Source organism: Dipodomys merriami, unplaced genomic scaffold (assembly GCF_024711535.1).
Source record: "Dipodomys merriami isolate MVZ:Mamm:240054 unplaced genomic scaffold, mDipMer1.0.p SCAF_154, whole genome shotgun sequence".
Lineage (NCBI taxonomy): Eukaryota > Metazoa > Chordata > Mammalia > Rodentia > Heteromyidae > Dipodomys > Dipodomys merriami.
In genome coordinates, this window is record NW_027202871.1 from 133,180 (window position 1) to 198,469 (window position 65,290).

Consider the following 65,290-nt stretch of genomic DNA (forward strand, 5'->3'; position numbering starts at 1 on the left):
CTTTGAACGGCTATCCTCAGATCTCAGCCTGCTGAGTAGCTAAGATTACAGGCAGGAGCCACCTGCGCTTGGCTTTCTGGAGTGTTTATTGGAGTTTATTGGAGATAAGAGTCTCATGGACTTTCCTGCCCGGGCTGGCTTTGAACAGCGATCCTCAGATCTCAGCCTCCTGAGTAGCTAGGATTACAGTCTGTGAGCCACTGACACCTGGCTTGCATAAGGTTTTTATTATCTGGGATTCTGTCCTGAAATTCCATTTTATGGTTCATGTTTGATATTGGGTCTCACCTCATGAATTCTGAAGTGACCCCGCAGGTAATGCACTAGGGGATTTAATTGAAATCCCGGAGTTGCTGCTTTTATTTTATTTATTTACTTACTTATCTATCTATATATCTACTGGGGTTTGAACTCAGGGCTTGGTGCTGTCCCTGAGCTTTTATGATCAAGGCCAGAACTCTACCACTTGAGCCACAACTCTACGTCCAGCTTTTCTAGTGGTTAACTGGAGTCTCTTGGACTTTCCTGCCTGGGCTGGCTTTGAGCTGTGATCCTCAGATCTCAGCCCCCTAGTAGCTAGGGTTACAGGCATGAGCCACAGAAGCCTGGTTTTATTTCATTTATTAAGGAAATTCTTAAGCAGCAATGAGAGGGGTGGAAGGAGGCAGAGGAAAGGTGCAGGGAAGAGTTTCCATCTGTATCTAAGGACAATGGCCTGACGGCAGCGGCCTCACAGCTTTGGGTATAGCAGCTCTGTCTGGGCCCTGGGATAAAACGTTATCAATGCGGATGCTCTTCCGGTGGGAATCCACAACAGCTTTGAGGACAGATCTGGTACAGATCCCAGCTGTGGGCCTGGGGTTCGCAAACCCTTTTCCAGAACAGGGGAAAAGAAGCAGTACCATCATGTCCTTCTTCACTTCAGCTTAGTGTACACATACACTTGAAAACAACGACCAGACTTTCTCAGATCCCTACATGTGTGTTAGGAGCACCACTGAGTCACACACCTCTAGCACTTTCTTAGCACAGGTTATTGTGGAAAAAGATTCCCCTCTACCTTCCCCTCTATCCATGCCAGCATCGGGGACCCTCCTATCCCCACACCCTGTGCCCCTCAGTTCCCCCTGCTCACCACAGGGCCCCTGGGCATCCATCTCAGAGGAGCAAGGGCCATCTTGAATAGTAAATTCCAGAACACACCTGATGGCAACCCCACCCCATGCATACACAGAAATGAGATCACACGACTCGTTTGTCACGCAGGTCGACTTTGGCGCTGGTGGTTTTATAGACAAGCCCAGACAGGTTGGTTTAGTGAGAGCGAGAATGGTTTTCAGGCCAAGGAGAACAGTTCAATTGGATTCAAAAGGTTGGAGAGCACCAAGAAAGGCTGGGGGGGGGGGGGCGGGGGGCAAGGACTAGAATGGCCGGAGAGGGATGGAGTCAGTGTCACCTGCAGCGCCGGAGCACAGGGTCTGAAAGCAGAATAAACAGTGTGTGGAAGAACCAGATGTCAGCAGGTTAAAGCCAAAGTGCCCATTGGTCTGCTCTGTGTTAGTCGTTCACAAAGCAGGCACCCTCCCAGGCACAGAAGGATGCTCTCTGAACACTACAAGAGTGAAAAGCAGTGGACTTGCTAGGCCAAAGACAAAATAAAGCAGAAACCAGAAACCAAGTGAAGTGGTTGTCTCGAACTTTCTTTTCTTACAGGGTCCAGGCAGAGCATCTCCTTGCAAGCAGGCTCAGGTTGACCAGGCCTCTTTGGAGTAGTTTCTAGAAATCCCCATATATTTTAGAAAAGTGGCCCCGTTGCTAAGTTCAGTCTGATTGGGGGGGAGGGGCGGGTAGAGTGAAAGACAGCATTCCAGCCTATGGAGACCAAGGGCAAACACTCAGCCCAACACAAGGGCCTCCTGTATGTTCTACTGAACAACTAGAAGGCTGGTACAATCCCCAGAAGGAAAATCACCAGGGCTCAAGCTACAGAAAAACAAGGGAATTCAGAAAGATGAAGACCTCTCAAAAGATGAAGTTAACATACAGAAAAACAGAAAATAAACTGATGCAATAAAGGTAAGGCTTCAAATTTAGGCTCCAGGTTTGGCAGTGCTATCGGGGAACAAATAATTTGATTTGATTTCAATCTCTTCCAAAAGCCAAACCATCAAAAAGGTTCTGCAAAAGGGTTCTACATTCTCTGGTTGTCCATTCAGCATGCATTTATTCAGTATACTCCGATATTCTAGAGTTAAAGAACGAGAAACAGTTAGATAAAGTCCAGAAAAATGATTCATCAAGCCAGGTGCCAATGGCTCACACCTGTAATCCTAGCTATTCAGGAGGCTGAGATCAGAGGATCATGGTTCAAAGCCAGCCCGGGCAGGAAAATTCATGAGACTCTTATCACCAATTAGCCACCAGAAAACTGAAAGTGATGCTGTGGGTCAAGTGGTAGAGCCCTAGCCTTAAGCTGAAGAGCTCAGGGACAGCACCCAGGCCCAGAGTTCAAGCCCCATGACTGACAAAAACAAAAAAAAAATCATCAATTAGTTTTTGTTGTTGTTTGTCAGTACTGGGGCTTGAACTCAGGGTCTGAGCACTGTCCTTGAGAGTTTTCACTCATAGCTGGTGCTCTACCATTTGAGTCACAGCTTCAATTCCACCTTTTTGATAGTTAATTGGAGATAAGAGTCTTGGGGACTTTCTTGCCTGGGCAGACTTCAAACTAGGATCCTCAGATCTTAGCCTCTTGAGTAGTTAAGATTACAGGCGTGAGCCACCAGCACCCAGCCCTTCATCAATGCGTTTTATGACATATAAATAGCTATTTATGAAGAACCATCACTCTGTTTTTATAATGGTACTCACCTTGTACCAGTTATTAAGCAACAATCTTTATGTTATAAATGCATGCTAATAGGTATGCTACCCCTGGTCACTGTGGAGATCTGAATATTTATGAACCTCTCATTTCCAGCTGCCCATCAAGGAGAACACACAGATTAAAAGAGCAGCAATCGTAATGCAGGAATTCCAGGCACAGCAGTGACCAGACACAGGTCTTTCTCCTCTCTGATAAAAGTCTTCTTCCCCAATATCTCTTGATAGAATTCTGACACCAGCAGGAGAGTGAGGCCAGATGGTGTGTGTGCTCAGAACGACAGGTAACAGGGGCTGGAGATCTGGAGCGTCTATTTTAGGTGGAGATTTGAAATGATTTAGATTTGATCTCGTTTACATTGACGCAGTAGAACAGGCATCTGGTTCTATCTCTTTTGTATCTTAAATAGGGTGACTGAAAATAAATCTAGGGGTAGGGTATTTGGAAACTCTCGGGAGAGTTGGGTTAAGGGAGGAAGAGGTAAATCTGTGCACTCCGATGCAATCCCAGGAAGAGCTTGGAAAGCGCTGAGCCCTGGATCAAGGCTGCTCGTACCTCTGCATGAAATAAGCGATTGGGAAGCACTTGGATGAGACCCCAGTCACCATTTCTGCACATCAGGGCAGTTGTTTTATTTTTTAATTCCTTTCCATTCCCCCTCCACGACCTTTTAGAGGAACTTATGTGTGCTTTGGAATTCTTGAGTACCAGATGTAAATACAACAGCTCTCTGACATCAAAGAAAGAGCCATGAACTGAAGGGAGCCCAGCCCAGCCCGGCTGTGTGAGGTCCCCGTGCAAAAGGATATAGCCAAGCCCCACGCTGCCCACCCGAACATCCTCCCACCACCTCTGCCACACCTGTCAGCAGCTCCCCGCTCCCCTCAGCTCAAAGGCTTTTAAAGGACTCAGTAGCCCCAATTTTTGGCCCTTCTGATGTCTGTGTAAATCCTGACAGAAAGTGAGCCATCCTTATAGTAACCATAGATAAATCTAGACTTCAGAGTGGTTTTGGATCTCTTCAATTCACATGACAAAAAAAAAATCCAATTCAAGCCATCTGCCTTTTTGCTGATAAGGATGATGGGTTGAAAGGAGGCAATATAACATTATTCCTACTAGCAGGCACTTTGCTTTCCCCTTGTCTAGAGACATAGCTTTGGCCTTCCCACCATCTTCCTTGAAAAGCTTACCAGCTTGTCAATGATTCTTATTTCAGATAAGGACTTGAAAATGAGCAAAAACAGACATTATAATCAATGTACGTTATATAACAATGGAGCCAGGTAGCTTGAGGGGACAAGCAGAGTTGGGAGAGAGGAGGGAGAAAGACAGACAAGATGCATTGAACTCATAACCTGATTGGGGAATTGTAATCTCTTTGTATAACTACATATGATGATGGTGATGATGATGATGATGATGATGATGATGATGATGATGATGATGATGATGATAATGATGGTGGTGGTGGTGGTGGTGGTAGTAATGGGAAGCTGGATGTAGTGGTTTAGCAGTTGTGATATGAGGCAGAAGGAAAGGTAGCGAACTCAGGCCAGGCCCAGCCGGTGTAGGGAACTCTATTTGAAATAACCACAAGTGGTTTACCATGACCACAGGGCAAGGACCAAGACATTTTTCAAGTACTTCCCATCTCCACTCCAATTACTCAAATTCTACCTTGATAGAGCAACCTCTCTAACCTTGAGTTGAAAAAAATAAAAAGCCTTTTTTTTTTTCCTGTCTGAAGACTTTTCAAGCTATGTTAGCAGAGACGGGGATCATAATCAAAATCTATCTGCAGCACATGGGCTTCTACAGAGCTTGCCATGACTCTAACAGGAAAACTGAAGAGCTATTGTTACTATGCTTCAAACATGGTAGAGTACAAACGGGAAGTTTGGTAATTTTGTCTCTTCCTTTATAATCAGCAAACCAAGATCATAATGCATTTTAAGAATTAAATGTAAACAAATAAAAGCCAAGAAATGAAAACAACACTTTTTTTGTTGTTGTTGTTGGTCAGTCATGGGGCTTGAACTCAGGGCCTGGGCACTGTCCCTAAGCTCTTTTGCTCAAGGCTAAAACTCTACCATGTTGAGCCACAGCTCCACTTACCTTATTTGAGTGGTTAACTGGAGGTAAGAGCTTCACGGGGACTTTTTCTGTCTGGGGCTGGTTCTTAGTCACTACCCTCACATCTCTGCCTCCTGAGTAGCTAGGATTTCAGGCATGAGCCACTGGTGTCTGATGCTTTTTCTGCTCAAAACTGGCATTCTTCCACTTGAGTTGTATCTCTACTTTCAGCTTTTTTCCAGTTAATCTGACAGAAGAGTCTCTAGACTATTTTACCCAGGCTGACTTCAAATCATGATGCTGGGATTACAGACATGATGAGCCATCAGCATCTGGCAAGAATCCAGCACTCTTATGTCCAACTTATTTATTTATTTTTTTGGTTGGTTGTGGGGCTTGAACTCAGCTTGGGCGCTGTCCTTGCGCTCTTCAGCTCAAGGTGAGCACTCTATGGCTTGAATCACAGCGCCACTTCCGGTTTTCTAGTGGTTTATTGGAGATAAGAGTCTCATGGACTTTCCTGCTGGGGCAGGCTTTGAACTGCGATCCTCAGATCTCAGCCTCCTGAGTAGCTAGGATTACAGGCATGAGCCACCAGTGCCCGGCTACATCCAACTTATTTAACTCACTGATATAGTAAGCACTAAAGAAAACACTCATAAGTCATCTTCAGTGTTTAGACAATGCACTTGGTGGTGAGCTTTTGGATTCTTTTTTAAAAATTGGAAACCTGAAAATGAAAGAAATAAAATACTGTAATAATGGTCTTGAGACAGACCAGAAGAAATACTCTGATCACTACTCTGACCACTATAAGTTGCAGACAGCAGGGTTTTTAATGAATAATCCGCCTTCTAGATAATTCTCTGGTGCCATTCTCCCAATCACCATCCCTCTACCGCACCCCCTCTTCCTATAACCTAGCCTTGGCTCTTCAACTCCAGAGTGAGATGAAAGGCAGGCATTTCTTCCACACACCCAGGCAGAGTAGGTGTGTACACAGGCACGCAGCTCTGTGCAGAGCCGACAACTTACTAGCAATCCATAGAAATGTGAGCTGGGTGCCCACAGTTTGTTTGTTTTTTGGCCGGTTGTGAGTCTTGAACTCTGGGCCTAGAGCGCAAGGCTAGCGCTCTACCATTTGAGCCACAGCACCACTTCTTGCTTTTTCTGCTTATGTGATGCTGAGAAATCGAACCCAGGGCCTCAGGCATGCAAGGCAAGCGCTCTATCACTGAGCCACCTTCCCAGTCCCCACAGTTTCTTTAAATTAAAAAAAAAAAAGTGACATTGACAATGTGTTAAGCATCTTCTAATTGCATTTTCATTCAGCAAATCGGTTTACAAACTGATCAATGTCATGCATTTCATTCCCTCCTCCTTCCAACCCACCCCCTCCCCTCCATTTTCCTAGCAGCCTGGAATATGCAGTGCACATTATGACTACATTCACCTCCAGCCTCCTGCGTTCATCTTCTACCCCCTCCATTTCACTTCTTCCTACGCTCCTTTCAAGCACCCATTGCCTGGTATTCATTCTGTTGGAGGATGCATTTCTTTTCCTAAGGAATTAGGTCATTTTAACTGTCACCTGCAAATAACGTACTTCATAGGCCAAAAGCCAAACGACTTCAGAGACCCAAGGCTGCACACCAGAACCATGGCCAAATGCTTCCCTTCACCTCCACACACCTGAGACAGAGCAGCAGGTACGGAGTCCCAGGCGGGCAGGTGGTAGGGAAGGAGAGGAAGAGGGCAGTAAACGCTAGCTCCAGACAGAATACCATGCTGTACATTTACAGAAGACACAGAGGATGGAACAACATGGTAAGAAGGGAGAGAATTCCCTCCCCACTCACCCAGGTTCTAGGCCAAAGAAGAAAAGGAAGCCAGACACAGTGTTTCTGCCTGTAATCCTAGCTATGCAGAAGAATGTAAACCATCCATCTCAACCAAGCAGATGTTGGATGTGGTGGCACGCATTTTCCTATCTCCAAATGCCAGAGACCTCCGCTCTTCCCTCCTCTCCCTCCTTCCCCCTCCACCCAGCAGCACCCACCACCTTGGTTTTTGCTTTGCACTGTCCAGAGTCAAAGACTGGAGATAGAAGAGAAGTACTCCGGCCCTGAAGAGACTCAAGCTACAGACAGCCCTTTCTGGACTAACTTGCTTAAACTTCAGAGAGATAAAACAGCTTCCCGGCCCACGAGGTAAACTGGAGAAGATGGGGAGGAGAAAGATGAGAAATCTGCTCCAGTGTATTTGGCCTTGCTCTGTACCTATTCGACCATTTTCTCTTATGCCTTTGCCCATGTCATTCTCCTCTTCTTTCTCGCTTGCTTCTTTCCTTTCCCCGTCTTCTTTTTTTGTATGGTGTAATTATTTAATGCCTGGAGCTTTAATAATGTTTTAAACTCATGTATCCCATAAATATCCCAGTTCCTTTCTTTTCTTGCCTTTTGGTTGGGAGGGGGTGTGTGGTTACCCTTGATGTTTCCAATTACTACATTTAAATATGTGTTGTTTTTGTTTGGTTTCTTTGGTTTGGCGTTTTGCAGAGGGGTAGCATGCAAGCTTGGAGCTCTGGGTCTTGAGCTTGCTAGGCAGGTGCTCTAAGTACCTGAGCCAAGACCCAATCTTTTTTGCTTTATTTCTCAGAGCTCATGCTTTTGCCCAGAAACTCTCTGACTTCCATCTTCCTACCTATAGCATAGGAGTAGCTGGGATCAAAGACGTGCAATGCTACGCCCAACTATTTGCAACAATGGGGGGGAGGGTCCTCTCACTTTTCGCCTGGTTTGGCATGGAACTGCAGTCCTCCATCTCAACCTCTTGAGAGGATGGGATTACAAGAATGAGCCACCATGCTCAGCCCTTCTGGTTTGCTTCTGAATGGTTGTTTTTGTTACTGTGTCCGCTTTCTCACCACTGAGTGGTAGTAGAAATCATAATCTCAAGAGAAGGATGCCCTTATAAAATACATAATATAATACAATATGAAAACAAAAAACTTGAAGAATATCCATTCCAACAGATGCCAAATGACAATGAGGGAGCACAAGAAAGAAATATGAAGAAGCAATATGACTACTCCAAAAGCTGATAGTCTTCAGTAACTAGATCCAAAGATAGCGCCATGGTTGACTTGCCCATGAATTCAGAAGTATGGTTTCCTTTTTTTTTTTTTTTTTTGTCAGTCATGGGGCCTAAACTCTGGGCCTGGGTGCTGTCCCTCTGCTCTTCAGCTCAAAGCTAGTGTTCTACCACTTGAGCCACAGCGCCACTTCTGATTTTCTAGTGTTTAATTGGAGTTTAGAGTCTCACGGACTTTCTTGCCCGGCCTGGTTTTGAACCATAATCCTCAGATCTCAGCCTCCTGACCAGCTAGGATTACAAATGTGAGCTATTGGCACTAGGCTCTTTTTATTTTCTTTTATTGACTGATTGATTATGCCATAGTGCCAATTCCGGCTGCTGCTGCTTCTTCCTCCTCCTCTTCCTCTTACTTCTCCTCCTCCTCCTCCTTCTCCTCCTCCTCCTCCTTCTTTGTCAGTTGTGGGGTCTGAACTCTGGGCCTGGGCACTGTCCCTCAGCTCTTCAGCTCAAGACTAATATTCTACCACTTGAGCTACAGCGCCACTTCTGGCTTTTTCTTTTTATGTGGTGCTGAGGAATCAAACCCAGGGCCTAATGCATGCAAGGCAAGTGCTCTACCACTGAGCCACCTTCCCAGCCCCCAGAAGCATGGTTTTCAATACAAACAATGACTCCCAAAATAAATGCAAACAAATAGATGAATGAAATTGACTTCTGTAGAAGTCAGTTCAAGACCTATGCAAGAATTGGAACACAGATGAGAAATTCAACAAGGCAAGAGATTCTGGAAAACAAAAGAAACAAACAGAAATATGGGTAGAGGAAAACTTTACAATTAGAAATATCTTCACAAAAGATTTTCCAGAAAAATGAAGAACTATGGGGAAATTGTTCCTAATCCATTGCATTTTATGAATAAACTCTCACCAAGAAGAAATGAATTAGACAGTATAAGACAATTTTTTTTTTTAATTTAAGAAAGCTAGGCACCGGTGGCTCACACCTGTAATCCTACCTACTAAGGAGGCTGAGATCTGATGATCAAGGTTCAAAGCCAGCCCGGGAAAAAACGTCCATGAGACTCTTATCTCCAATAATCTCCAATAAACCACCAGAAAACTGGAAGAGGTAGAGCACTGGCCTTGAGCTGAAGAGCTGAGGGACAGCACCCAGGCCCAGAGTTCAAGCCCCACAACCAACAATAACAACAACAAAAACTGAGAGCCAAGTGGAATGGCTTTCACATCTGCTGATCAGTGATCAAATCCTGAACTTCTTCCTTTTCATTTCCTTGTTAGAAACATGAGGATCATAATAAAAATAAAAGACATACTTTCCCGGTATACTTATTAAGAGGAAAAAAATTGAGTGCACGTATGTATGTGTGTGTGCGTGTGTGTGTGTGTGTGTGTGTGTGTGTGCGCATGTTCTGATTATAGTGTCTGGCACCTAGAAAAACACTCAATAAACATCAGTTTTTAAACAAGTGTCTAAAATTATACATTCTGCCGTCAGTATCTTTCTCTATGCCCAGAAGGAAAACTAGACACATAAATATGGAAATTGTAGAATACACTTAAAACTACTACATAAAATCAGTTCTGAGAGAAATGTTTTCCAATGAAACCTCCAGACCTACTCATTGCTACATAAACATCAAGCGCATGAGTGCATGATTACTCATTTTAACATATTTTATCCCTTCCTACAGGACATCTCATTCCTCTAAAGTAACCATCCACGTTCACAGGTGCAATTATTCTTCCTCATACACACAAAGCGCCTGTGGCACATTGAACCCTCAACTGGCAAGTGGCTGGGCTTCAGCGCCAGTGGTGTCCATGTATCAGTGGAACGTATCACTTCATTTCCTCCAGATATCCAGGACCCGGACTGCTCTCTCCTCCCTTAACTCTTTTGGGAGCATGAGCAAAATCACATTCCCAGTTTTAGTGACCAAGCTAATCCTACAACTCCTGCTATCACCCAAGTTCAGTAGATGCAGCCACATACCCATCTGCTCACAGATTATAAACTTTTGTCATATAACATTCTATACTTCAAATTACATAGCATACACATAAATAATATTTGGGAGGGGCAATACTGGAATTTGAACTCAAGGCCCTGTACTTGCTACGCAAGTGCTCTATTGCTTGAGCCACCCTTCCAATTCATAAAGTCCATGAGACGCTTCTCTCCAATAAACTACTCAGAAAACGTCCGAAATGGTGCTGAGGCTCAAGTAGTAGAGTGCTAGCCTTGAGCACAAAGAGGCTCAGGGACAGTGCTCAGGCCCTGAGTTTAAGGCCCAGCACTGGCCAAAAATAAAAAGGCCACAGGCTCAAGATATGACCCCATCATGACAGACCATCTCATAGAATTGCCTTTGTTCGGTCCAGTGGTTGACCCCCAATACCTCCAAAAGAGAGGTGAGATTCAGGGTAATGGCTCAGGGAAGAGACAACATGAGCTTGGGAACGAAGCTGGTGCTTCATTCACTCCCTCTTGCTAGAGCTTTATTGATCTAAGACAATGTCCTCAAACCTGAGTCTGAGGCAGAAGCACCCAGAGCCACATTCACATGCCACTCTGGAGTGTAATCCGGGAACCACTGTCTCCTTCTGATCATCCCTACTATGTCTACCAAATGCCTCCAGCCACAGGAGAGACACTGCCTACTAGAGGGAGGAAGTTGTCATTTTATTTACTGATGACAGGGAAATACTACCAAATGTGAAGGGAAAGCATTTTTTTTTAAACTAAGAGGAAGAGTGAATAAATGCAGTCATGGTATTCAGTAGACACGACATGGAAAATGAACTAATGCAATGTATAGGCAGAGTCAGGAGGGAAGCCAGGGAAAGAAAAGGAGAAAAGAAAAAAGTACTCATTACCTGACTTATGCAATGATAGCCCCTCTATACAACACCTTAATAATAACCATACAATTATACTTTTGAAAATGAATCGATCATTCCAACCCCTCAAAACAAAAAAGAAAATAAAATCAATTCCACTCTGGAACTGGTGGATCATTCCTGTAACCCTACTTTTTCAGGAGTCTGAAGTCTAAGGATTCTAATTAAAACCTGCCCAGGAAGATATATCTAAGAGACTCTTATCTCCAGTTGATCAGTTGATTGCAAAAAAGACAGAGGTGGAGGTGTGGTTCAAGTGGTAGAGCCCCAGCCTTGAGTGAAAAAGCTAAGTGAGAGTATGAGGCCCCAGTACCTGCACAAAAACAATAGATAAATGCATTCCAAACATGCTTGCTTCTTAAAGAAAAACAACACAAGTAGCCATACTTCATTTTTTTTTTTAAAGTAAAAAGATAGACTCTAGTTTCTTTTCTATAACTACAAGAAAGCCCAGTTCATGCCTGTCTGTGGCTGGTGTGTGCACCTCGTCAGAAGGAAGCTCAGTAGAACAGGCGCACAGTCAGTTCTGCACAAGGCTGACAGCCCGAGCCTCAGGTGAACTCACTTAGCGAGCAGGTCTCTGGCAGCAGCCCACAACCAGAGGCCCAGATTGGGGACTGCTTTATGATGCTGTCCCCTTCGTCTCTAGACTTGATTTCCATGGATGATTAAAAATAAGCAAGGAAGCAGAGTGGCCGTGGTTCATGCCTACAATCCTAGCTACTCAGGAGGCTGAGATCTGAGGATCACCGTTCAAAACCAGCCCAGGCAGTAAAGTTCATGGGACTCTTGTCTCCAGAAAAAGCCAGAGGTGGTGCTGTGGCTCAAATGATAGAGTGCTACCATTGGAGTAAGAAAAGTTCAAGGAGAGCACTCAGGCCCTGAGTTCAAGTCCCAGGACTGGCACCAAAAACCAGAAATCTCATTTTCAACTTTCCCATTAAATAAGAAAGACAATGAGTAAGTTCTAAGCATCTGCTAGGTACAGGACACTGGGAAAGACACGTCCACATGCATGCATGCATCCACATGCATGTGTGTCCACACACATGCACATGTCCACGTGCATGCACCGCAGTGTGTATCATATCCAGGCAGCCTAGCTCTGTAGATAGCATTTGAAACCAACAATATGCTAACTTCGTGTTACATTGAAATTAAATGATAACAACAGTCAGAGAAAGTTGAAAAGTAAGTATCTAATATGTAGCCCAGGGCTGCATACATACAAACATTATATCAGGAGCACTGAAAGGAATAAGCATTGACTTTAGTAGACATGAGACACAAAACTAACTTCCCAGCCTAGCCAGAAATACTGACCTAACAAGAATGGACACTCTCGCTCTCATTTATTTCCCCATCCTTATGTCTTTCTGCATTTTCTTACTCCCTCTCGTGCCTGGTAACCATAAGATGGAAATAAAGTCCCCAATCTAATAGTGTGTTGATTGGAAAATTTTAGGGTACCTTACCTTTATGTTCTTCAGTCCTGTTTAAAATATCAAGATTTAATAGTTCATTAAATTGCTTTTAGATCTGTTGTGTTCTATGTCTTTACTGAAGAAGACATCTTATCTTTGGTAAGCACTTTTTTTTGGGGGGGGGGCGGGGTCCAGTCATAGGACCTGAACTCTGGGCCTGGGCGCTGTCCCTAAGCTCTTTAGCTCAAGGCTAGCACTCTACCACTTGAGCCACAGCGCCACTTCCAGCTTTTTTCTTTTTGCTTATGTGGTGCTGAGGAGTCGAACTCAGGGCCTCAGGCATGCAAGGCAAGCACTCTACCACTGAGCCACCTTCCCAGCCCTTTGGTAAGCACTCTTGAAGAGCATGACTTTTGCAGCCCTAGAGGAGGAACATTTGGTACCTGCCTAGGTACTCTGACAGGGTGTATCTAGGAACACAGGTCCAGGGTGAAGCCAATCATTAGATTTTAAAGGGGGTGGGGGAGAAGAGCACTAAAAGAAAAATCCCAGTATAGAAAACTTAGAGCAAATCAAATATACTATTATAGAGATAGGAAGTGATTGATTCATAAGGCCATTATGTTATTTCAGCATACAGAGAAGAATTTAAAGGGGGGGGTCGAGAACAGTTTTTCTTCATCTAGGATATTTTTCAAAGATAAAGAGAAATTTCCTCCCCAGTGGTCATTTAGGTTCAGCAGCTGAGCGACCTCTTTATTGCCTCTTCCTTTTGTCAGTACTGAGTTCAAAATCACCCAGAGGGCTTAAGGTTTGTCTCTCCCACCAATGCCTGCTAGGAGTTAAGGCTGATGAGGAGAGAAAGTCAGTCTCAGAGACAAAAGTCTCCGATGGGCAGACCCAAAGCCGTTGTGCTGCTGGCTGAAAACACCTGTCCTGCTGCAGACATCCAAGAACCAAAATGGCACTCCAATCCCTCCCAGCTGTGGAACCACATTTGTGCCAGTACACAGTTTTGTTACTTGCTTAGCCTCCTTAACACGAGGCACCTCCTGGGACTTGAAAATATCCCTGAGTCCTCAGAAGGAACTCAAGTTTGGGCTTCCACTCTCACAGTCTTCCAAGCCCTCTGGAAAATTCTAAGTATACCTCCCCCCCAAAAATAAAAACCAAACAAAACTGCTGTAGAAAAATAACTTCTACCCCCTGAAAATTGCAAACTAGGATCTGGAATTAATCATGCACTATTCACTCACAGCTTAAAGAAAATGCCGAAGTAACATCTTACTCAAAATCCTACCACAATTTTCCTGAGCCAGATCAATCATCTGATTCTTTTGTTTTCCTTCTGAACCATACAAGCCCTCTAATTTTGATTTAATTTCTCCTGGATTAAATTGGATTTCGACCATGGAAATCGAGCTTCACATCAAAGTTTTCCTTCCCACTATTTGCCACTTCTAAAAAAAAATGTCCAGGTAGAAGTTAGAACTGTCGTGTCTCCTCTGCATAGACAAAATTGGCACTGTCAATTGAAGACAAAGATCGAATGAGATAAAACCCAAGTAATTCAAACACGTTAAACATGTGTATTACTCCCAGGTGAAAACTACCAGAGCCAATTAAAAACAAAAGCAAGACAAATGAAAAGCTTCTCTTGAAGATTATGTTGAAGCTCTTCTAAGCTACTGAAGAGGTGAAGGGAGGAAGATCTTCTTCTTAGGCCAGTCCAGGCAAAAGCAGGAGACCTTTTCTGAAAACTAAAACAAGGGGTGGGGTGTGACTTTAAGTAGTAAGGAGATTGGCTCTAACTTCTAACTCAGCAGCCACTAGGTTACCTCTAACTTAACTCACTCCTGAGCAATTGCCCATCCCATTTCACTCCCACTTTGGAAGTCCCCCATCCCACTCCTGAGAGAAGAGAGCTAGCCATCAGCTTTTTACGTGGCTTCCTGGGGCAAGAACTTTCTGGACAGCACGGTTTGTTTGTTTGTTTCAGTAGTTGGAGTGTTTCTGCTGCTCAGGAGACTCTACCGTTCACCCACGTCAGACCCAAAACCCATAGATCAGCCGCGGCCCTTTCCTTCAGAGTGTCATGCCTTCATGGCTAGCATGTCTCTTACTTCCCCTTGTGTTTCCATCACCAACAAATCGTCCCAGGCCTCCTTCCCTGAGGGGAAGGCGAGCTGTGCCATCACTATTATCTGCTCAGTGCAGCACACTCCTCTCTGTCCCTCTGCATGCCTTACTTTGGCAGTGACTGTGGCTGATGGCTGTTCTCACTAAACACTGGGCATGCTTACTCAGCCAGGCTTTCCATCCAGATACCCTAACTCCTGTTTACTCAGCAGGTACCTGGATGTTCCATTCTCTGTGCAAAGCAATCTTCCAGGGGGTGGGAGCACATTAAAGAGATAGGTCCCTCCTATAGAAATGCAAATAGAAAAGAGAGGCTAAACACTTAGCTACAGCTTTAACTTCCTAATGAGAGCTGGACCTTAACTCTAATGAGGCTGAGGGTCTTTAGGGTTGCCTGTGGGTAGCTGATCACTCTGCATTCTCTTTTCTAAGCACTATGCTAATTTTCAAAGTTTAAGAAACAAATACATCGGGTGGGGGGAGGGGGGAGGCTGGGAAGGGAGGTGAAGGGTAAACAAAGGAGGAGGCTGCAATGCTTGGTAAGAAATGTATGCATTATCCTGCCCATGTAATTGTAGCCCCTCTGTACAGTATGTTCTCAAATAAAATAAAATTAAATTAAAAAAAAGAAAAAAAAAAGAAACAAATACATCTCCCAAAGCAAATCCTTCTTTTAGAGCTGAAGCACCTGGATGAGGCAACAATACACATCTTTTATGTAATTCAATAAAGATCACTTATTTCCACTCTCTTTTTTTTAATACTGATTGTCTTCATGTCCTTAAAAGCTTTTAGAAATAATATATTACTAAAGGAAAATGATGGATTGCATTCTAACTTTTTTTATTTGACATTAACTGAGTATTTTGGGACTATGTAAATTAACCTCTTTGACCTTAATGTATTGTCTGTTCTTATTAAATGGGGTTAATGTTTATTCTTTTTTTTAATGGCATACTAATATGATAAGGAAATGATACTGTGAACTTTCTGTGGATACAAAAGATTTTTTTTTTCAATTCACTTCAAAAAGCCAGTGGCTTATATCTGTAATCCTAGATACCCTGGAGGCTGAAATTTGAGGATCAGGTTTCAAAGTCAGCCTAAGTAGGAAAGTCCATGAGGCCCTTCTCACCAATTAACCACAAAAAGCTAGAAGTGGAACAGTGCCTCCAGTGGTAGAGCACTTGCCTTGAGCACAAAAGCTCAGAGACAGCACCCAGGCCCAGAGTTCAAACTCCAAGACCAGCCAAAAGAAAAGTATAGAGATTGCCAATCACAACTGAGAGCACTAAGGAGACACTCAGCTAGGGGGAGGAATGCAGAATTAACTGAAAGAAAATTCCCAAACATGGCTAATTTTCATTCAAATTTGGGGCTTAAACAATACTTAAACAAAAGAAATGCAACTTATATTTCTTTGGGTCTGGCTTACTTGGCTTGAAGTGGACCCTGAGTTGGGGCCCAAGCTGGTATGATTCCATTTTGATCTTTGCCTTTGTTTTAGGGATTTTAGACTCAATGGGCCTAGTTCCCAGAATGAAAAAAATGCATCTGGTTGAAAGAGGTAAGGAGCCCGACAGCCACCATTACAAGAAAGCAGGTGTTTGCCCCTGAGTGACTTCGCCCCTGAGTGACCTAGGGCTAAGAGTTTCAGTAAAACCATATAATGTTCCGACAGTTGTGCCCAGGTTGCAGGACCCCCACCAAGAAGACCACTGAGAGTCAGACTTTACAGCTGTTTTAAGGTTTTATTTAGATGGGCTGTAGCTGGGGCCTTGTCCTACACTCCAACACAGCGGAGCCTAGGAGGAGAGCCCGAGCTAAAGATTTGCAGGGCTTATAAAGGCACACAACCAACCAGGTGTTTGGATTACCACCATGTGTTGCTCTGCTAAACAAGCAACAAGTGGTCACTGCCTCAAGACTTTAACCCTTCATTCCCCCCCTTGACTTATGGTCCTGAGACACAATCTTGTGGCTCCAGCCCAAAACTAAACTCCAACAGCTCTCGATTTGACTAGTCCTTCTCTGACCCTAGCCATGTTGTCTTTTGCTATTCCTGAATGGTCAATGTAAAAACAACACTCTTCTCCTGGGGCAGCACAAAGTTCCCTTGTACTGAGCGGCTCCCAGGAGTTCTGCAAATGATCAACAATACCAATAACAATCAGTCCACTTTTCTTTTCTTTTCTTGAGGCATACGAAGAGTGGTTGGATAGGAAGCTTGGAGACTAGGTCATCCAGGGCAAAGGGGTCAGCCAGTCTGGCGTGGGAGCAGTGGATCCAAGCAGCAATGCCATCCACCTTAAGGGCATTGGTGTAGCCAGTACCACCATGTAAGGTCCATTCCACTGTGGTTCCAGAGATCTCAAGTTGTGCCTTCAAACAAACACCCAGTCCCCTGGTTTAAACAAATGGGGTGTAGAAATAGAAGCAGAATCATATAATGCTCTAAGCTGGGGCCACACATTTTTGTGGACAAGCTATAGATAGTCAAGTTTACATAGAAATTCAGTATCACTCAAATCAGCAAGCAATTCCATCTGAAGGCTAAGGATAATGGGTGGAGGGTGTCCATACATTATTTCAAAAGGAGTAAAGCCAAGCTGATACTCTAAACAGGGCAAAAGGAAGGAGCAATACCCAGTCTGCACCAGTCTCCAAGACCAATTTAATTAAGGTCTCTTTTAGAGTCTGATTCCTTCTTTCTACCTGCCCTGAACTCTCTAGGGTCTATAAGCACAGTGCAACTTCCAATCCATCCCCAGTGCCGCTGCTATTCCCTGACTTACTTTTGAGACAAAGGCCAGTCCATTGTCCGACCCAATGGTGGATGGGAAGCCTGGATAGGGTTTCTTCCAGGATCTTCTTAGCCACAACGTTCGCGGTCTCATGCTTTGTTGGATAGGCTTCAACCTGTCCTGAAAAGGTGTCTACAAAAACTTCTGTGAAGTCTACTTCCCAATACACACCTGGCCTATCTCCACGGAGGCGAGCTCCTTTTGTAACCGGTTGATTGGAAGCATTGGTGAGCTGACAGGCTTTACAATTTTTAACAATGTCCTCAATGAGTTGATTTCCTTGCCTAATTTTTACTTCTGAGTGTTGGAGCCAGTCCTACATTCTTCGGGTTCCCATGTGAGAGACCCAATGGATTCTCTTAAGAATCCCCTTGCCCAATCTTTGTGGCAAGATAAGTTTCCCCTCACCAGTTTTTCACCAGTCTTTGTTTCCTTCTCTGTCTGGGGGTTTATAGGCCATGGGAATTTTCTTTATCCACTCCAAGTCTTCTTGGGAGTACTGAGGCTCAGGAGGCAAAGCTCGTGGCCCTGGGTCTACTAGAGTCAGTACTTCACTCTGGGCTGGAGGGCCGCCTCCTTAGCTGCCTGATCGGCCAAGTTATTTCCTTTGGTTATAGAATCAGTTCCCTTTTGATGGCCAGGGCAGTGCATAATGGCAATATTTGCTGATCCCATATGGCCCAGATGAGGCTTAAAATTTCTTGTTTGTTTTTAATAGTCTTTCCCTCAGCTGTCAGCAGCTCCCTCCCTTTTCCCATTTGTAGGGCTTTTGTTAGTGCCACTAGTTCTGCTCTTTGTGCAGACGTTCCCTGGGGGAGTGTTTCTGCCTGCACTATCTCAGTGTCTGTGGTGACTGCTGCACCCACGTACCTTTTTCCATCTCGAATGAAACTGCTGCCACCTGTGAACCAGGTATGCTCAGCATGCAATAGTGGTGAGTCCAACAAGTCTGGCCTGAGACTATATACTTGGGCCAACATCTGCTCACAGTCATGCAGGGGCGCTTCCAGATCCGGATTCGGCAGCAGAGTAGCTGGGTTTCCTTCCTTTCCTGTCTTTGCTTCTCCATCTCTCTCTTATTGTAAACCTTTTCTGCCATGGCTACTAGATCCCTGATAGAGTTTTCATCAAATCTGTCTAGAGCCTGCAATTTTCACTTTATGTCTGGTGCAGCTTGATTTATATAGGCAAACACAATCATCTGAGCCGACTCCTGGGTCACAAGATCATACGCGGTATATTGACTAAAAGCTTCCATGAGCCACTCAAGATATGCTGCTGGACTTTTAGCATCATAAACTTTGGACATATTAGTAGGTCGGCAAGCCGTCACCTTGAAACCTGCCAACAGAGCCTGGCAATAGGTGAGGAGTCACTACCTACCTTCAACCATATTGTAGTCCCATGTTGGTCAGATCTCAGGAAAATAGGCAGTGATCAGGGCAGGATCTGTGATGGGCACTCCTGTGGGTCCAGGGATATGTTTCTGGCCACCTCTCAGATATGGTCTCTCTCTTCGGTGGTAAAAAAAAAAACAAAAACAAAAACAAAAACCCTGTAAAAGCTGACTACAATCATTCCAAGTGGGCTGATGAGTAAAGAGAATAGTTTCAAGCAAACGAATTAAATCCTGGGGTTTCTCAGAAAAGGGGGCATTTTGCATGCGCCAATTGTATAGATCACTGGTAGAAAATGGCCAATATTGGAGTTGCTGTTGACAATCCGCATCCACAGGACCTACGGAGTGTAAGGGAAAAACAGCTGCATTAGAAGGGAGGTTGATCCCATGGCGTCGTCGAGTGACTGGCCCTTCAGAAACTTTAAGGGCAGGTGCCCAGGGTTCGGCTGCTGGTTCTATAGCTCTCTTCTCCTCTTGATCATTCTCAGGTTCTGCAAAAGAACCTGGGAAGGGGAGTATGGGGGAAGAAACATTTCCTCTTCCAAGTTATCTCCCTGAAAAACTGGGGGTACAATTTTTTATCATCTTAGTTTTTTTTTGTAAGTCTAGGGGGCTAGATGGAGTGGTGTCCATGGTTTCCAGTCCCATCAGTCATACAGTCCAAAAAATAAATAAATAAATAAATAAACAATACAAACAAAACACACGCAGGCCTGACAGTGACAAAGTGGAGATCTCCCAAAATTGGTCCACTGACTCCTATCATGGCGGGGTTCCACACCCACCCACGCCCCACAGCAGAAGGAGCGGACCCACAGTGAGCAAGTTGGGCCTCGGTTAGGAGGCCCTCTTGGTCAGTTCCAGCCCAACACTGAACCGACCCATGCCCCACAATTCTCATGGTGGGGTTCCAAGTACCCCGGCCCACAATTCACACAGTGGGATTCTAAGGAACCCCCCTCACAAGAGAATCTGGGACTTCTCCCAGTTCCTCCAAGGTTGTCAACAACCCTTTACACAATACAAATCAGAGCAGCCATCCTCACAAAGGAAAACGAAAGTACAAACAGACAATGACAGGACAAGACAAATTAACAAAGACAGCACTGTTTTACCTTTGGAGTCTGAGGTCTCGGGGGTCTTTGGGGGGGGAATCCCGGATGAGCCCCCACTAGTATGTTGTGCCCAGGTCGCAGGACCCCCACCAAGAAGACCACCGAGAGTCAAACTTTACTTCTGTTTTAAGGTTTTATTTAGATGGGTTGTAGCTCAGGCCTCATCCTACACTCCAACACAGTGGAGCCTAGGAAGAGAGCCCTGAGCTAAAGATTTGCAGGGCTTATAAAGTCACACAACCAACCAGGTGTTTGGATTACCACCACATGTTGCTCTGCTAAACAAGCAACAAGTGGTCACTGCCTCAAGACTTTAACCCTTCACCAACCAACCAGTTCTTTAGAGCCCAGGGTGAAACTTGCCCTGCATACTGTTGGCCCAGGTGTGACTCATAACCATTTGTGGTCAAGCTATGGAACAAGGATATTTTTCTGTAAAGGTCAACCAATCATATTTGCCCAGCTTAGCTTGCTTTAAATGTTAACCAATCATGTAACTTCTTATGTAAAAGTTCCTTTAAGTTGTTTGTTCAATACTATAAAAACTGTGCTGATTCTATGCTTGGGGCCTCTTAGCATCACCAGTTACCGAGTGCACGGAGGACCAAGCTCGAGCTTGCAATAAACAACTCTTTGCCATTTGCATTGATCGAGCTTGCAATAAACAACTCTTTGCCATTTGCATTGATCGTGGTCTCTGGTAGTCTGTGAGGGGGCAACCTAACCCACCCTTAACAACCTAACCCACACTTGATTGTTGAGTTAAAGACTGTCCCATAAAACAGATAGATTGTAATCTGGCTCCAACTGGCGACACCACTTGCTTATGGTAAACCCTGCCTTTTGCACATGCTTATGGTAAACTCCACCTTTTGCCCATCAAAACGTAGGCCTCACCTTGCCCACTAAATTTGGGTACCATTTTAAACCAAGTGATTGGCTGGTTTAAATAGCCATTCAAACTGTAACCTCATTGGCCACCTGTGTATGGTCTGGTATGACTATATAGTCCTTTGTATGTTACAATCCCATTGGTCACCTGTGCATGACCAGGCTCAACCTCATGGATTTTGCCTTTAAAAACCAAAGAATGGGGGTCAGTCGGGGTCACAGTATCACTCCTGAGCCTGTGCTGGGGCCCTGACCGGTCAGTGTAGGAACCTTCTCAATAAAGTTGCTTGTTTGTTAACAACTTTGTTACGTTGGGCTCTGTCACTCCAGACAACTAGGTGGTCTTCCTACTACAGCTTAATATAATTTTCTCCAAGTCTTTCCATTTTCTTACAAATGGGTGTCATTCTTTCTGATGGAAGCATAGAATTCCATTGTGTATATATATCACATTTTCTTGATCCATTTGTCCACTGAGTAAAAGACAAAAAATGACATTTAAACATGATAAATTCAACAGGATTCTAAACATTCACACAGTGAGAACAAAGGATATTCTTTTTTTCTTAATATATATTTTTATTGTAAAGATACTGTACAGAGGGGTTACAGTTACATGAGCAAGGTAATGAGTTCATTTCCTATCGAGCATTGTTATTCCCTCCTTTATTTTTCCCCTACCATCCCTCTCTCCCTCCCCAACTCCTCCCTTTCCCACCCCCTCCAAAAGTTGTAAAGTTTGTTTTCAACATAGTGTCTTGTACATCTCATTGTTACAATGGGTCAACCTGTATCCTTATTTCAGCATTTGAACAAAGGATATTCTTTTTTTTTTTTTAATTGTATTTTATTTTATTTGAGAACATACTGTACAGAGGGGCTACAATTACATGGGCAGGATAATGCATACATTTCTTACCAAGCATTGCAGCCTCCTCCTTTGTTTACCCTTCACTTTTGAACAAAGGATATTCTAAGGAGAGGATCACAAGGGCTCAATATCTATGTGCATGTGATCTTATAAAATGATCTTTATTGAAATGGACTCCAAGAAATGGAAACAAGAATTTTTATTGTACTATTTCTGGTTCTTTTTCTTCTTTTTCTTTTTCTTATCTCTTTTGACACTGTTTTTTTTTTTATTTTTGTACCTCTTGTCTTGAATATAAGTTTATCTGAATTGGGTAGAGGGGAATGGGAAGCACAGAAATGGTGGGTCAAAGGGTGAACCAATTCAGCAGTGATACTAACACTATGGTGGAAATGAACTATATAATTTGTGGGGGAGGAGTTTGGGAGGGAAAAACTGGGAGAAAATAAGGAGGGGTGACACTGTTCAAAAAGAAATGTACTCATTATTTGACTTATATAACTGTAACCCCTCTGTACATTACCTTTACAAAAAAATAATTAAAAAAAAAAGAAATGTAAGCCTTTTATACTGCAAATGGCAAGATTCTGTTGAAAAAATCTGAAGCAAAATTCTGCAGCAAAAAGGAATGAAATAGGGGCTGGGATGGTGGCTCAGTGGTAGAGCGCTTGCCTTGCATGCCTGAGGCCCTGGGTTCGATTCCTCAGCACCACATAAGCAAAAAGAAAAAAGCCGAAAGTGGCACTGTGGCTCAAGTGGTAGAGCTCTAGCCTTGAGCTGAAGAGCTGAGGGACAGTGCCCAGGCCCAGAGTTCAGGCCCCACGACCAGACCCCCCCCAAAAAAAGGAATGAAATACTAATACCTTGCTACAGCATGAATTCATTTTGACAATATTATGCTAAGTGAACAAAATAATTCATCAAGACTATTTATATAAAATGTCCAGAATAGACTAATAGACTAGGGGTGAGATTAGAGTGGAGAAATGGAAATGACTGCTAAAGAATTGCATTTCAGCGCTTCTTCTAGAGGTCATGAGAATGTTCTAGAGTTAGGTATTGAGGAAGGTTGGAGAATTTGATGACCTTACTGAAAAGCTACTGCACTGTGGCTTCTGAGTGGATTGTATCAAATATTAATTAACTACATGGCAATAACTTGCTTTTTAAAAGAAATGCAACAAGTGAGAGAGTAGCAGCCATTTACAAAATTGATGATTAGCAGTGTGGTGGCATTCTGTTTTAATTTACAGAGGTCAGGACTTGTTGTCACCTGCTTTTAAAGTCTAAACCTGTTGGGAAGAACTTATTAGGTAGTTATTGTTATGGGAGATGCTGTAATCAAGCTGTGTGTAAATTCAAAATCCAGATCATTAGATCAGGCCTGAAGACTGAGACAGAACTCTCCAGGGAGTTCTTATTTCTAGATGTGATGTGTTTGAATGAACGTTGTTTCTTTGTTTCAATATTGACATATGAAACTTCTTCCTTCCTTCCTTCCTTCCTTCCTTCCTTCCTTTTTTCCTTCCTTCCTTCCTTCCTTTTTTCCTTCCTTCCTTCCTTTCTTCCTTTTTCATTCTTTTCTTTCATTCTTTCTTTTTGTCGGATATGGGGCTTGAATTCAGGACCCGGGTGCTATTCCTGAGCTGTTGTACTCAAGGCTAGTGCTCTACCACTTGAGCCACAGTGCCACTTCAGTTTTCTGGTGGTTCATTGGAGATAAGAGTCTCATGGACTTTTCTGCCCCGGGATTGGTATAAACCATGATCCTCAGATCTCAGCTTCCTGAGGAGCGAGGATTGCAGGTGTGCGCCACCAGCACCTGCCATATTTCTTATTTCTACTCTATGATGTGCACCCTCTGCATCTCCAAGACCAACTCTAACTTGAAAGTTTAACTTGACAAGAATTAAAAGGATACTTTCCCCATAAATGCTAAACTCTCTATAGAAAAAAAAAAATGTCATAGCACCAGAGTAGCCATGAGTTGTCGTAGGCGATAAGAGTCAGGGAAAGGTGTCTGGCTGAAGATGAGCCAATTCACTCTACAGGAATGGCAGTGCTGGAGTGGGCTCCTCCCTTTCTCGTTAAGGAGCTATTCACTGCCACCCGAGGTTTGGTCCCCTGATGAAAGATAAGAAAAACAGTCATGGACGCTGATTGCTAAATCAAAAGCCACTGAAGAAGCAATAAATAATCTTCATAAAGGACAGATTGAGTGAGTCTGTTCTGGGAAGAGACCTGGTTCTATGTCAAAACCCAAAGAAAAATGATTGGATCATCAAAAAAAAGTAACCAATGGAGACTTAGTGTACATTCTGTATGTTGAGAAATTTGTCAGTATCACAACTTTCATTCTCTCTCGCTCTTGCTCATGCTCTAAGGGGATTTTTTTTTCTTTAAAGTCATTTCTACTTCCTAAACCTGAAGTTTTTTTTTCAATTATTGTTTGAATAAGTCTTTCTCTGTATTCTTGATGGCCAGATACTGCCTTGGCTGCTTTCTATTAATTATTATCGTGAACTTTCAAAGCAATAATGGACACTTATGGGGCATAGAATATTCAGGGCCAAGCAGCCTCTGTGTGCCTTACACCTGTTACCTTGAGTAACTCGATGTATTTTGTGTCTTTTGTGGCAGATAAGATCATTGACACCCTAGAGAGGTTCACAAAACGTTTTCTTGCAAGAGTTCACAGTTAAGTTGGAATTTAAATCTCGGAAGTCTGGCTCCAACACCTGTTGTTCCTTGTGTGAGTAAAATCATGGGGACATCACACGTGAATCGTTGTTGGGGGAAAAATAAATCAAATGGACCCATCACAGTATTGTAGAGAATTATAAATGTAAGAATCTAACAGGCTCCAGTGCTCAGCTCTTAATGTTGTGCCACCTTAAAAGAGGTCAAATCGCTCTGATTCCTGGGTTACTGTCTTTTAAAATGAGGTAAAAGATTACACTGAAAAATCAGTGAGAAAAGAACTTGTGAAACCCTTGGTAGTTCAAGTAACTCAGAGTCATTACTGCTAGTAGTAGTAGTACCATGCTGTCTGTGTGTGTGTGTGTGCGCGCATGTGAGCACATGCTCGTATGCATGCACTCCTCCTAGGATTTGAACTCAGGCCTGGTACTGTCCCTGAACTTTTGAGTCACAGCCCTGCTTCTGGCTTTTTGGTAGTTAATTCAAAGTCTCTCAGACTTTCCTTCCTGGCCTGGCTTCAAACCATGATCCTCATATCTTAGCCTCCGGAGGTTATAGATGTGAGCCACCAGTGCCTGGCCATTTTTTTTTCTTTTTTCTTTCTTTCCTTTTTTTTTTTTTTTTTTTTTTGAGAGAGAGAGGTCAACGAAATGGGTCAACACAAGTTTTCTGTTTTGTTCTTCGTAAAAACAGGACCATTTAGTAAATAAAATAAAAATTCTGTTGATAGCAGCTATAGCAATGGAGGATGCAGAATTATCTTTATGACAATCTAGCAATGAGAAGAAATGTTTTCCATTTTGTAGAGAAACGGAACTGCTCATTTATTCTAAGACAACAAGATAAATGTGAGATGCCTACTTTGGCCTCCTTTATGCTCACCCAGAGAAAACCAACGTGAGTTCCTTTAATTAATAAATATATCCCAGTAATTGATTCAGGATCCTAGGCTTAGCCACCATAAGGTTCAGTTTTATAGATGAACAATGTGTAGCCCCAGACAACCAACCCATCCCCTGTCTCCTCCCTGTACATAGAAGTATAGTATGGCACCCCATCAGATGATGGATGGTAAAACAAAATGTGGGATGCACCAATGACAAAATATTACTCAGCCTTAAAAAAGGAAGGAAATAGAGACATATACTATCATGCAATACAGATGAACTCTGATGACATTTGGCTCAGGGAAATAAAGTGACCATAAAAAAATAGAGTATGACTGCACTTATAGGAGGGAATTTAAATAGTCACAATCATACAAGCAGATTATATATATATATATATATATATATATATGGGCAATTGTCTAGAGACAGAGGGAATGAGGAACAAGAGGTTGTATTCCATGGTTTGGAGTGTCAATGTTACAAGGTAAAAGGAATTCATGGAGACAGTAATGATGGCTGAACAGTATTATGGATGTATTCAATGTGTTAATGATAGCAGGTTAGGTTCTAATTTGTATGCACTAGACCCCCCCCCCATTTAAAAGTGGTATCATACAGCAAAATGAGACGTGACAGCCTGGATAATTGGACATTAGTTTTACCATCAAGATTAAAAATATCAATAACAATTTATATTGTGTAATTTATACTGGGAAAAAACAACTTTAGAGTCTGCAACCAGATGTGAGTGCTGAAGTTGTCATAATGCTATACAGCCATTAAAAGGATGCTTAAGCGACAAGGCAAAATGTAAAACTTTATGTGGAGCATGAACTAAATTGTGGGGGGAAAAAGTAGTACATGAGATCATGAACAGCTATCTCTGAATGATAAAGGGATGAATGATGGCTATCCTCTTTTAAGACATTTCTATTATTTTAAAATTTGGGATGTTACTTTAAAATCATAAAAATGTAAAAGTTACGTCTTTAAATCCCAATAACAATTGAGTGGTGATATTATATATTCCAATATTGGTAGAGTTTTTCTGTTGTTTGCTTTGTTGTTTGTTGCTTTTATGCTGTTTTTATTGGGGGGGGTGTTTTGGTCAGTTGTGGGGCTTGAACTCAGGGCTAGGGTGCTGTCCCTGAGCCTCTTTGTGCTCATGGCTAGTGCTCTACCACTTGAGCCCCAGCGCCACTTCTAGTTTTTGAGTGGTTAATTGAAAAGTCTCACGAAGACTTTTCTGCCTGGGCTGGCTTCTAATTATAATCCTCAGATCTCAGCCTCCTCAGCAGCTAGAATTACAGGTGTGAACCACTGGCACCCAGCAGGGACTATCACATTTTTAACACCTCAATTTGTCTTGGTTGAGTAGTGAACAATTCCAGTTAGTTACTCATTAAGCATTTCTGTCAGTGACTGGGGAAGATAGATATTCCTAGGCAAGCAAGCAGGGAAGAATAAGGCAAAATGGAAACTAAAGCTACAACTCTGGCCTCGCTGCAAAGTGCAACCTATTTGGGACATAGGTTAAATGGAAGTGCACGCATCATAGAACAGGCCCTCCCAGCCTGCGGTGGGCCCCACTCCTTGCCACCCATGACTTCTTCATCGAATTAGCCATGTGCTTTCTCTGGTGCCTCTCTGATGTGAGACCTGAAAGGGTTATGGGTCTGGGATACCAGCTCCAGGTGCCCTGGGAGAGCTTTCGATTTCCCTGGTGCCCCCAAAACTTCAATTTTTTGGCCCAGTCTTCCATTGTTTTCCCTGTCTGTTGTGGTGGCCAACGACACTCTGGGATATGAAAACAGCCTTCTTAATCTCAAAATATTCCTTCAGTCTCATGAAAATTACAGTGATCAGCATATCTTACCAAGACATTTAACAATATAACACACCTGGCACGTAAAAGGTGCTTCAATAAGCTATTTAGGTTATTCTGCAATATGAATATCCTGTAATGGTTCAGCATAAGCATAATGTTTTATAAGATTCACACAGAAGTAATTTGATTCTGGTCCTCCAAATCATTTCACAAGATTAAGAGTCCAACAAGATAGCCAGATGCTGGTAGCTCACACCTGCAAGCCTAGCTACTAGGGAAGATGAACCCTGGAGAACTAGGGAAGATCACAGTTTTCAATATATTCTTGGCAATTTTGGGGTTCTGATCCTAGAGTATGAACTCTGGGCCTGGGCACTATCCTGAGTATTTTGCTTAAAGCTAGCTAGTGCTCTACCACTTCAGCCATAGCTCCACTTTGCAGATTCGTCCTCTCTTATTGGTGTGGTTAATTGGAGATAAGATTTTCCACCCAGGCTGGCTTCCAATGGAGACCCTTAGATCTCAGCCTCCTGAGTGTCTAGGATTACAGGTATGAGCCACCTATGATCAGTTGATTGGCTTTTAGATACCTTCTTACCTTTGGTTATATGTCATTCTTTCCTACACCATTTGTGTTATCTCTGCTTCTTGACCTTTTCTTCGTTTGTTGGTTTTTCTTTGCTTCATCAAGTCTGGCTTTGTCTTTATTAACATTTTTGCAGTTTTCTCCTATGTCCTTTGGTTTGCATGTTGCTTTTGCAATGAGTATATTTAATGTTATGTGATTTCATGGACTCAACTTTTTTATAACTAATTTTGTTGTGTAGGGATTTTGTTTCTTTCATGTATTATATATATATTATATGCACTTAAATGCTTTTGGGATGTTTATGGAGATGGAAATGTTTACTACCTTGATGTGAATTTTACATGTTGTATACGTGTAGCGAATAGCATCACACTGTACCCTTTAAATTGGTCCAAAGAAAATATATTCTTTTAAAGTTCATTACCACTTGTGCTTCTCTTTAATCCAGAATCAAGGCATTTCCAACTCTGTCAGGTGGGAAGTTCTGGGTGTTAACTGTATTCTTGTATTTTTGTTTTCTTTTTCTTCTTTTCCTTTTTTCTCTGTTTTTTCTTGTTTTTGATGTTGATGTCGTCAGTATGAGTTCTGCCTTTGCAGAAATGATGAGCTTTATTTTGTGACGAAGTTCTTTCTATGTTTTGGAAAACAGGACAGATGCACATAAGGCTCCGCGGTATGGGGTTACATTACATATACATCCTTCAGATTATTTTTAATTTTATTTTTGTCCTGGTACTGGGGCCTAAACTCAGGGCCTGTGCGCTGTCCCTTAGCTTGTGCGCCTGAAGCCGGTGCTCTACCACTTGAGCCACGGCTCCACTTCCAGCTTTTTGTTGGTTACATGGGAGGCAAAAGTCTCACGGATTTGTTGGCTCCAGCTGGCTTCGAACCGCGATCTTCAGACCCCAACTTTCTGATAGGATTACAGGAGTGAGTTAGGGTTATTTTGGCCGTGTGCATGTCTTCTCCCTGCTGTGTCCTGCTGTGTTCATCTGGACGATGAACCCCAGGACGTCCACAACTGAGGACGTCCACAACTGAGCAACTGAGCAAGCAGGGGGAAGGAGGTGGGGTCGCAGACGGAGGGGGGGAAACTAGACAGGAAGCTAGTGACCTGGCCAGCGATGGAGGGGTGACCCCAGTCTTCCTCTACAGGCCTCCCGTCTCGCCCGGGGGGGGGGGCGCCCCTGGCCCACGCGCGCGGCCGGCCTGGAGCCCTCGCGAGGCGCCGCGGCACAAAGCCCCGCGCAGCTCGCGTTCGCGGCCGGGCAGCGCCGGCCCGCGGGTCCCGCAGTCGGCGGAGGCCGCGTCGGGCGCTCGGGGACGGGGCGCGGGGAGGCTGCGCCTCCCGGCCGGCGGTGCAGGACCCCGGGAGCGCGCGCCGCCCGGCCGGCCGCGGCGGGGCCCGGCGTGCGGTGACGGGACGCGGGGAGGATGCGCCTCCGGGACCGCGTCCTGCGAGGCCCCGAGCGCAGCGCGCGGCTCAGCGCCGGGCCCCGCCGGCCCGCGTCCTCCCCGCCCTTCGGCCCCGCGCGCCCGCTCGCCCGCCAGCCCGCCAGCCCGCCACCGCGGCCGCCGCCGCCGGGCCCGCGTCCTCCTCGCCCGTGGGTGAGCGCGCGGCCCCGCGGGCCGGGCTCCCGCGCCGTCCCGGGGAGGCGCCGCCGGGGTGGGGGAGGCGGAGGGCGGGCGCGAGGGGGGGGGCGCTGAGCCGCGGGGCCCCCCGGGCTGGGAGAGGGGTCTGTCCCCAGGGGAGGCCGGACCCATACCGGCGAGGGCCCGGGGCGCGAGGAGGGGCGCACGCGGGACTCAGCCCTTCCGCGGCGCTGGCCGCGCGCGCCCCGGCTCCGCCGCCCGCGGTGCGGCGCTGCGGACCGGGGGTGCGGGGCCGGCTTCACCCCGCAGTCGAACGCGGGTTTGGGTGAAGCACCCCGGCGCCGCGGCCGCGTCCTCCCCGGCCTCCCCCCCCCCCCGCCTTCCTCAGCTCCCCCCCCCCCCGCCCCACCAGAGCTGGGGCTCCTGACCATCGCGAGGGGCGGGCACCCCCTCCTCCGCGCCTCTCCTCTCCATCTCTCATCCGCCCCCCTCCGCCCCCCATCCCTGTCTGGCCTCTCTCCATCCCGCCCCCCCCATCCCGGCCTCGGCCCCGGGGCTTTGCTGCAGCCGCCCGCGGTGACACCGCTGCCTCCCGGCGCTGCGCCCCGCGCCGTGGCGCCCCAGCCTCGGGCACGGCACCCCCGCCCCCCTCAACCCTTTCCCGCGAGGCTGCACCCGGGGAGCGGAGGGGAAGCTCCTCGCTGCCTCCCGGGAGGACCGGCGTCCCCGGGCGGGGGCCGGGCGGGGGCGCGCTGCCCGCCGTGTCCTCGGACGGAGTCGCCCGCACCGCGCGAGTTTGCGTAAGAGTGTTTTCCTCTTGTCAATCATTAATCCCCGGAATCAGCCCGGCGGAGTTGGAGTCTTAGCCTCCGAGCCGAGGGCGGGGCCCGAACACCCAACCCTGGGAGCCAAGGAGGCGGCCGCGCAGAGCGCAGAGGCAGCGGGCAGCGCGCGGTAAGTCGGGCGGCCGGCGGCGGGTGGCGCGCCCTCCCCGGGTACCGGGGGCGCCGGGTGCCAGCGGCAGCCCTGGGCGGTGTTCCCCCCTACATTGCGGTTTCCAGCCTGGAGGTGGGTTCCCCTCTGCCGGGGCGGTTACTACGCGGGAAGCTGAGAGGTTTCATCCGACTCAAACTTCATGCCCCGCCGGGGGGCGGGGAGAGGCCTCCTCGCCTCCATCCTTCACCTCCGTGCGGCTCCTCGCCAGCCGTGCAAGGAAATCTCTGGGGGCGAGTGTTTGATCCCGCCTTAAATACGTTATTCTTATATATTATACTGTTACACTTGGGGTTTTGTTTTGTGGTGGTGGTGTTGGGTTGATTTTGGGGGTTTTGGGGGGGGGAGGGTGTTGCTGCCCTATAAGCTAACTTTGGGCTGTAACACCCACAAACCAACTTCCAAAAGAGTACACATTTCCAACGAAGACATGGACATATGATCATTGAGGACAGTGCATTTTCTCAAAAGTGACTGTATTCGCGAGTTGTCCCTAACCCTGCCGGGGTTGGAAGGAGGAAGGGGAGGATGGACAGAGATGGGCCTGGGACAGCAGCCACGCTCTGCGTTTGTTTCACCTCCAGTAGCATTCCACTGGTTTTCAGTTCCTAGAAGACCCCTACGCAGGCTCAAATAAACAGCCGAGGAATTGATCAGTGTGACTCTCGACCCCCCCTCCCTCCCCCCCATCTAAATGAATTCATCAGGGAAGCAGGCAATGTGGATTTTCTAAAAGATTTTTGTGGTGCGCTAGTTGTTTGGAATTATACAAAACTTAAGAGGCACGGTTATTATTTTTTTTTGCTAGAAAACTTTAAAAATGTGCACATAAAACTACTGAAGGTTGAATCACTTGATTTTCACATCTGAATTATTCCTATGCTTATTCAAATGGCCGTCACACGGATGGCTTTGTATGTGTACGTTCAGCCACTTGGAAATAGATACAGCTAGACCAACAACGGACAACTTGGTTCTGAAAAGCACTGTCCTGGTTGTTCAAATGATTTGTATACAAGTAAGCAATGAGAACAGTTTAAGAATGGTTTGGGAAGCCAAATGCATGGGTATTGAAATTTGTCTGCTAGGTATGAAGCAGAATGTCATTTAGTGTTCCATACCATTCTTTGTTTTTGTGCTGTTACTGGGAATTGAACTCGGGACCCTTTGCTTTTTCCTGTTGAAGTCTGGGTATTCTACCACTTGAGCCACAGCTCCACATCTGGATTTTTGGTGTTTCCTTGGAAATAAGAATCTCAGGGTTTTTTCTGCCTGGGATAATTTTGCACCGAGATCCTCAGATCTCAGCCTCCTGAGTAGCTAGGATGACAGGTGTGAGTTACCGGTGCCTAGCTCCATGGCTTTTCTTCACCTGCTGGTTCTAAGTTTGGAAGTATCTTGTTTAAAAAAAAAAAAGTATCCCTTATAATTTTGTTATTTTATCTACAAAGTCAGCATAAAAACTATTTTACTATCAAGTATACAGGTAAACGCTTTACAAAAGCTGTCCAAAAAGTACTCTTTGAATAGTAGTATAAAAACCTCTGCAAACCTATTTCTTATAACATCCTGGTTTAAAAAGAAAGAAAGAAAGAAAACTGTGCATCTTATTGTGAGAGAAGATGCAGAGGAGAAAATACTTGTTCAAGACTTTCACTGCATGTCGGTAGGAGCAGCTGATGTTTATGAGAGTTGAGTCACAAGCCACCTCTCCACCTGCCTCTGACTTAGCTCTGGCCCGGCCTGGAATGTGTTTCACTGTGGGACTCAGGCCCACTCCAGAGCCCCAGAGCAATGGGCCAGCCCAGGGATGGCAGGTGCTGGGAAGAGCTAGCTGTGAACCCGGAGGCTTTCCCACTATCGTCTCCCTCCTCCTGCAGCAAGTGAACTCTGCAACAAAAAGCCAAGCCGGACGCTGGTGGCTCACGCCGGCAATCCTAGCTACTCAGGAGGCTGAGATCCGAGGACTGTGGTTCAAAGCCACTCCAGACAGAAAAACCCATCAGACTCTCCCAAAAGCCAAAAGTGGAGCTGTGGCTCAAGCACCAACCTTGAGCAAGAAAGCTAAGGGGCAGCGCTCAGAGGCTGAGTTCAATCCCCAGTACCAGCCCCCCAAAACACCTTGAGGTGGGGGGAGGGAATCTCTTTGGCATGTTTAAATTCCCTGTACCACAGCCAGGCACGTTCCCCAAGGACCATCACTGAGATAGGAGTAAGAGCAACATGGGTGTGGACGCCTGTATGAGTGGCAAGCACTCACACACCTCACGCACCCTGCTTCTCAGTGTGTGGAAACGATCGCGGTGGCATCAGCGCAGTCCCAGAGGCTGGGTGGTCAGCAACGGTCCGTAAGACTGGACCCATGCATTTGTTCTGTTCCTCCCGGTCTTGAGGCTGATGTTCGTCCAGCATCCGGATGGATCTAGTCAGGATCTTACTCAGGTCCTCTGGCCGGTAGCCCAGTGCACCCACCTTGAGCTTGGTCCCCTTGGCTCCCACAGAAATCCGGCCTCCGTGGTTGACCCAATGGGAAGATTAAATGTTTAATGTCCCACCATTCCGTTTGTGACTTAAGTGCATGTAGAAAAAAATGCTCATGGTTATTATTATCATCACCATTGGTTTCTGGAGACAGAATCATGCTCTAGAGCTCAGGCTGCTCATGAAATACCCTAGCTCGCTTAGAGAAATTACTATTTAATACTGCGTTTATCAGGACTAATCATTTGATTTATTCCTCAGGTGGGTATTGAAAGTCTGCACTATTCCAGGACACTTTTAGGCCCTAGATAAACACATCAGGCAGGAGAATCCTGCTTCTTACAAAGCTTAAATGCCAGCACAGCTGTCAGGCATTTGTCACCATAATATAATATAATGAAATACAATATAATATAATGATGAGTGAACACTCACCATTTGAGGAGTTAAGAGCTCCCATGGGACATAAACGAGAAGAGAGTGAGAAACAAATTTATATTGTAGTATCCAGTTCTCTAAGGATACAATGCAAATTCCATCCACACCCCTGGCCCCGATGACTCAGAGATAAGGTGGGGTGATCTCCAGGTGCTCACGAATGCTCCTCTTCCATTTGGACAAGGTGAACTCTCAGTGCTTCCTCCGTGAAGGGATTATTCTTATATTCCCCTCCACAAGAGGTACATGTAGGTAAGAGAAACACACAACTCAACACCTGTACTAAAGAATTCCCAGCTTCCATCCCCGCTGCCACTGGGGAACAAGAATCGGCAGCGGGCTGATGGGCCTCCCTGGCTCCCCTTCCTGTGCATTCTTGTCGTCTTCCAAAGGCCTGTGTGTACACCCAGTGGAGATCCACTTGCCACCATGTACCCATTTTGAAGGAGGATTGGAAGAGGAGGAAGTTGAGAAAAGGAAAAAAAGTAAGGCCTGGCTGGAAGGTAAAGGAGGAACAAATCTTTCAGAACTACAGGGAGTGAGCAGAACATGAAACCCCACATACCCACCAGAGGGAAAACCAAAAAAAAAGTAACCCCAGTGCCACCCCACCAGAATTCCAATGGGGTTCACCTGGTTTAAGAAGCACCCCCAGGAGGCCTTGTGCTAATAAAACGCAGTGGGAATGGCAGCTGGCCCAGAATGGAGCTTTTAGATAATGGCTTGAAAGGAACCGGGGCTGGATTTTGTGACAAAGGGAACATTTATTTCAAGCTTAAAGGAGAAGCATTTAAGAGTGTAGGGAAAAAATAGAAATAAGTTGTTTAAAAAAAAGAGAGAGACCTCCCCGCCCCAGTTGTAATGGAGTATTCGAATTTTCATTCACTTACCCAACAAATTTTAATTAAGCAACTAATAACTAAGTGCCTTCTGTGGTGAAGGGGTAAGACAAAAGTGATCTTACTTCAAAAGCCTTGGTAACTAGTGATTATGTAATAATATCTCTCGCTGAGAATTAGCTGAAGAACACAGGAATAAAGACAGAACTTGCTGACCTGCCATCTTGGTTCTGACACCCTTCTGTGCCCCTGAGTACCCAGCCCTTTGCTGCCTGGACTCTTGCTGTGCTGTGGGGGGTGTTTGCTTACTTGTGTCTCCTTTCAGAAAGCGCAAGAAGAGCCACCATGCCAGTGTTAACTGGAGTTTCTATCACTCCTACATTCTTGCTCAGTTGCATGGTTGCCTGGCTGGCTGGCTGGGTGATGGGCCAGTTTATGGTCAAAAGTCTTTGTATAAAGATGCCTCCTGGCATATGTATGTTCTGAAGTTGTTAGCTCCCTATCTGTAATCTCAACTACTGGGGAAGTTGAGTCCCGAAAAATCACAGTTCCAGACCAACCCTGGCAGAAAAATCCATAAGACTCCATCTCAACAGAAGAAGCTAGGCTTGGTGGTATGCACCTGTCATCCAGCTACAATGGGAAGTGAGAAATAGGTGGATGGCAGTCCACTGAAGTGATGGCACTTCCTAGACAGGAAGTGACACCCTATCAAAGCAGTAGAGCGCCTGCCAAGCACTACTTGGTCCCAATGTCAAACCCTAGAACCACACACACACACACACACACACACACACACACACACACACACACACACACACACACACACACATACACACACACACCACAAAGTATACTCTATATTTTTTGGGGGTGGGGGTCCGGTGGTGGGGCCTGAACTCTGAGCCTGGTCACTGTCCCTCAGCTCTTCAGCTCAAGGCTAGCACTCTACCACTTGAGCCACAGTGCCACTTTCGGCTTTTTTCTTTTTGCTTATGTGATGCTGGGGAATCGAACCCAGGGCCTCAGGCATGCAAGGCAAGCGCTCTACCACTGAGCCACCTTCCCAGCCCTATACTCTGTATTTTATATGAAACTTTGGGACAACTTAAATTTTTCCCAGTGCCTCAGTGTTCATTTGTTAAACAGTGTTTCTATAACAATGTTAAGTGACTTGAATAAGGAAATACAAAGTTCTGGCACATAAATTTCTCAGTAAATATCTATTATTATCATCATCCACATCACCACTACCACCATCATCATAATCAATATAGAATACGAGTTCTTGGGTTGACAGTTTGCTATTCAAGGACCCCATGCTTGCTCTTGGAGCTGCATTGTGGAATCATTGTCGGTAATCTTCAACTGAACTTACCACACGGCATTCAACAGCTGAGACGAGATTACAAAATGTAGGGATAAATTTAAGCACCGTATGTTTTATTTTAAGTTTTAGCAAAGGTTTATTTTAGTATGCAAGGGTTAAAGTAGGGAAAAAGAGAAAGAAAATTTTCCTATTTCTAGGTAGGAAACAGGAAGTAAAAGACTTCCTAAGAGCCATATGGAAGTAGAAAATATAAGGAAAAAGAAAGGGGGAAAAAATCCTCAGGATGGTATGTATTTTTGTTTTCTTGTTTCCTTGCTTGTTTGTTCTGATCTTTTCTCCTTTTCTTTTTTTTTTTTTTTTGGTGCTGATCCTAGGGCTTGAACTCTGGGCCTGGACATTGTCCCTGAGCTCTTTTGCTCAAGGGAAGCTAGTACCCTACCACTCAAACCACAGTGCCACATCCAGCTTTTTGATGGTTAATTGGAGATAAGAGTCTTACAGACCCTCCTTCCCAGCTGGCCTCAAATTGTGATCCTCAGATCTCAGGTTCCTAAGTAGCTAGGATTACAGGAATGAGCCACCAGCATCCAGATCCCCTAAACAAATTTTATGCACAAAGATTTACCTGATATGTTTTTCCTTTAACCTCCTATAGTGATAAACTGAGACTGGTTAAACTTAAGTAATAGTTCTTAAAAACAAAAATCTCATCCAGAAATCCGTTCTGTGAAACCCACAAGAGGCAGGGTCCTCTGTCAGAATTTGAGGGGAAGGCTCAGAGCCCATCCTCTTACTAAAGCCTTTTCCCCTCAGTGCACGGTCCCATGGTACCATTTAATCCTGAGGAAGGAGATCGTTGGGAAATCACTCATCAATAGCACGTTATAAAATAGTGACCTTCTCTGAACACAGAGTAAAACAACCCCGGCTTGCGCCTCGCGTTCATAACCCATCCAAATGGTTTGCTGACATTTTATAGGAGAGAGCATTGATTTTGGAAGTTTGCAGCCATCTTTGGGTGTATTTACTTCAAATGTTGGTTTCACAGATAAAGAAACAGTAAACCAAAGACAAGAGGTCACCTACATACGCGCACTCGGAGAAGGACAAGGACAGGGAGGAGGACAAGGAGGAGGAAGAGGAAGGCAGTGGAGCACCACACTTGCACCACCTGGGCAGGTAACTTTCTGTAATTGCATCACCCACAGAGCCTTTCGAAAACTGACTCTTCGGGTTGTAACGTTCCATCTTTATTTAACAAGAGAAACTTCCAGCTCTTTCTCCAGTGACTAAACCAGGTCTGCAACGGCAATAAAGGGGAGAAAAGGGAGGGAAATGTGACAATTAGCTATGGTTACTGGGTCTTGGACAAGGGGTGTTACTCAGATATTACAGTCTCCTTTGAAACGTATACAGCACAATGTTCTTCTGTGCAGTCCTCCTCTCCTCGCCCAATCATGGCCTCCAGGTCAAGAGCCCTTGGGCTAGGAGATGCAAATCCCATGGCCAGCATCAAGGCCAGAATAGCACAGCACCAGCTGCTGCCTTATTCATGGTCCACTGGCTAAAGGCTGCTCTGTTTCCCCATCCTTCATCTTTTATTTAAGTGGAACAGCATCGTATCCTGAAGACCGCTGGCACAGAGAGGAGTGGAGGTTTTCAAGAGCATTTAATTGACCAGGTGGGACACATGAAGAGAAAAACAGGATGAAAGTGAAAGCATTCTCTTCCCAAAAAATGTTAATGAAAGTGAGGCTGGTCCATATTCATTACAGGATGCTCATCAATTATTATGATGGAAAGGAAGGCAAGGGAAGAGAAGGGGGAAGAGAGGAGGGATGGAGGAAGAAAAGGAAGGAGGAGAGGAAGGAAAGAAGGAAAGAAGAAAGGGAGGGAGGGAGGGAGGGAGGGAGGAAGGAAAGAGAAAACTAAATTTACATTGAATAATCAAGTTAAGGGAGAGCACCAGACCCTGAGTTCTAGCTCTGGTACTTTTGCGTGGGAACGCACATGCCTACACACACACACACACACACACACACACACACACACACACAGATCCTTCTTTGAAAGAGGGACATGGACATACTTCTGATATCTATCATCTACCCTACTATAGTATGTTCACCTCGCTATATTCATCTATTGGGAAACACTCTTCTGCTATTCTTTCTTACATATCAAGCCTTGCATTATTTGAAGACAGGGTAGAACATTTTCATCTCATCCAGCTTAACTCTATAGTCAAAGGGCTTGCAAAACTCAGTCGGTTCAAATATATACATATATTTCACTAGCTCAGTTGTCATGAGCCTCCTCCATGTTTAGTTAGCATCATCAAAGTTCTTGGGACATGAACGATGGTTGGCTAGTTCAAAGAGAGGAACCCGTTGAAGCTCAGCATCCCCTGCAGTGTCCTGGAACCCAGGGCCAATTATGTCCACACCCGTTCTCCCCAGGGAAAAGAGGATGTGCTAAACGTGCCACCAGATTCTGTCCCCACCCCCTCTCTTTAGTTTTCATATATTATTTTAGTAACTCGATTCTAAGTAGAAGATGATAAGAGCCAAAGATAATTCCATTGTATAAAAGCAAACGCATGTTTTAGCTTCATTCCATAAGCTCCTTTATCTTCCCCTGTCATCTGCTCACTCCACACCCCAGCCCTGAAACCTTTTGGCTGGAATGCCGCAGTGCCACCAACAATCCAGCAGGCCTCTGTCTCTGACCTGCAGAACGGGCTGGCTGAGCACCTCCATCACACGCTCTCTGTCTCCATGGCTCGTGGGTCAGCCTGACCCTCCAACTCATCTTTCTAAAGCAGTAACGACTCTGCCCCAGAATCAGGTCATCGAGCGAGAGGCAGAAGGCTTTCCTCTTATTGTCAGGATGTGTGTAAAAGTTCAATATTGCTGCTCTCAGAAAAAAAAATGTTTTTAAATCACTGAATCACCAGTATGATCAAAAGAAAGGAGAAATCAGAGAGGAAAAATAGGAGGGGAGAGAGAAGGAGAGGGAGGAGACCAGTAAGCAAAACCAAAGAGGAACTAATAAACATAAAAAAGAAAGAAAGAAAGAAGATACAAAGAAAAGACAGAGCACACTGGGAGATGCTATTGGAAAGACTTGGGCTGACAGATACCTAAACATCCAGATTTTTTTTTCTGGGTGAGAGAAATTGGGGAGTAAGGACTCAGTAGCTGAGCCCTTCCCTGTAATCCTAGCTACTCAAGAGGCTGACATCTGAGGATCACAGTTCAAAGCCAGCCTCAGCAGGAAAGTCCATGAGAAACTTAGCTCCAATTAACCACCAGAAAATGAGAACTGGGGCGGTGGCTCAAAGTAGTAGAGCACTAGCCTTAAGGAAAAGTGCTCAGGGACAGCACCCACCCAGGCCCTGAGTTCAAATCCTAGGACCAACAACCACAACAACAAAAATCAATATTACACCTCACCCTTAAATTGTTCCCCAGGGAAAGTGTCCTGTTCCTAATCAGATATAGTAATAACTGGTGATCAATGAGATAAAGGCTTGGGTTTTTTTTTTTTTCATAGTCAGACTTTAGCTGCAAAGAAGAATTAGAAAGCTCAAGACACAAAGAACAAGCAATGGCTCCTTTCCCAAACTGCAGGGTAGCTGACAGGAGAGAAAGAAGGGAACACTCTTGTGAGGGGAGGCAGGGGCTCTGCGGGAAAAGGGCTCATGATGAGGGAGCACAAGCTTTCACCCTGTGGCTGTTTGTCCCACATCCCTGATCCAGGTGTTGGGGGCCCATCAACCCTCTTCTCAAAGGCAGAGAAGGGACCGTAGGCCATATATTCGGAGGCCATAGATGCTCTGTTATAAGCCGAATATCCTCTGTAAAAACCAGACAAGGAGAAGTGACTAGAAGTTCACTGATGCAAAAAATAATAACAAACCTACACATGCCAACTGTGCTGTCAGAAGGTTCTTTGGAGTTGGGCCAATCTAGAATTTTCCTCTTGTATCCTGGCTCTGAACTAGAAAAGACTCCCAGTTTGCAGCTCACAGCTGGTATTAGAAGGCCTTTGGCCATGCTTGGTTACAGATGCTGTGTCCTGGCAGTTCTGCTAGGCCAGAGCAAGGACCCAGCCCCAGACACCATGACTTCTCCTGACTTTGCAAACACGAGCCTTCAGACTATCTCACAGATATCTTTTTGTAAATTTTCAGTCCTTTGGAATTTGTGGGATTAGGTGTTGACCTCCACATTATTTTTTCAAATTGTGGTTAGAAACGGAACAACCACGAAATTTACCATTGTAAACCATTTTGTGAGGGTACGGTTCAGTAGAGTTAAAGACATTCGTGTGGTTGTGCAAGCAATCTAGAGCTTTATCAGTGAGAAGAGCAGAAACTATGTCCTCATTAAACAACCAAGTCACAGTTTCCTCGGCCCAGCCCTGGTAATACTAGCTCTCTGTTTCCCTGGGTTAGCTGCTCTAATAGCTCTCACGAAGAACACAGTATTCGTCTTTTATGAGTGGTTTACTTCACCTAAGTAACAAAATTCACCTTTGAGACATACATCAGATCTCCTTCCGTGAGGCTAAATAATATTACAGGTGCATACTACTTTTTGCTTATTGATTGGTTGCTAACAGGAATTTTGGATTGCTTGTGCATTTTGACTACTATAATTAACACTACTATGATTATGGGAATTCACTTAGTGGCTTTTTTTTTTTGTCAGTCATGGGGTCTGAACTCTTGGCCTGGGCACTGTCCCTCAGCTCTTCAGCTCAAGGCTAGCGCTCTACCACTTGAGCCACACCTCTATTACCAGCTTTTCACTGATTGATAGGAAATAAGAGTCACACAGGCTTTTCTTCCCTAGCTAGCTTTAAACCAAGACCCTCAGATCTCAGCCTCCTGAGTGACTAGGATTACAATGATGAGCCACCCATGCCTGGCTAAATACTTTCTTTTAATAGCTATACAACGGTGAGATTAAACTCATCCATAGTCAGTATCCCACAAAGCACTATGACATTTCTCATTAAAATCAAATTCAAAATTTTCTCCTCCAGTTTCAATCTTTCCTGGGGAGTGTGTCAGGGTGTGGTAAAACAAAACAAAGTAAAAACTGCTTTGCAGTCACAGTTACTCAACCCCAAGCCATGTTGCCCAAGATCTGGTCTCTATTGTTCTGCTTTTGTTAAAGTCAAGAACAATTAGAAACATTAGGATGCGCTCCAACATCCCCGAAACACTGTACCAACAACAACTTGCTACATTGTGGCTACAAGTTTTTTTCCTTTGGAATATCATTTCAGTCACCTTTTGGGGGTGGGGGGGTGCTGGTCCTGGGGCTTGAACTCAAGGCCTGAGTGCTGTCCCTCTACTACTTGAGCCACAGTGCCACATCCAGCTTTTTTGGGGGGGGGGAGTTTATTAGAGATAAGAATCTCATGGACTTTCCTGCCTGGTCTGGCTTTGAACCTCAATCCTCAACTCTCAGCCTCTGAGTAGCTTAGATAACAGGTGTGAGCCACCAGTACCTGGCTTAGAGTAAGTCCCTTGCCTAAAAGCAATACAATGGAATGCTTTGTCCCTTCCTCTCTGGGGACTCTGTGGAATTACCGAACTCATCATGAGTGGACCAAGAAAATTCCTTCATTGCTTCTAAGTGGAGTTCCTTTTCTTCTTTTGCTTTAGTTCATCATAAACTTTTTGAGGTGTCTTTATTTTTTTAGCTCACGCTAAAACTTGGATTTCCAAATCATACTTACGAGTCTGACTGATGGTATACACTTCACCAGCACCATGGGAAGCTGGCTGCCAAAGGAAATCTGAGACAGAAAGCCAGCTGCCAAACAGATGTTAAGCAAGCATGAAACTTTATGTGGGGCACTGGGCACATTAAGGGCACACCCAGAAAAAACGAGAGCCAGGTATTCAGAAAGCCAGTGGGCGATGACATCTAGTTCTTGAGCAGCTGCAGTAGGAAATGGTGCCATGCAGACTGAAACCATGTGCAGACCTCTGATGCAATAAGAAACCCATGTCTACATCTCTGTGGATGAAACTGCTTCTGTGAGCCGGGAACTTAGGCCCTGAGATGAGAACCACCAGGAAAGAGGGTCCAGCGCAGACCCACAGGCCAGTGGCTGGAGCCCTCCCCAAGACACAACCAACCATGTCTTCCATGGGATCTGGTTGTAAGGTTGCATGCAGCTTACTGAGCAAACAGACATAAAGGCTGCACTTTTCCCTAGAAAACATATAAACCCTCCTAGCGCTGGCAAAAAAAGAAAAAATCCTAATAGGGCATTCCTCAAAGAGTCTTGGAGGCAGTATTTTAGGAAGGTCTTACAAACAGTAAAGGTTTCACCAATCTACAGGTAATAGGAACCAGTGCTGCTTTTACCCTGAGCAGAACCTGACTAGCACTGCTAAAGATCCGGACCACCCAACCTCTCACTTCTTACTCTATCCCTCAGATGGCCTGAGTTATTAAGTTACTAGCTATCTTCCTTCTGCTGGACAGTCTGCCAAATAATGTTATTTTAGGACTATCCCCAAAATACAAGGTAAAATATATAAATGGAAGGGGAAAAGAGAGGAGAGGGGAAGAGAGGGGAGGGGAGGGGAGGGAAGGGGAATTCAGGACTCTGAATATTCCCAGCCTGAGATTTTTTGATTTCCATTAGAACCACTTTCCTGCCTGCTATTCTTAAATTATTAGTCACCTAAAACAAACACATGCAAAAAGCCATTTTAATGGGCTTTAAGTCCGCTTCACCAGGGTCTCTTATTCCCCGAAGAGTCCATGAACTTTTAACAGTATGAGAAACTAAAAAAGCTTTTGTTACTTTTTGTTGATGTTGTTGTTTTCAGTAACTCTAGCTCCCTTCCATCCTTGGACAGGACAGCTGGTTGTGAGTGTGCAGATGATGCTCTCAGTTCATTATGAGTACACAAGCCCTCGCACAGGCCCCACAAGAGGCTGGGGAAATGTTAAGTAGGCCCAAGTGTGATGTTTTTTCCATGTTAGTCAGCTGGCCACTAACCAGTCACCAGACAGACACTGAGTGTCAGGGTGAACATCACATATCCTCAATACCCAAAGACCCGTGCCACAACCCATTCATTGTCTGATGAAGAAATGGTGCATGTGTTGCAATGTTGATGAAGTGTGACACATGGCAAGAGGCAGTGTATTTTATTTGGCAGGGAGGAGGGTCTTGTGAGAATGTTTCTTAGATAAGAGGAGATATCAGCTACATCAGGAATGTAAACAGGATTTGATCTCTCAGAGAAAGAGCGTAAGACAGTAGGAAAGAAAAGACCATGAACCAAAAATATCAAGGCTTTTAGGCCAGGCATGGTAACTCATGCTAGGATTAAAGTCCTAGCTCTTCAAGAGACTGAAATCAAGAGGCTCTCAGTTCCAAGCATATCAACGGAAAATGCTGGGTTGTTTATTATCCTAGTTACAATGGGAAGCATGGCTAGGAGAACTGAGGTTCAGGATTTCAGGAGGTGGGAGGAGCAGGAGAGGGTGGGGGGGGGGGGTAGGGGGAATGAGACTCTATTTCAAAAATAACCAGAGCCTACTCAGGAGCCTGAGAGCTGAGATCACATTCCAAGCCAGCCCAAGCAGGAAAGTCCGTGAGACTCTTACCACAAATGACAGGGTAAATTAGACTGTGCCAGAGAGCCATGCAGACATCCAGGTACAGAAAACAAAGAAAGGTTTATTTGCCAAGAAAGAGGCCAGCAAGACCCCTTCTCACAAGGGAGAAGGGAGAAGAAGCACTGGCTATTGTCTGAGGTGACCTATATAACCTAGGAGGTTTAGGAGGGGCTAGAAAGGGCTAGGAGGCAGAGACCCTGGTGTGGACATGTGGGCCAGGAGCTTCATCATGGAGGACTAGGATTTATGGCTGCTGTCCAAATAGTAGATAAGGGTCCTGCAACTGCCCAGACCTGAAGGTCACTCTAAGGGGCTCTTCTGCTTTATATGGTGGTAGCTGCCCCAGAGCAGTGCCATCCCAAGGTAAAGGGGCTGGAGGCTGATTATTTACTGCTTACTACATGGGCCTAGTGTTGCCTAGGAAGGGAGCGTGCTAAGCTGTGGAGAAGGGAAGGAGTGAACTAAGCTATAGGAAGGAAGCTCATTTCACTAACAACCAATGAACCCCAAAAGCTGGAAATGAACCTGTGGCTCAAGTGGTAGAGTGCTAGCTTTGAGCAAAAAGGCTCAGGGACAATGCCCAGACCCTGAGTTCAAGCCTCATTACTGACATAACAACAATAATAATTAATAATATTAACCAGAGGAAAATTGACTAGAAATGTGTCTCAGGCGGCAGACCACCTGCCTAGCAGGCAGAGGGCCTGAGTTCAGTGCCTTCTAAGAGAAAAAAAATTAGGATAGAAGCTTTAGAATCAGTGGCATTTAGTAGAAGGATTAGCAGCTGAAGCTGAGAAGTGGAGAGATCTGATCATACAGGGTGGGAAATGAACGCTTCATCTTGTAAGAAATGGAGGGGAAGGACTTCATTGGTCTGAGCTTCCTACAGCACAGAGTGGCAAAGTCCTCTGCAAAGAGGGACAGAGCTGGTCCAGGCTTTTGCTCATTGTTTGTGTTGGGTTTTTACTGGTTTGGTCTGGTTGGGTTTGGTTTGGGGCAGTGGAGAACTACAGAGCTATGTGTTCGTGTTCATTTTGCCCAGTCTTAAATTACCTGGGATTCATCTTTCCTTGCCATTGCCTAACTCACTAGAACTCACCGAATTCACTAGAACATGCCTAACTCCCATGGAACTTTCTGGGTGCTCAGTATGCTTTTCTCACAGAGTTTCACCCTTCCCGATGCAAAGCCGCAGGCTCATATGAATGAACACATGTGCCCTCATACTAGCAACACATGTGTCCTCATACTAGGTTCTCATCCCTCCAGGCCCACACAAAGTGCCCCTCCTGAGTAATGACAGCGTAAATCCAGTTGTATCCCTTAGTCTCATAGAGAAAACTTCATCTGCTGCCCCTCTGAGCCTCAACTAGTGAGAGAAAGCTCTTGACCTGTTGGCTAACAAGCAGTCAGTGACGTCACTCACTGCTCTCCACCCGATTCTGGAAGATCCTCTCAAAGGACTTGTGTGTCCCAGGTGCTTTTGGCCATCCCCGTGCCTGGATTCCTCCATTCAGTCTAGATTCTGTCTAGGAGACGGTCTCTCTCTGATCTTATACTTCAAATTAGCCTTCTCTGTCTCTCTTCCCTGAGCCCAGGAAAACTGCCCTTTGAGTCTGCCCTCCACACTCCCTGACTTCTCTTCTGTGTAAAATGAGCTTGCTCAACCGTAGCCTTATTGATTTCAGAGCCTTAGGTCTTGCCAGTTTCCGGTATGCCCAGCCATGAACCTGCATTCAGATTCTCAATTGTAGAACGGGGATGTGAGCTAGAAGCTCAGTGAGAAGTCTTGTACAAGGAGACGCTGGGGAACTGAGGCAGAGGGGTCCCATGACCTTACCTGTGCCTTCCTGGCCAGCTCCTGGGCCTGTCTGGGATCTTCAGGTGATTCCCTCCCTGAGAAGAACGTGGAAAATCATTTCTTCTCTTCCGGTGTCAGTTCACAGCATAGTTCCCAATGGATCCACCAACTTGAACTTAGTTTGGCAAACTGATCTAGTGTCGACCAATTTAATATGAATTCAGCGTTACCCCTGAAGCACAGCGCTTTTCTTTGCAGTCCATCCAGATGATGGCATTCTGTGGTTGGAAATGTATACTGCTCATCTGATCATCACTGGCCATGACTGCTTGCCTGTCTCAGTCTCTTCACCTGTCCAATGGAGGTCATTTTCTGTACCAGGCAGGGTTGCAGCAAGGAATCAGGGAGGCACGGGTGCTTGGAACTTGGTGTGGAAGAAGTGTTCAGTCACCTGGTTTTTGTAAGACATTGGCCGCAGAACATCGAGTGCTATTGCAGCAGATCGACAGCTATGTTCATTAGGTAAATGGATGCAGAAGAGAAAGCAGTGTCCTGCAGCAGGTTCTGTCTTCTGCCTGTGTGTTTCTTTCATGTCACCACCCATGGCCCTGCTTCCTACCATGGCTGTTGCACTCAGGGGTTCAACTCTCCAGCTCAAATCTGAGGCGACCCAAATATTTAGTCTAGCATCACCACTTGAGTACCTTGGAGTCAAAGGCTTACCTGTAACAGTGGCATCCAGGGTACTCCACCATGAAGACAGGCCAGGCTACTTTAACAGGCACAACCTTGTTAAAAATCAACTGAGTTTTTGTTTTTGTTTTTGTTTTTTTGCCATCAGCGGATGGTTTACAACTGTAATTCTAGCTACTCAGGAGGCTGAGATATGAGGATTGTGGTTCAAAGCCAGCCCAAGCAGGAATGTCAGTGAGACTCTTATCTCCAATGACCCAGCAAAATGCTAGAAGTAGAGCTGTGGCTCAAGTGGTAGAGTGCTAGCCTTGAGCAAAAACATCTCAGGGACAGCACCCAGGTCGCAAGTTCAAGCCCCAGGATGGCCCCAAAACAAAAACAAAATCTAATGAGAGAGTTTTTTTGCTTTTTTAAAAAAATTGTCAAGGTGATGTACAAGGGGTTACACTAACTTAAGTAAGGTTAAAAGTACATTTCTTATCAAACTTGTTACCTCCTCCCTCATTTTTCTCCTACTTTCCTCTCCCTCTAATGAGTTTTAAAAGTCAAGTTTAGAGGAACTATTTTTACAAAAGAAACCCTATTCTCACTCTTGTTCCACTTAACCAGTCATCTTTTCAAAGCACGTGACATGAAAACAGGAAAAATTGAAGTATGCTTGAATAAAGCAAACATGTCACGTTCTTTGTTTAGCTTGCTGGGGACCTGAATTAATGCCACACTGCCTTGTGAGAATGCAAGGCTAGGTTACCTGCAGGCAGCTGCTTCATGGGATGATCTGTCATCATATTCCACCTTCTCCCCCAATGCGGCGTTATCTTTTCTCAGTCTCCTTTAGCATTTTCCCATGATCCCTTGCCCACCTAGCATACTGTCTGTTTTCACCTGGTCAGAAGAGGATTTCCTGCTCTCAGTGCCTTTTGGGAAAGTCTTTCTAAGTCCATTACCATTCAGAAGCAAAATGAATTTGTTAATGAATGAATGAATTCCCTTACCCACATCAGTCATCAAATTGTTTAAAGTATTATTTTTAATTAGGTATGTTGTCCCATCGTGGGTATAAAATGGATTTACCAGGATGGAGAAGAAACACATTACCTAAGTAACTACAGAACCTTAAAATACTGCATGTTCTATAATAGATATAGCAGATGGCTTTCCAATAATAACCAACCCTCTCTCTCCTTACCTTTTCATAATAAGAAACAGCGAATAAACAACCTTCAAATTCACTTCTCACCAGTAAAGGGGGACAAAAAATGAACCAAGGAGAGGGAGCAATCAATGTGCTTTCTGTGGACCAACTGAGACTTGATGAGATTAAAGTGACAAAACAATATACACACTTTTCACCTGCCACAATTGGCTATTCAGAGGGCTGTGGGAAAGGTTGTACAAATTGTGCAAATAACAACATGACACATCTTAACTTACTACTTAAGTTGTAAATGTGTGGAGGTAGATTTAAGCTTTCCAGGCAGTTTTGAGCTTGCTGTGAGGTGAGGTCTCATTGTGCCTCTGTTTGGTATAATGTGTGTGAGTGTGACTTTTATCTCTCTCTCTCTCTTTTTTTTCAGATTTATGGATTGGTTAGGTTCCAGTGGTTTAAATAATGAGTATTAGGGCTGAGAAGGTGGCTCAGTGGTAGAGTGCTTGCCCAGCATGCATGAAGCCCTGGGTTCGATTCCTCAGCATCACATAAGCAGAAAAACTCAGAGGTGGTGCTGTGGTTCAAGTGGTAGAACACCAGCCTTGAGCAAAAGAAGCTCAGGAACAGTATCCAGGCCCTGAGTTCAAGCCCCAGGACTGACAAAAAAAATCAAAAAAATAATAATGAATATTGATTATCATACAGTATCTCTGGCTCAGGAATCAGAATACGACTGGACTTGGAATATGGCTGGATGCCTCCAGCCCTGGATCTCTGACAGAGCCATCTGGACTTCATGAGAGTTAATTTTAGAAGGAAAAGCAAGGGCCAGGAGATTAATTAGGGCACTTTAAAAAAAAACTACACCATAGAGAGGAAAAGTCAATGATATTTCTAAAGTAGCAGCATTATCTCATTTATAAGACTGAAAAGAATACTAAGAATATTTTAAATACATTCTCAGCCACAGCAGATTCTGAGTAAATAACACTCCTGGGAAGACTTTTCTGAAGTGAACCGTCTCCAACACCACTGTCTGCTTGTCTTTGAATGCTACCTGTGCTACCCGCTGAATGCTCCCCGCCCCCACCCGCCCCCCTGCACCAGGACCCTGGTTTGCAGGCTAAAGACAAAGCAGCCCAGGTGACTCTCCTACCTGCTCCTGTCCTAACGCTGATCTTAGCTTTAGCTTCTTGAGATCCCGGTGCTCTCTGCCTCAGCATCCCTCCCCTCCTCCCCCTGCAGCCTCTGATTGCACCCCTCCTAATCTCTAATCTCTCCAACTCTCACCCTAATCCCGGCCTTCCTCCTGGCCCCCCCACTTCCCATTTCACCTAGTAAACTTAATCCTTAATCCTTTCTGGATCTTATCTCTTCCTCAGAGATAGCTCGTTCTGGTTCTTTGCCAAGGCCCTTTTTGGCTGTGCACTTCTCCTTCAGGACAGTTACCCTGGTGGATCTCCTGACTGTGTGATTACATTGTGCGATTAGGATCTGACTTCCCCACACTTCCTAAGGGAGGGGCTGACTGTGTGTGAGGTGGTGCAACCTGACATCACCCCAAACTCTCCAGGTGAGTTTACAGCCTCCACACTCACCTGTTACCTGGCACTGATCCCACTTCTGGATCGTTAGGAGGTTAGCTATCATGGGTACCCAGAATGAAGAGTTTTAGAAACATAGTCCTCTAGCAGGATAGCCGAAATCTCCCACAGTGAAACTCCTAATTTTCACCATCAGAGTCTGGGAAATCTTGGTGGGTGGAACAGCCCTCCCCCGGTGAAGTTCGGTGAATGTTTGCAGTGTTAGGAGGTGAGCGCTTTAGGGGGTGACCGGGTCATGGGCACGTCTCTTCTGCGAATGCAATAAGGTTCTGATGAAGGAGGGTTCTTACAGCGCTCGGTCTCTTTGTCCCTCCGTCCTCTCTGCCATATAAGGACAGGGACCTCAGGGTGCCATCTTGGACTGAGAGAGAGGCCCTTACCAGACACCAAACCCAGTGGCATCTTGATCTGGAACTGTCGAGTTCCACACCTGGAGGAAGGAAATAGATGTTTCTATTCTTTCTAGGTTACCCAGCCTTGGGCACATTGTGGTAGCTGCACACATTCCTCCTCTGCCGCACGTTTCTCTCTAGGCCTCTCCCTATTCTCCCTGGCTCCCCGGTCTTCAGTCAGCATGGGGAGAAAGAAAGACCACAGAAGGAGCTATCTCTAAAAGCTCACACAGTCTTTTAGTAATTTACTTGGTCTTGTGACACGGGGTCTCCCTATGTAGCTCAGGCTAGCCTTGAACTCACCGTGTGGCCCAAACTGCCCCCCCCACCCCTTCCTCTTCCCTCCCCGCCAAGCTCTCCGGTGCTGGCGTAAAAGGGAGCCCCCATAGCTGGCTCCAGCCAATCCCCTTGGCTTCTCAGAAAGACAGAAGAAGACAAACTCTTCAGAGGAAAGTAAAAAATGCTTCCCTTTTGTATGACTTACTCCTCAGGATTTTCCTGGCCTGTATTAAGGACCTGGTTGTGATGACTTCCCTTTTTTTTTGTTTTGTTTTGTTTTGTAGAAATGTTTCCTGTCCAAAGTTGTCTGTTGTTGTCAAAGCCAGGCTTAATGAAAGACCTCTTCGGACTCACAACTGACCCCCTTGACACCCCTCCCCATGTCTACATGGGAACTGTCTAAGAAATCATAGGAGCAATTCTTTCTGAAAAGTTTTGCTTGGCCTTAAATCTGTGATTTTATTTTTATTTTTTTGCCAGTCCTGGGGCTTGAACTCTGGGCCTGGGCACTGTCCCTGAGCTTCTTTTGCTCAAGGCTAGCACTCTACCAGTTGAGCCACAGCACCACTTCTGGCTCTTTCTGTGTAGGTGGTGATGAGGAATTAAACCCAGAGCTTCATGCATGCTAAGTGAGCGCTCTACCACTGAGCCAACCTCCCAGCCCCAACTGTGATCCTTTCTGAAGATGAAGGAAATGTGTGTACATGATTTTCAGAAGTTCTGTACCTGCTCTCCCCCTCCCCCAAAGCCAAGGGACTACACGAAGGTATGCTTTGGCTTGTCATTGGCTTGGGGAAAGTCTCCAACCCCACTCACACATTCAGTGCATCCCTAGAAGGATGCACGAGACTCAACCCATTTTATTCACCACTAAGATTTCTATCCACCCATATGCAAGAAGACGCATATGGGTAAAACCTGGAGAAGCATACATGTGACTCTCCCAGGGGGGGAGAGACAACCAGATTCCCTGCTAACAGATGTCCAGTACTGCACACACAGCCCCCGCCAACAGTGGTCCCAATACGATTTTTCCATTTTTATTACACTCATACGTAGAAACCCTACTTCCTGCTTTTCAAGCACCTAATCTTTTCCTGAACTTTCGTATCTGGTACTCGACCATGTGTTGCTGGTCTCCCACAGGGTAGTGGATTACATGCAGTTCATTTACAATACTTTATCACATGCCATGTGTATATGGGTTGTACCTATGCAACCTATGTGGCACCACATCGGTGTAGCACTTTTGCTCAAGGAAGCCCATTGGAGACTCAGCCCCTGAGATGTCAACTGATGCTGGAGACCCAGTCGTAATTCTTTGCTTAGTAATCAGTAAAGCTTTAAAGCTACAGCTGGAGCGAGCTGTTGTTGTTTGGAACTGATGAATAGGAATAATCTCATCCATGCTCTCTCCCCACCTTTGACAGGTATTTAACCAATTGAGAGTATGCAACATCAAGACCAGTCTGTATTTGGTTCCTTAATTTCCTTTGCTTCTCTTTTCTTCTTGAACAGACGAGACTCCCTGAAGCTGCAAGGCACTTGAGCATGGGTTTCAGGCGGGTGAAGGAATACCTGGCATGGCTCTATTTCCAGTACCAGATCATCAGTTGCTGCGAGGTGATGGAGCCCTGGGAGCGGTCTATGTTCAATACCATCTTGTTTACCATCGTCGCCATGGTAGTGTACACTGCCTATGTCTTCATTCCCATCCACATTCGCCTCGCCTGGGAATTTTTCTCCAGAATCTTTGGCTGTCACAATGCAGTTGCCAGCTGATCTCACGTGCACCCTGCCAGGCGGCCTTGCCTGTTTGTGTTGCTCCGCCACGTGCTCCCTCCCCTCTGCATTCCCTGTACACACTGAGGGCACACCTGTGGCTCCAGGCAGTCTCTCTAGTTTCTTTTGCACATGCTATCTTGTGCCTCGGGCCATGGAAAAAATTGTAATGACTTTACTTCACCTTCCATACCCTTTCGATCCAAATCTATGCCTTTAGATTGCTTTGCGAATCAGGATGGGTTCCAAAGAAGAATCTTCTGGAAAATGGGTTCCTGAGAAACCTACCAGGTTCATATTTAAAGTGCTCCCTGATACCTGCTCTCTGCTCAAGGGTGTAGTACCAGGAACTGTTTCTTTGGAGGTGTCTGTCGAAAGTCTCCTACTCTTGTTTACAATATATAATATAAGGTGTGAATAAATTATATGAATCCTCCCTTCCCCCGAATGTCTTATTTTTCTATTAAACGGCTAATCTCTAAAATTGCTAGAGGCAATACTTTTCTTTCAGGTCTGCTTCATGGGATATTTCAAATGCTTCTAAGGTCTGGTTTTATAAGAGTTTGACATCAACAATGTTGATTTTACATAAGTAAGTAATAGTATAAGGCATAATCATTTTAAGTGCCAGAAACATAATATAATCCAAGTATATGCAGATATTGTGACTTTTGATGTGACTTTACCTTGGATGATTCTGGGAGGAAATGAGAAATGGGTTATAGGAAGAAAAGCTAGCAAATAGGCTGGAAGTAAAATTCTCCCAGCAGTAACTCAGTAGTTCCAGTTAAGTGCTTTGATAGAAGAAAGAAGACTCACTAAACATCCTTCAAAGTGTTTATCTTAAAGGCAAATAGAGCTTGTTAATTATACCATTGAATCAGATACCAAAGACCCATCGTTGCCTCCTAGTAAATATTTCTGTTGACCTTTTGGTAGGTAAAATATAAACAGGTTTTGGACAGTCTTTCCACTTTTACATTAGGGAAATAAACTCCCAGGACAGCCGCCAAAGAAGATGTTTGACACTCAAATTAATTGCCAATTAGCTTGTCTGAAATAAACTGTTTTGAAGGAAAAGAAATATCTGAGTATGTATTTGCTGATTTTTCCAAAATAAAATGAAGATGCATTGTATAAGGAAGAGATCCACTTTGGCTTTGCTTTGTTGTTTGCATTGCACTGTCACGGTGGGTACACAAGGCATACCCAACCTATGTCTTACTAAACCCAGTGGCAACCGATCTCAATGTGATAGAGCGAAAAGAACATCATCCAAGATGCTTCTCTATCCCGGACGGACATGTTTCACAATGTTGAAGCAGGTCTGAAGGTCTCCCCCTGACAAGGAAGCAGTCTGGACCATAGAAAAGTTGCATTTCTTGCTCAAGGCCAAGTAGCTAACAGCAGTACAGCGCTCACAAACACCCCAGGCCATGAGCATATTCACCACAGAGAAGCCAACATAAAAGTTAATGGGATGGGATCACCAACATGTTAGAAAGTAGAATTTCACCGGTGGCACCGGTGGCTCACGCCTTCAACCCTAGCTACTCAGGAGGCTGAGATCTGAGGAGCGCAGTTCAAAGCCAGCCAGGGCAGGAAAGTCCTTGAGACTCTTTTTTTTTTTTTTTTTTTTTTTTTTTGAGACTCTTATCTACAATGAACCACCAGAAGACTGGAAGTGGTGCTTTGGTTCAAGCTGTAGAGTGCTAGCCTTGAGCTTAAGAGCTGAGGAACAGCTCCCAGGCCCAGAGTTCAAGCCCCCCATGATTGACAGAAAAATAAAAATAAATTTAAAAAAAGAGAGGTGGTCTGAGTAGAACAACACAGAAGATGCCGTTCAGGTCCTGCACTGATAGGTCAGCCACCCAAAGTGTCCAACAGGTAAAGTAGCCAGAGCCTCAGTTCTCAAATCCTAACCTTCAGGACCCATGGCTTCCACCTTATCCCACAGCAACCAGCAGGAGAGGGAGGGAGAAGAGACACACCCCGTGTGTTCTGACTGCTTTGCTGGCACCCTACACCAGCAACCCAGGTGATGCTTCTGGAAGCAAGAGTGGGCTTGTGCTACCATGCGCTCATCTTGTGAAAGCTCCCTCGGGATGGGCTGATGCATGACTGAAGTACTTCTTACACTTCCAGGCCTCCGACAGGGACAGAGCAACTGGAACTTGTATGGACTGACTCACATACAGGGCAAGACTTAAAGTGTCTGTGTAAACAAGCAGGGGAAGGTTCTGAGAGACAGTGGCCCTCCCTTGTATTCTCTTGATGCATTTGATTTGCTCCAGCAAACTCTACACAGACTGATGGCGATGTAGATGGCTAAGTGGTTGTCTTTTTAGAGATCTGTGACTCTTTCGTTCCTCAAGGCTTAGACCACTGGTTCTTGCCTCTTACATTGGAAGAATCATCTGGAAGCCTTCTTAACTACCAATGATTGACACCCCCACACACACCTAGAAAAAAATAAAACTGCAATGTTTGGGGGAGGAGGTTTTCTAACATGGTAGTTTATAAAGCTCCTGGATGATTCTAGTATCAGCCAAGACTGAGAAATCACTTTCTTAGGCTGACAGATGAAGCTGGGCCTTCTGCTTCCTGAGCCGGGTCCTCTGACCGCACCTAAGAGGAGGTCAGGCCTCACTGGCTCCCTAGATACAGTGTGTATGATAGCCACGGGGAGGGGGGAGAGAATTAATGGATGGATGGATGGATGGATGGATGGATGGATGGATGGATAGATGATAGATAGATAGTTCACCACTGTTTTTATCAGGGTGTCTCTACCTCTAAGCTTGGAGATACAGAAAAATACTGTGACATTAATTGCAAGAAAAATCAAAGAAGTTACATTTTTGGAATCACAACCATGAAGTCACAAGGTTCGACAAATTCTGTGTTTGTGTACAAAACAGGAAACACATTTGCCTTCCTTGTTGTCAATCACCTAGCAGGACCTAAGAGATGACTTTCCAAGAAAAGGACATGGAGATATGTTCAGAGAGCTTCTAGAACCCTGGAACAGGCATCATGAAACTGGCTTGGCTCGTCAACAAGAAGGCCTCAGATGGGGTGGGTGAATCCACCAAACCTGGCCTTCAGGTCATACAGCATGGTAGTCTAATGCAAGATCCTTAAGTCAAAACTCTGACTATTTAACATGTATCTGGGCTTTCAATGATCATCTTATGCATATCCAAACACATTTGATTTTAGAAACACACAAATGAAGCCCACCTTGCAAACATTGTTCTTTGTCTCATTAGCTCCTTTTTAATACAGGAGGAATCATGAGCCCATGTTGCTTATGGGCTAGATTACTTTAAATTCTGCACTCTCTAACGGCAACTAGAATATAGCACTTATAACAGAGGAGAAATAAACTGATTTTCTCACACAGAGCCAGTCTCAACGATAATAATATATTATTTCAAAAGCACCTAAGGCAGTGAATTCTATTTCCAGTGGGGGCAAAAAAAAAAAAAACTACTGTAGGAAGCAGCCTAAAATGATTTTTTCATACGATGTCATAAAATGTAGCTTTTAATAAAACCTTGACCTAAATGCTAGTAACTTCAGAGAAGAGTTTCAGTGGAAGAGAGAAGAAAAACATTTCATTTAGGAAAAATCACCACTACCACCCTCCGAGACTTCAACACACACAACTTAAACATTGCACAAACACTGTGCTGAAGTCATAACAAAGATCTCAGTACAATTCTATTTTTAAACACTGGGTTAAGGCTTTACATAAAATATTCTCCTACTTTTCCCCACCTGTGTTTCTAAAATATCCTCTGGGTAATCATGTAGGAATTTTTAGGACATGGTCAAAGACCAAACATCAATGCCAAAAAAAAATGAAACAAAACAAAACAAAAAACCAAACTCAAGCACTCTCTTGAAGTCAGATGAGGGATCCTGGCTCAGTCTGCCCCACAGAAGGAAAGTAGCTTTGTCTCATCTGCTGGCTCTGCAGGGTTAGGAGTGTGAAGTTTGTCTACAGTGTTAGATGTGAAATCGGGTCGCCAAATACAAAGGCCTTCGTATGTATCAGGACAGTCTCAGATCCTTTACTCTCACCCATCAAGGTTATACACTCCTTCAAGCAGATAGTGTATTTGGCTTGGTCTTCCGGCTGTCCTGATGTCTCCCTCTTCCATCAGTTCAGGCTCTGACTGAGTCTGGGCTAGGTGTCAGATGATACACTGGAGCTGGGCCTTGTTCTGATATGGGGGCCGCTGCTTCTAAGCTAGCTCTCAACCCTTTCCAGAGCTAGCCTGGTTGGCCTGAGGCTCCAGAAGCACGAACTCTTATGTGCAGTAAGGAACAAGTGACAGATCCCCTGTTCCCCAGTGTGGGCTGTGCACTGTAGTGACAACCCCTTTCCTCTCCTCTTCAGTAAATGTACTTATCGCTCCCATAGAACTTGGAGCGCTAAATAGTTAACATCGCACTCCTGCTGGATTTCACTGCACATAATGAGGTCTTTAATCACCACATAGTGCATCATGGAAGAGGGGTAACATTTCACAATTTAGGTACACGGCATGAAGTGCTGAAGTACTTTCCATCTGCTGCTCCTGAGCCTGGTGAAACTTTGTCATTGGCAACCCGAGTACAAGATCCTGTCACAATCATTTGGTTCAGGCAGATAGATGGAGTCCCCAACATCACCAGAGAGCATTCCAGGCTACACGCCAAGCCTGGCACGTTTCATAACCATTCAGGGGCACCTCCTGGATGAGTGATTGCACCCTGCTTCTTTTTATTTCCAATCATACAGCTATATGTCTCGTGTAACATATATATGTACATATGCATCTACAGAGACACATATGTCACATAGATTCATACACACACCTATCTTTTAATCATCTAAGCCCATGCCAATGTAGCTGGGGGCAGAAACCATTTTAATTAGAATGGTATGTATGTCTGATTGGAAAGCTAATCACCAATCAAAAGAGGAACATACGAGTTCTGTTCTTGCACTCACTCACTCCACTCACTGTGTAACCCTGGATGGGTTACTTCAGTTCCCTTGGGTCTAGATTAGTGGCTTTGAAATGAAGAACTCACCCCAGAAAGGTGTATGTGTTTTTGTCTTCCTGGTTCATTGATAGGAAACGAAAATATCTGTGCATTAATACCTGAACTCATGATCTTCACAGCCATATTAACGTGTCTATACATAGACTGTCAGTTTGTCTGTAACTATCTGGTTACTTACACTTCTCCTCTAGTCAGATCTCAAAATAACACTTTTGCATGTATTTTTGGAATTGATGACCCTCTCCCAAACTGAAAGAAAACCTCAAATTACAGTTCAGTCCTCCTGGGATTGGGTAACTTGTCTGTTACATAAGAGTCTTCAAGTCTTACTTCCAGGTGATGTCCTTGGATTGTCAGCAAAAGAAAGAATGATTTAATGAAAACCAGTCTCTGTGGGTGTTCTGAGTATGAAATCCAGTGCCTCGTATACGTTCATCGTGTGCTCTTCCATTAAGCCCAAAAATTCTTCATTAGGTAAGTCAGAGATATTTCAGGACAAAAGTGAGTGAAGAAATAGCTCCTTCTCACAGTGAAGAATTTCAAACATGCCGATAAATCACAGGTAATGAGCCAGGCGCTCTGGCAGGACACGGAGAGAAAGATACTACATCTTGGTAGGTTCAGACAAATAAAAATTCATTCCATTCAGACACTCAGAGACCTACCCTGGGGATTCTATTGGGATATACTTTTATTTGTTTATGTTTAGATGACATTGCTTTTAGTTTAGTCACTTTTTTTTCAAATTGGCAGAGGAATTATTTTTAACCTGACCATGGTGGCAATTTGAATCCCAGAGCTCTGTAAAGATACAGGTGTTATAGGACATATTATCTATAAGGCCTGAAAACACTGAGGAGCCCAGAGAATGAGGAAGGAGAGCGGCAGTTTGAGGTAATTTCCACAGTAGGACACTCAACTCCCTGTAAAATCTTTAAATACAGACCCTGGAAATGGAAAATTCCCTGAACCCTAGATGAGAGGTAAAAGAGAAAAAAAAAATTAAGCTTCTGAGAATGATGCGGGTTTTACCTAAGATGCCAACTTAGAGACAAGAAGCCAGTCCGATGATCCAGTCCAAGGCAATTTTAGTTCTGAACAAGGTCTGGGGAGTGGAGAATAGGAAACACAATCAGAAGCTCCAGAGAACAGAAAAAGAAAGTTGGGACCAAGAGGATAAGCCCAGAGGCTGCAGTGACATGCCACCCCATGGCCTCTCCCCCAGCAAGGCCTGATAGGCCATGTCTGGGTGGCAGCAGATAGACTGAGGAAGAGCTTTCCAAGCCTAAAGATCTGGACATTGAGGAGCACTGGGGGAAGCCTTGAAAGACTAAGTCTGATTTTAATGAAGAAAAGAAGGCAGAGAGTCAAGGTGAGAAGCCTGCTGAGACAGAGTGAGACCAAGAGAAAGCAGAGCGCCAAGCAGATCACCGAGGAAGGAAATGACGGGCAGGTGGGGGGGGGGGGCACCGGTCCTGGAGTCGTGTACACACGGACAGAGCTGGAGGTGGATTCTGGTTCCAGGTGATTGATGCCATGAGGTGCACGGGGCAGGAGCTGAAGAACAAACAGAGGAGAAATGAAAGCATTCAGTAACCACATGACACGGATCGTAATGAAAGAAAGACACCGAGAGGGCAGGCCCTCAAAGATGAGTGACGTTGAATCTCATCCACTCATTTGTTCCATGCAGAAAACCCGGTGATTGATGGTGCTTTGCCTTTCTTCTCTAGGTGCTCGCAGCTTTCCCAGTGGGTACAATCCCCTGAACAGTCACCGACTACTCAGTGGGGGCCCACATGGTACCAGCAAGAAGGTCATAACAGAGGACAAGAAAATCAACAGTACTTTGCTTCTTGGTGCTTCTTGTCTAGAGGAGGAATTAATGTCAAACAGATGATGCCAAGTATCATGAAAAATTGCACAATGAGGACAGCACACTCTCTGGGGACTCACAGTCCTTCAAACAGGCTTGTGCTCCGCTAGCCTTTGTTCTGCGGATGAAGGATTTGCTAAAACAATTAACTCGGAACAGTTGTGACACCTGTTATGGTTTGGGAATGGAAAATTGCTCTTCAGCTCCTATGTTGGTCCACAGCTGGTGGTGGTTCTAGAAATTGAGGAGGTGTGGTCTGCCTGGAGGAAGTAGGTGACTAGAGAAGTCCTGAGTCCCTTCTCACTCATTCACGCCACTTCCTGTCTGCCATGAGGTAAAGTGGTTCCTCTGTGCCACTCACTGGCTTCGGCCTCCATGAGACTCTGCCCAAACTTGTGCACAGAGCCCTCTGAAGTCCTGAGAAAAATTAATCCTCCTTCTTAAAATGGACTCTGTCAGGACTTTATGTCACTGCAATGGGATAATAACTAATACACAATGACATTCCTGATTCCAGAGAGGTGGGTTGACTGGAGCCCTCTTTCTGTACTGCCATTTCTAGAGCCAAGCGGCGCTGACCACAATGGAAATGTGAAGCAGCACTGGAGATAAGGGGAGAGAAAAGGAGGGAGAGGAGACAAGAAGAAGAAAAAAATTCACCTTTCATGTCCTTTCCTTAGCTATCAGATTATTGTGAAAACAAATAACATTTAAGTGGATATTTTCCTTTCAATGAAACTCAAGGAAAGACCTAGAAACAAACACAAGCTTGGCACTTAAACACTGGCTAGGTGAATTACTCACCAGGGTAATAAACACATTTGCAAAATCGTTGCTTGCCACACAATCACCACTTTGACTGTCTTACTTATCTGTGACAGTGAGTTTATCCTAGAACAGGAAGAAAGTTCTGGAGCCCTCATAAAAATTGGGGAAAGGCAGCTTGGAAGGCTGATATCAATCTGGCAGATTTTTCCAGAAGGAACAAACATCCCCTGGCCTGGAAACTGGGGTGGCATAAACCCATAGAGACAAGATTATCCAATATTTCACACCATGCCCCTGCTAGCAGCAAGGGAAACCCTGTGGAGGGCGCAAGGCTACTTCCTCCTGCTTGCTGCCAGTAGGATTGACTTTGTGACTCATCCGGGAAAATAGGGCACAGTGCTCAGGGATCCTCCAACTAGGAAACAAACACCAGCTTACCCAGAGTTCCATGGGCTGGGTGTGTGTGTGGGTGTGTGAGACTGAAAGTACTTGGGAAGCTTGAGAGCTTATTTTATTCTTATTCTCCCATGAGGGATACTCTTGTAAAGAAGTAGCGGGCATATTCCCATCAGTTTCCATAACCACCTAATGCCCACAAAGAGCCACTGATTCTAGTGCCTGCGTTGTGGCACTGCAGCTAGAATTACATTACAATCGATTGGCTATTTGAAAGGACGGTATTTAATTTTTGTGTGTTAATGGGCATAAGTAAATGCTCTTAAGCTGGTATATGCTAATATACAAAGGAGAGCCTTCTTGGTGTGCTGTAGTATTTAACCAATCCCCATGATGATAAATGCCAAGATTCTCAACGACAGAATTCAAAGCCATTTCCTAGACTACAGCCATAGTTTCTCAGCTACTGAATGAACAAAGTTTAGTTATGGCACCATGAAAATGGGAGTATGGCAGTAACAGTAAGTTAATGAGGAAAGAGTTGAGGCAGGTCTAGTTTGGGAAGGAGGTGTCAAGGTCACCTGCACTATACAAACAGACGCTTAACAACAGGTGGGAAAAGGAAAACACTGTGAGAAAGCTGAGTCATATTCTATAAGGCAATTCCGATATAGTGGTGCAATTTACCGTGCAGGAAACCTGCATTTCTGCTTCTGCAATAATCAGCTTATAAAACTTCATTACCAGAACATATAATTGTAGAGAGTTATTATGGGAAATAGTTTTGTGTTAAGCAATCCTTGTTCAAGATTTCAGTCTTGTTTAGTCATGCACTATACCATTACATTGATTTATCATAGATTCAAAAGACAGTCTGTCAAGCTGGGAAGGTGGCTCAGTGGTAGAGTGCTTACCTTGCAGGCATGAGTTCCTGGGTTTGATTCCTCAGCACCACATAAGCAGAAAAAGCCGGAAGTGGCACTGAGGCTTAAGTGGTAGAGCAGTAGCCTTGAGCTGAAAAGCTGAGGGACAGCGCCCAGGCCCAGAGTTCAGGCCCCATGACTGACAAAAACAAAAACAAAAACAAAAACAAAAAAACAGTCTGTTATTGTTTCAAAAGAAAATGATTGATGGTGATGGTGACTGAAAGAGGATCTGATATGCCCCAAATCAAAAGGGTTGAGGCAACGAGTAAAAAATGTAACTTCTTCCTATTATCAAACCTAACCATCAACAATTGAATGTCCTTTACATTCAACTGTATTCCATTAACAGTGGCAATGTGATTCTTTCATTTAGAAGTTTGGTTGGTCCTTCATTTAATTTGATTTTAAGCTGTGCATCACCTAAAGGCAAAAGGAAGTTTTACACCTAAGTATGTGCTGTGTGTAGTTGAGCTACAATTTCTTTTCCAAAAAGAAAAGAAATTAAATAATAGACAAAATGATCCTGTTTTTGATGGCTCTCCCCTGGGAAGAGACCTTTGGAAGTCACTTACCTCCCATAAGCTTCAATTTTCCTTTTCTACAGGAAATACAGCTGTATTGACGTGCATAGGGATGTGGAAGTTCCTGAAATTATTGGAAAGGGGGAGTACGGAAGGGTACTCCCCCCCTACTACTAACAGGGACAACTCTTGAGGGAGAAAGTGGTTGAAAAGACAAGTGGACAGGGCCGAACTGAATGTTGTACTCTAACTTTTCATCAGTATTTCCATTCTTCTGCAAGTACCTTAGTCTGGTTGAGGAAAACACATGCTGTGATTGCATAATAAAGAGAGAAACACCATGACTCAAGTGGGGAAAAGGGCAGACTGGGTCTTGTGGGAACTGGAGACCTCGAACCAATTAGACTACAGTTTTCCATCTAAAAGATAGCAGGGGCTGGTTGAGTGTGGTGCTCACACCTGAGTTCCTAGATACCTGGGAAGCAGAGATGGGGAGCTTGGTCGCTGAAGAGCAGCCCAGAGGGGAAAGAAAACTGCACGGCCTCATCTCAATCAACGAAAGAAGCGTGTGGTGTCACGCGCCTATACACAGAAAGCAGAGGGAGAATCACAGGCCAGGCCGACCTGGGTTCCAATGTGAGACCTTCCATGAAAAAAATAGCTAAGGTGGACAAAAGCTATGGTTCATGTGGGAGAGGTCCTTTCTCTAAAGCCCTGAGTTCAAGCCCCAGTACCACTCAGAGGAGAGATGGGTGACAGTGAAATTAACCAGGGCACTGTCATACAGTGGAGATTAAATAAAATAAACCAGGTAAGCCGGGCGCTGGTGGCTCACGCCTGTAATCCTAGCTACTCAGGAGGCTGAGATCTGAGGATCGCGGTTCAAAGCCAGCCCGGGCAGGAAAGACCGTGAGACTCCTATCTCCAATAAACCACCAGAAAACCGGAAGTGGCGCTGTAGCTCAAGTGGTAGAGCACTTGCCTTCAGCTGAAGAGCTGAGGGACAGCGCCCAGGCCCAGAGTTCAAGCCCCACGACCGACAAAAAAAATAAATAAATAAATAAACCAGGTAATGAGGTGAGGAATGTGGTGGGTCACAAGGAATGTCCAATCCATAAAAGCTACTGCGATGATGCCAGAAATTACTATTCGCCAGAGCTGGTTCATGCACTGATGATCATTCTGGAAAGAGCCACATAGACTTCCTCTTCTGTGCCCTGCTTCTCTGTGCCTGAGGAAATGGACTTCATGAACTGTGTCATAGACTTCCACATGCACTGTAGGTGTGTCAGTGGGTAAGAGGCAGAGCATCGGGTGGGAGAAGAGCTGGGTGTCTGAGCCTCCAGCCATCTCCCAGTGCCCAGCCAGCCAAGCCTCGGCTACAGCTAAAGCCCCATCTCTCCATCCTCTCTGGTTCTCCCTCCCCTTGAACCTCCAGGTCTAAGGGGATCAGGCCTCCTCCAGGCTCAGAGCTAGCTAGCAGAGCTCAGGAGGCAGAGGGACAGGGAGGATGGGGGGCTGTGCTCGTTCGGGGAGATGAAAACAAACCCTCTCCCAGTGCTCTGAAACCCACCAGCAAGCTAACCACAGCCCACTCACCCATGACTATAAGAGGAAAGGCTTCTAATTCCAGGTGTGGTTTCAGGAATGGAGTCCCTCCCAGCCAAGGCTTGCCTGTGCCAGTGAGCTGCTCACAGAAGTGTGCCAGGAGCTCACGGGGAGTCAGCTCACCAAATCCCACTGCTCTGCTCAGCATCCCAAAGTGGACACTCGCCAGACCCTGCAGTCACTCCTGTAGAACTTTCTGTGTCCAAGAAATGTGTAAGTATTTAGTCCTTTAAGCACCCCAACTCCCTTCCCGTGATATGAATTGTTTAAGTTAAGGAAACTGAGGTGCAGAAATATTAGGCAAACCACACCTAAGATATAAGTGGAGGCACTGGTGTGAAGCCTACATAGTCTGGCTTTTGCACACGCCACTCTGCAGTTCATTGGGGCTTCTTGCCAGATCTTTTCACACCTCCATAATAGGAACCTGATAACTTTCCCAGCATTACCTACCATCACCAGGAGTTTATCTTCTCTACTCTGTAACTATTCTCCCAAATAAAACCTACTGGAGACCTCGTGAAGTCACAGCTGACTTCCTGTAACTTACGCTACTCCAGTGCCTTCCAGCCAGAGAAGGAAAAGTTATGAGAATGAAAGAATGAGAGAAGAGGTGACATGGATTAAGACATATTGTACTTGCCAGATGCCAGTGGCTCACGCCTGTAATCCTAGCTATTCAGGAGGCTGAGATCTGAGGATTGTAGTAGGAAGCCAGCCCAGAAAGAAAACTCAATGTGACTCAATAAATTACCCAGAAAAGGCTACAAGTGGCACTGTGCAAGTGATAGAGCGCTAGCCTTGAACACAAAGAGGCTCAGGGACAGTGGTCAGTCCCTGAGTTCAAGCCCCAGGCTGCCCTCCAAAAAATAAATTAAAAAAAAAGATGTATAAACCAGGCACCGGTGGCTCATGCCTGTAGTCCTAGCTATTTAGGAGGCTGAGATCTGAGGATCATGGTTCAAAGCCAGCCCGAGCAGGAAAGTCTGTGAGATTCTTATCTTCAATAAACCACCAGAAAACCAGAAGTGGTGCTGTGGCTAGCCTTGAGCTGAAGAGCTGAGGAACAGCACCCAGGCCCAGAGTTCAAACCCCAGGACCAAAAAAAAAAAAAAAAAAAAAAGACATACAGTAGTCATAAACTGGCATGTTGCGCTGAAACTCCTTTATACAACTATCTAAAGATACAAAGATAAATAACTAGGAAAATAAAATAGGGCTAGAATTGTGGCTCAAACAGTAGAATGCCAGTTGAACAAGTCTAAGGTTGTGAATTCAAAACCCACCAGTACCAGGACCCTGGCTCTGATCCCCAGAAACACACACACACACACACACACACACACACACACACACACACACACACACACACACACACACACACACACACACACTCCTGCCTGACTCCATGTTTTCCTTTGTGTATGGATTCCTATTTCCTCCCAGGGAGAGTAGGATTTGAGGCACCACTGAGACAAGATGGCTACAAAGAGGCTCTGGGCACTGCACCCCGTGAATGAAAAGCACTGGCACAAAGAGGAAGCCATGATATTCAGGAAAGCAAACCCAAAGATCATCAAGAAGCACAAGAGGGGAACACTGTTCATCCTCTGCCCCTGTATCTCAATCCACAGACTTGGTTAATTGGAGATGAGAGTCTCACAGACTTTCCTGTTTGGGTTAGTTAGATCTCTGCCTCCTCAGTAGTTTCAATTGTAGGCTCCCAGCTCCAAGCTTTATTTATTTATTTCATTTTTTGATGGTCCTGGGACTTGATCTCTAGGCCTGGATGCTGTCCCTGAGCCCCTTTTGCTCAAAGCTAGCACTTTACCAGTTGGGCTACAGTGCCACTTCCAGGTCTTCCTTTGATTAATTGGAGATGAGAGTCTCAAAGACTTTCTTGACCAGGCTGGCTTCAAAATATGATCCGCAGATCTCAGCCTCCTGAGTTGGTAGGATTACAGGCATGGGCCATCAGTGCCTAGCGTTATGCTTTATTTTTTAAATATCATTTAGAATATAAGTTTTAATCTAAATCAATAGGTATTTGGACTTGAAATATCCCAAGTATGGCTGAAATGTTTGTTTGATATGAACTGCTCTGTCCCCAAATATTCTAGACATGGGACATGCTCTAGCATATGTGGATCCAACCCAGAAAAGTCCCTGCTCGCCTCTAGACAGGTAACCCTCCTAACTCCAGCAGTGTTACCACAATGTGCTATGCATACAGTAACCACATTACTTAATCCAAGCTGTGGTGATCATTTATACTCCCACCAAATCACAAGGCTTGCCTTCTGAGGTCATTTTTATATCTCCCTCTTTGTCCACACGGTGAATATGCTTGCAGCCTTCAGAAACATTTGTTCCATAGACTCATCTATTAAATAAAGAACATGTGGTTTATTAGATCCCAACCATGAGAATGTTGTACATTATTTTTTTTGGTCCCATCTTCATGGGTAGGCCAGAAAATTTCAAGCCAAAAGGAATGCTCCATGACCCTTGCGACCTTATTCTAACTCTAAAAGAATTTTGACTTTTGCTTTTTATTTTTTCTTGTAATTAACCCGACAATGTATTTTCATGGTCAATCGTCTCAAATATTCTTTGGAATTTTAATAAATGAAAATAAATAAATGCACTCGGGTGAATTGGCTTCTCTCTGGTTTACATGGAAGGAAGAGTCAATCATTGCCTTTCATCAGAGTGAAGCCAAATGCCAGGAAAGAAGAAAAATTAAGGATCTGTGACAATTAGGTAAACACAGAGTGCTGATAGGCACTATGCATACAACTAGAACAATCGAGAAGGATTATCAAAGCACTGGCTGCAGAATTGTGAACGGCAAGTCAATTTGTTTCTAGGCATAGAGGTGCTCAGGTTGTTTGGCACTGATGAACATTTTACAGTTGGAAGACCCATGTCATGCAAAAAAACATTTTACTTTTATTATTTCTTGTTTTCCTTGATGCATCAGGGAAAGAGAAAAGGATATAGAAAATCCAAGACACTTCTCTGGGGGGAAAAATATTATAAACGTGAGGAGAGAGTTTGCACAGTGGTCCAATGATGAGAAAGGCAGATGAAAGATGCAGGGAGGAGGGTCAGAGAGCTGAGTCTTCAAGGCATTCGCCCATCACCGTGAGAGAAAAACAATTCGGTTTGAGGTGGGGAATGGCTGCTTGGAGCGTTCCAGGGGTAGACATCATCAGGAATATTGCTTTGTGAAGCAGGGAAGATGTCCTCTGTCAAATTGCTTTTGGTTTTGCCATGGGCTTACCAGAAAGCTGAAGGCTAGAGTGAAATGGGAAAACAGGAAACAACAGTAGAGAAAAGAAAAAATCAAACCACTCGGTGACAAAGCAGGGCTTTTACTTATTGTGGTTTTACTTTGGGACCTGCAAGAAAGGGGTCCAGCATTTCCTGAGCTGAAATACAAAAAGACTACTGGTATTTTCAAAGCAA

General features: G+C 45.0%; 1 protein-coding gene across 1 annotated transcript; it reads left to right on the forward strand.

Moving 5' to 3' along the window:
- Positions 1-30,091: 30,091 nt before the first annotated feature.
- On the forward strand, positions 30,092-51,104 carry Sptssb (serine palmitoyltransferase small subunit B). Its single transcript, XM_070022817.1, has 3 exons — positions 30,092-30,174; positions 36,350-36,480; positions 50,400-51,104. The coding sequence occupies exon 3, from the start codon at positions 50,433-50,435 to the stop codon at positions 50,661-50,663; it is 231 nt and encodes a 76-aa protein (XP_069878918.1). The 5' UTR covers positions 30,092-30,174; positions 36,350-36,480; positions 50,400-50,432; the 3' UTR covers positions 50,664-51,104.
- The last annotated feature ends 14,186 nt before the right edge of the window (positions 51,105-65,290 follow it).

Excerpts from the sequence above, each read along its gene's own strand:
- Sptssb (XM_070022817.1), top strand. The coding sequence starts at position 50,433 with ATGGGTTTCAGGCGGGTGAAGGAATACCTGGCATGGCTCTATTTCCAG.